This window comes from Misgurnus anguillicaudatus, chromosome 25 (assembly GCF_027580225.2).
Source record: "Misgurnus anguillicaudatus chromosome 25, ASM2758022v2, whole genome shotgun sequence".
Classification (NCBI taxonomy): domain Eukaryota; kingdom Metazoa; phylum Chordata; class Actinopteri; order Cypriniformes; family Cobitidae; genus Misgurnus; species Misgurnus anguillicaudatus.
In genome coordinates this window covers 7,727,376-7,799,464 of record NC_073361.2, presented here as the reverse complement: position 1 = coordinate 7,799,464, position 72,089 = coordinate 7,727,376, and the positions used below count along the sequence as shown (strand labels likewise).

Here is a 72,089-nt window from a genome sequence, read left to right as displayed (position 1 = left end):
AAAATAAAAAATGTACTTTTTAATACTGACCTGATACAAAACTGATTTTGGCAGTAACGTTTAGGAACCAAATTCTTCATATCTTAAAATATATCAGTGCCATTGTTTTGTCTCACGATGCACACCATGTAATATTTGTTATATGTTTGTAAAAACTACTTAATTGTCCTAATATAACTAAGGCCTACTCCTGGCTAACTAAGGTACTAATTCTGGCACAGTACATTTTTTACTCTTAATCAGAGGTGACAACCCAGTGTGCAAGTATGCTGTGTTTTATGCCCTTCCATAACTTTCTCCATTGACACCTCCTTATGAAATGCGTGTCTGTTTGCTGCGGCTCCCCTGCGGCGACTCTTTTGGCAGTCTTATAGTGGGGTCAGTTGAGGAACAGAGTGGAGAGAGCGATTCTGGCTGTTCTCAGCCCATGCACATCCACCCTTACATCTGCTGCCTTCCAAACACAGACGCACGCTCTCGCCAATGCTGTATCCCTACGTGCTGCTCGCTTTATAGAGTCAAGCCTCAACAGTATTCAAGACAAAAGAGGAGAAACGAGAATAAGAGGCTGAAAGAATTACTCCAGCTGCCCAACGTTTATTTCTTTATCCTTGCAAAAGGCGCTACGCTTTTTATGGTCATTGGTCCAAAGGAATAATAAAGCCTTTGAAGTTGGTTTACAGTATCTCACTGTGCCATCACTAAGGCCACAACTAAACCCTGACAAAAATGTCTAAGGAATTACAAAAAGCACCGTAGGGATCGCTTATAAATTGCGAGCATTTTAAATCAAACCGACGGGTCCAATGGAGAACGGCGACACTCGTGAAAAACGCTGGAAGTCAATTTTCGAGTCACTGATCCGGCGACAAGACAAGATCATATGGATGCGCGCAAGAAGGTCAGGCTTTAGAAAAGGTAGAGAGCAAGCTAGCAGGAAAGATAAGGGACTTGTTAAGACTTTAATCTTTAGGCTCTGGGAGTGAGATCCAGTCGTCTCTTCTCCCAGAGGGCATTGATCAATCATGGCCTGACTCACTCAAACTGTTTGTGCTGGGTTCTCCATCTATCACCGGGTCTGCTCCACCACCACCACGTCCAAATGTGTGGCCGTGAAAAAAATCACTTTCAATTAACGACGTGAAATAGATTCATTCTACTTGATTTATAGTGCATGAATAATTAGGTAAACAGAGTCTTTAATGAAATTGAAGAGTAGGGTTATAGGTTTTTGTGAGCTTCAGTGGCTAGGAACAAGGATGGTCATGTTCTGCAGAAATGGGAAGATAATGAAAAACTGATAGACGTTCTTGAATGTTTTTCTCTGAAATCGGAATGAGGAGCAATGTGCAGATCTAACAGCAGATACATCTGATTTTAAAAACAATTTATAAGCAGAAAGCTAAAAACTATTTCTCTCTTATTTCTCTCACATTATCTTCTTGCCATTGCTGAGTTATTTTGAGCTATATTTGGTTATGTTTTTTACGATTACATAAACAATCAATAAATCTCATTATTACATGGCTTGTTGACTAATAACACACAGTAACCCAGATGCATTTTGACAGATACAGTTTAATATTACACATATAAATATGTACTTTTATAACATATACAGCTGGGAAAATAAGTATTTGACACATCAGCATTTTCTCAGTAAGGGGATTTCTAAGTGGGCTATTGAGACAAAATTTCCACCAGACGTAGCCATCAAGACAAATATTGAATTCATACAAAGAAATCAGAACATTTAAGTATACAAGTTGAGTCATAATAAATAAAGTGAAATGACACAGGGAAATATTGAACACATGAAGAGAACAAGGTGCAAAATGGCCAGAGAGATCACCTGAAATGAGTATTGAGAGAGAAACCCTGCCTCCTATCAGTACTAATTCATATCAGCTGCTTTAGCCCAATGAATGGCCTATAAAGGCTTCTCATTACCCAGGAGGCACACAGGAAAGACTTCATGATGGGTAAAATTATCGTTGAATGGGGGAACAGTTATAGGCGCATTGTCAGAATGTTGAATGTTCCTGTGAGCACTGTGGGGGCCATTTTTGGAAATGGAAAGAGCATCACTTCACCATAAACCGACCACGATCAGGTGCTCCACATAAGATCCCTGTCTGAAGAGTCCAAAGAATAATCAGGAGAGTTCTTCAAGCGCCAAGAACCACTCGGGCAGAACTTCAGGAAGACCTTGCATCAGCAGGTACTGTTGTTTCAAAGAAAACTATAAGCAATGCACTGAACCACCATGGCATCCATGCACACTCAAAGTTCATAAAAGAGGCCCAAGGAACCTTCAAGATTTAAAGACCATTTGTGTGGAAAAATGGGCCTGAATCACTCCTGAGCAATGCAGACGACTGGTCTCTCTATACAAGAGGGATCTAGAAGCTGTAATCACCAACAAAGGCTTTTCTACAAAGTATTAAAGAAAGTGTGTTCAATACTTATTCCCTGTGTCATTTAACTTTATTTATTATGGCTCAACTTGTATACTTAAATATTTGGCTTGATGGCTACATCTGGTGGAAATTTTGTGTCAATAGCCCACTTAGAAATCCCCTTACTGATAAAAATGCTGATGTGTGAAAAACTTATTTTCCCCACTGTATGTCATTATATTTACAAATGATTAAACCAAATAGTGTGTTTGTGACATTTGAAATTGTCTTATAATCAAACCAAAAGTAAACGTGTTTTCCTAGCAAAAGGTCTGCATTTGTTAAAGTTTACCTTTTTCACATTGTCAGTCTAAATCCGATTTTGGTGCATATCCTATTGGAATCCAATCACATTTAGACCATGTCAACGTCGAAAAACCATCCGTTCTTATCCGTTTCAGGCTACATCCAAAGGTGGTTTTAAAACATTTCTGCATTTCCGGAAATCCAATTCAGTGTGAACGCTCTGATCACATTTGTGTAGCTTTTCAGTGAAAGGTAAACACGTCAGACGTCGAGGCAGATTGTCGTGCCAACATGACATCATTGCCATAGAAACAGAAAATTCGGAAAATGGCAGAACGCTACAGGACGCACAGATCAGATCTGAACAGTTGTAATGCACAATATGGACAGTAAGTTTGCCAAATCGGATTTGCACCAAAATCGTCCTGATCACATTGCTGCTGCCTCTAAATTTTCCCTTTCCTATTGTTCTGTAAAAAAAACTATCGAAAGTGTAAGTATGTCATTTTTTGTATCTCAGCTTCATATGTTGAGAAGACTGTGTGTGTGTGTGTGTGTGTGTGTGTGTGCGCGTGTGTGTGTGTGTGTGTGTGTATGCCATTAATTGAATCAGACAATTAATGTACTGTAAGAAGTTGTGTGGGTCTGTTTGTTGGAGAGATTTGACCAACCAGACAGAGCAATACAGGCTAATCCAATGGTGTATATTTTGGGGTGGCATACGGTGGAGCATTCCGGAAATCTGTTTAAAAAAAACAATAAACTAAATTTTGCAGTTAGAACTGGTCGCAGCAAATGCAAAGAAATTACACTCTGCATCTTAAAGCGATATTTCAGTGATAAATGCACTACGCATTGTACGCTACGTCCTACGCTGATACACTCAGGTGAATGCGCATTGGCCGCTACTGGAAGCTAGTTATTATAATTTGTAAAATTTTAAATATAGATTTTTTTCTCACAAAATCACATGATTTTTACCATCAGAAGGCTTTTACTAACCCCCTGGAGCTGAAAAAAGATAATCATATAGATCGAGGATGTCTTGAGGGTAGGTAAATCATGGGGTAATTTTCATTATATGCCAGAGTATCCTTTTAAATACAAAAAGTGATCACATTGATGGATAAAATTGTGGCAGATCCTTAGCATTACACATGAGGGTTTTTATGAAACACATAACATAATTATGTAAAACTTTTTAAAGGTTGTTATTTTATTTGACTTTGACTTGGATTTTGCCTTTTCTAGATGCATGCAATGACTAGAAGTTTGGAGATCTGTGTGGTCAATGTTTTGGTTAAGTTTGGCTCATAAATCTTACGTACATGATGCATTTGCATTCCTACAAGATTACGCCAAACCTACAACAGCATTTTGACATGTTCTCATTGCAGACTGTATATAGTAAGAAGCACATGGAACAGAAATATTAAAATTATACATTATATTGTGGCATAAAATCTAAAGCAGTAAATGGATGACTGGTTTCCATGTGTAGTGTTAAAGGATTACTTCACTTTCATAAAAAAAATCCTGATAATTTATTCACCCCCATGTCATCCAAGATGTTTATGTCTTTCTTTCTTTCTTTCTTTCCTAAGTCGAAAATAAGTTTTTGAAGAAAAACATTACAGGTTTTTTCTCCATATAGTGGACTTTAGTGGACCTCAACAGTTTATTGTTTTATTGCAGTTTAAAATTGCAGTTTCAATGCAACTTCAAAGGGCTTTAAACGATCCCAACTGAGGCATAAGGGTCTTATTTTGCAAAACAATCATCATTTTAGGCCAAAAAATCCACAACTTCTCGTCTTGCACTAGCCGTGTATTGCCCCAGCGTGGCCTTACGTATTACATAATCACTTTGAAAGGTCACGCGTTACATATGTGAAACGCACACTTGCGGACCATTTTAAACAATAAATTGACACACCGATATTAATTAGTATCATTCCACATACAACAATGTTATGACCGGTGTTGGGGAAAGTTACTTTTAAAAGTAATGCATTACAATATACTTCCCAAGTTACAAGTTATACAAGTTACTTCCCAAAAAAGTAACTAATTGCTTTACTTTTCATGGAAAGTAATACTTACGTTACTTTTGCGTTACGTTTTCTTACTTGGCAGAGGCATGATCTCTTTCAGGCCTTGTAGGTGTTTTTTATGACAGAGAAGTTCTGCATTCAGAAATTGCATATTTCCATCGCAAAAATGTCAAGTTCTGGCCTGCCATCTCCGTTTCTGACTCAAACTGTTCCTGCTCAGGCGCGCACACATAAAGTGCTGATTCTAAGTGACTACATTCAGTTTAATTATTTTTTTTTTTAAATCAAATTAATTAAACTGAAAAGTAACTCGAATTACATTTCATAAAAGTAACTCAAATATTAGTGTGTACATTTATCAAGTAATGCGTTACTTTACTCGTTACTTCAGAAAAGTAATAGTATTACGTAATGCACGTTACTTGTAATGCGTTACCCCCAACACTGGTCTTCATCTTCAACATCTTTCACCACACTTGTAAACACTAAAGCGGTTGTTTCACATATGTAATGGTGCATCACACAGCTAGTGCAAGACGAGAGGTTGTGGTTTAAAACTACCTATTTTTCTTTATTAATAGATTAATAATTATTATTAATTATTAATAATTAATAATAGATAAGCTAGATAAAACCCTTATGCCTCGGTTGGGATCATTAAGATCTCTTTGAAGCTGTGTTGAAACTGTAAACCGTTGAGATTTAATAAAGTCCACTATATGGAGAAAAATCCTGGAATGTTATCCTCAAAAAAATTAATTTCTTCTTGACTAAACAAAGAAAGACATAAACATCTTGGATGACATGGGGGTGAGTAAATTATCAGATTTTTGTATTTTATGAAAGTGTAATATTCCTGAAGGCTAATTCACACTGGTCCAACAAACTCCAGAAAAACACCAACCAACAACAACATTCTCATAGAAAAAAAATGAGTTTGTTGGCATTTGTTAGATCAGTGTGAATTAGTTTTCTGGTGTTAGTTGGTGTTTGTTTTCCATTTATTGGTTTTTGTTGTATCAGTGTGAATTGACCACATGCATGGAACGCTCTTAAAGAGCATGTGCAGTAAATACGTCAGTTGCAAAACCTCTGTTAAAACGTCACTCATTGTCGTGGTCAGTGTTGGGAAAGTTACTTCCAAAGTGTAATACATTATATATTACAAATTACTGTCATTTGAAAGTAATTAGTTACATTACAATATTAGCTTACCTTGTAATTGCTGGTGTTGATATGGATTTTACTGGCAAGATTTCTAAAAGTCTCTTTACTTCTGGGGTTCAAGCAGCATGGGAGACCAATGGAAACTTTCTGTTGCTTTTACTTGGTGCTCTCATTCGCATATTTATGCGTGTGTGGCGCTACCAGACCTGATTGCGACCACTTTAGTCAATGTTTATACAGCCGCGGACTTCCCAGATTCTGCTCTCTTTAAAGGGATAGTTCGGCCAAAAACGATATTAAACCCATGATATACTCACCCCCAAGCTGTCCGAGTTGCATATGTCCATCGTTTTTCAGACAAACACATTTTCGGATATTTTAGAAAATATTTTAGATCTTTCTGTTCATTAAATGTAATGTTACGGGGTCCAGCAATAGTCCACGACCTTCAAGTCCAAAAAAGTGCGTCCATCCTTCACAAATTAAATCCAAACGGCTCCAGGATGATAAACAAAGGTCTTCTGTGGGTAATCCGTGCGGTGTTGTTGTAGAAATATCCATATTTAAAATGTTATTAACGTTATAAACTACCTTCCGGTAGCGCCGCCATCTTGGAGTGATGCGCATTCAGGATGAGAGCTTACGCAGCGTACAGAGTTTCTCTGTTGCTGCCCTGTCCCCCGCCCTCCGAATTTGTCATACGTCACTAAGAAAAGTGCGTACAATACGCTCATACTCTCTCCTGAGTCTAAGATGGCGGCGCTACCGGAAGGTAGTTTATAACGTTAATAACATTTTAAATATGGATATTTCTACAACAACACCGCACGGATTACCCACAGAAGACCTTTGTTTATCACCCTGGAGCCGTTTGGATTTAATTTGTGAAGGATGGACGCACTTTTTTGGACTTGAAGGTCGTGGACTATTGCTGGACCCCGTAACATAACATTTAATGAACAGAAAGATCTAAAATATTTTCTAAAATATCCGAAAATGTGTTTGTCTGAAAAACGATGGACATATGCAACTCGGACAGCTTGGGGGTGAGTAAATCATGGGTTTAATATCGTTTTTGGCCGAACTATCCCTTTAAGAAACTCATCTATATTTAACACGCACCGCGTCAAAATCGCAGTTCAAATACAAAATTAAAGTAAAAATGAACATGTTGCATACAGCACCCGGAAACAGAAATACGAACGTTATTTTACCGGCAGCTTTTTCCTGTTTGGATGCTGGTCGCGCGCATTGGTCAAAAATAAAAAATACAAATAATACGGTCTATTTTTGAAATGCATTGTTGTAACGCGCTCGTTACTAAGACTGTAACGAGTAAAATATTTTATATGACAAAATTTTTTATCAGTAATGCGTTATATTACTGCGTTACAACAAAAACAAATATATTACTGTAATATATTATATTTTGTAATGCGTTACTCCCAACACTGGTCGTGGTGAGATATTTAATATACTGAGGTTGTACTCACATTATACTTATCGAGACTGAACTGTACCCGGGTACGATTAACCCTCCTCCCCACTGCCCCGCTCATCTGCACTCAGAATACACTTTATGATCTGTACCCGAGTACGCCAACTTCATTAAAATATGCAATTGTTTAAGAGAAAACTGAAAGAGTGCAAAGATGTGTGCAGTAGATTTCATCGTATTATGAATATATGGCTGTTTGGTCTTTGAAATCATTTGCGCGGTGCAAGTCAATTGGCGTATAAGGCATTAGGCAACACGAGAGTGATTGGAGAACATATGCTTTTAGAATATATGCTTTTAAATCGCTCTTGCAGTTATTTAATGTCATAAACCGATCGGTTCACACAGCACACATGATGTCACACACATGATGTTTGTTATTTTTATTTGTGGTTTATCTTTTTATCATTTTTAGCAGCTCAACAAAACCAGAAGCTTTAATGAGTACATATTTAGTCTTACAGAGGCTTGCAAGCCAGTTATCATGGTTAGTTAGGATGTAAATGGGGTAAAAGAATTCTTGTGCAAAGGGATTTCACACAGCTAACTTCTACTTCACTGCTGTAGGCGCTATCTAATGTGTGTATGTGTGTATATATATATATATAAAGACTACCAAGTGAAGGTGTTATCAGTTTACAATCTCACCCTTCCTGACGGCAACTCATTAGGCTGGTTTCCCTAGAAACAATACTTGCATCAAGTGACTACATTAGAGTCCCTATGCAGTAGCTCCTAGTCGAGCTTCATGCTAATGAATGTCATGAATATTAAAAAAGCCAGTGACAAAGAAAAGCATATTCCCCTATTGATTAGCAAGAGTAATGATAAAAGTCAGCTGCTTGCCCAATGAATCGACAGAGGTTGTATCTTAATGACCAAATTTTGTGCTTGTTTACCCACTCTCGTGTCATTTCAAACTCATTTAACTGACTTCTCTCAAACCCATTTTTTCTCTTTTCTACATCGTTACTACTGTCTACCATATAATGAAAGTGAATGGGGATTGAGGCTGTCAAGCTATTAAATGTGTCACAATAGTGAAAATTACACAAAGGGCAAAGGCTGGATCCAGGTTTAGCATATTTTAATACCCACAAACAGGGTCATCCAATAAATAAATAAATACAAATAATCACAGGGGAACACCATATTACACACAAATGACTGAACCATCAATAGAGGTAGAGTCACAAAGGCTATACACTCACCTAAAGGATTATTAGGAACTTTGTTTGACTCCCTTTCTCCTTCAGAACTGCATTAATTCTACATGGCATTAATTCAAGAAGGTGCTAAAAGCATTCTTTAGAAATGTTGGCCCATATTGATAGGATAGCATCTTGCAGTTGATGGAGATTTGTGGGATGCACATCCAGGACAGGAAGCTCCCGTTCCACCACATCCCAAAGATGCTCTATTGGGTTAAGATCTGGTGACTGTGGGGGCCAATATAATACAGTGAACTAATTTACATGTTTAAGAAACCAATTTGAGATGATTCAAGCTTTGTGACATGGTGCATTATCATGCTGGAAGTAGCCATCAGAGGATGAGTACATGGTGGTCATAAAGGGATGGACATGGTCAGACACAATGCTCAGGTAGGCTGTGGCATTTAAACAATGCCCAATTGGCAATGAGGGGCCTTAAAGTGTGCCAAGAAAACATCCCCCACACCATTACACCACCACCACCAGCCTGCACAGTGGTAACAAGGCAGGATGGATACATGTTCTCATTCTGTTTATGCCAAATTATGACTCTACCATCTGAATGTCTCAACAGAAATCGAGACTCATCAGACCAGGCAACATTTTTCCAGTCTTCAACTGTCCAATTTTGGCGAGCTTGTGCAAATTGTAGCCTCTTTTTCCGATCTGTACTGGAGATGAGTGGTACCCGGTGGGGTCCTTTGCTGTTTTAGCCCATCTGCCTCAAGGTTGTGCGTGTTGTGGCTTCACAAATGCTTTGCTGCATACTTCGGTTGTAACGAGTGGTTATTTCAGTCAAAGTTGCTCTTCTTTCAGCTTGAATCAGTCGGCCCATTCTCTTTGACCTCTAGCATCAACAAGGCATTTTCGCCCACAGGACTCCTGCTTTCTGGATGTTTTTCCCTTTTCACACCATTCTTTGTAAACCCAAAACTACAATAATTTTTTTTTTTTATTAATTTGTTGACATAAAAAATTAGGAATCATGGAAGACAAGTCAAAATGCATACAAAATTAGGTTGCCTTTGAATTATTGTCTGTTATCAAGCTTACAGCATCAGCTTTTGTGTATACTTCCACTTTGCTACATAGGCAGCTTGATAACAAATCTGGAATTCAGGTCAAATACATGCAATGTTTGCTATAAATAAAACATACCATATGCATCAAATTGTTATTTATTTTCAGTATGTAAATAAGACTTTAAATTATAAAACAGGATAATTTAGCTATTGTAGAGAAAAAATAAACTGATAAAAATATCAGTCAGTACAGGAGTTGGTCTCTGCTTTTTCAAGTTTGAAGTTCCCAACTCGGGTATCAAAATTATTTCTAAATTTTCCAGTTTTGAAAACGACATTAATATACATTTTTCAACTCGGCAACTCGTATTTACAATAATTCCAATTGCAAACTTTAACTTTGGGTAATAAAGACAAAAAATAAATTATTTAATAAAAAATTCATTCAATGGCTTTGTCACACCATCTTTGTAGTCTAAAATGTTTCTGTTGTCTGTTTAGAGGAGGGTAAAGGTAGATTATTAGTAAATAACTTAAATTTCAGTATGTTTCACAGGCTAGCATGGTTACAGAATGTTTTGAACATAGCACATAAGTAAGGACCACTATTAAGATACATTTACATGATTTTTCTGTCATTTTGGAGCTAGACACAATCCAACCCAATTCCCACTCATCGTACACAGAATAAAGAAAGTAATACGACATAATTTTGTGTGTGCATTTCCTTCAATATCAATATGACAATCCGATCCCGGAAACCGCAACTAACGTGAGATGATACGTTTAGGTAGAAAATTCTCAAATTTTCAAGTGGTTCACATGCTGACATGGGTTGATTTCAAAGCCATTTAATAAGTTGAGAATGAAACGGATTTCCTGCCCAAGTTGTCTTGAGAGAGGATATGAAAGGAAGTCACAGATGTCTACAAGGCACAGGTAATGAAAGTGCCTTAATCAGTTAGCTGGTTCTGCTTGTCGCGTTCTCTCTCAAAGATCCACCTAAATATGGTTAATATAGGGTGATGGATAAAATCACACTGCTCTATCAGACTCAGACACACTCCCAGGCCTCGACCAGGCAGAAAGGTTAAAGATGACAGCTGTTTATCACATTGCAACTTTGCAGAAGCCAAGTGCATAATCACTGTGCTAATACTATTTGAATGGTGTAAGTTTAAAACTCTTGGATTAAAATAAAGCTGAGAGGGGGGAAATTGCATATTTTTGCATGCAAAATTCCAAAATGTTATGGCAGTCATGAAAAATCAAGTAGCTTAGTGGGTAACCAGCATTTATTCTCACACTACACTGGATGACTTTATGGTCTCTCTCTGACCAGTGTTCAAAAACATTCTCTGTGCGCATTATTATAGTTTATACCACGGGTCTGTTGAATGCTGCATTCTGATTGGCTGAGAAATGTTCTATGGGTGTTGATTATTTTTCTGTAAACCGCACACCTAACTTGTCAAATGTCTTAAAAATAGGCACCAGAGCAATGTTTGTGGTAACCGTGGTATAAGCGGAATAATTGACTCCGGTCCTTTGAATTATTTGAAAATAATGCACACATTACCACCTTGGTGTGCATTATTTTCTTATAATTCAATGGCCCGTCGTCAATTATTCCTTACACACTATATGTAGTGTCAGCCAATTTTTATTATTGTTCAAATACTTGATTTCAGAGATGCACCGATATATTGGCCAATAATCAGTATTGGTCGATAAAATACAATTATTCTTTGTTTGTTTGTTTAAAAACAGCAGATAGTCATGGCTGATATATCCTGTCTATCAACAGAGAATAAGAAAATGCTATAAATTTGAGCTCTGTCTATAAAAAATGTAAAGAAACATCACTAGCTTAATGTTATATACAGTGGTGTGAAACATAAAGTGTTGGCCCCCTTCTTGACTTTTTATTGCTTTGCGTGTTTGTCACACTTTAATGTTTCAGATCATGAAACAAATGTAAATATTAATCAAAAATAACACAACATGCAGTTTTTAAATGAAGGGTTTATTATAAAGCGAAAACAAATTCCAAACACACATGGCCCTGTGTAAAAAAGTGCTTATCCCCTAAACCTAATAACTGTTTGGGTAGCACCAACTGCAATCAAGTTTTTGCAATAACTTGCAATGAGTCTGTTACAGCGCTGTGGAGAAATTTTGGCTGACTCATCTTTGCAGAATGGTTGTAATTCAGCCCCATTGGAGGGTTTTCGAGCATGAACCGCATTTTTAAGGTGATGCCATAGCATCTAATTAGGATTGAGGTCAGGACTTTGACTAGGCCACTCCAAAGTCTTCATTTTGTTTTTCTTCAGCCATTCAGAGGTGGACTTTCTGGTGTGTTTTGGATCATTGTCCTGCTGCAGAACACATCTTCGCTTCTGCTTGAGTCACAAACACATATCCGGACATTGTCCTTCAGGATTTTTTGATAGACAGCAGAATTCATGGTTCCATTTATCACAGCAAGTCTTCCAGGATCTGAAGCAGCAAAACAGCCCCGGACCATCACACGACCACCACCACCACCACCATATTTTACTCTTGGTATGATGTTCTTTTTCTGAAATGCTTTTTCTGAAATTAAACTTTTGTCTCATCAGTCCACAGAGTATTTTCCCAAAAGTCTTGGAGATCATCAAGATGTTTTCTGGCAAAACTGAGATGATGTTCTTTGTGCTCAGCACCGTTTCGTCTTGAAACTCTGCCATGCAGGCCATTTTTGCCCAGTCTCTTTCTTATGGTGGAGTCATAAACACTGACCTTAACCAAGGCAAGTGAGGCCTGCAGTTCTTTGGATGTTGTTGTTGGGTCTTTTGTGACCTCTTGGATGAGTCGTTTCTGCACTCTTGGTGTAATTTTGGTCGACCCGCCACTCCTGGGAAGGTTCACCACTGTGCCATAATTTTGCCATTTGTTGATAATGGCTCTCAATGTGCTTCGCTGGAGTCCCAAAGCTTTAGAAATGACTTAATAACCTTTTCCAGACTGATAGATCTCAATTAATTTCTCATTTGTTCCTAAATTTCTTTGATTCTCAACATGATGAGGATCTTTTGGTCTACTTCAGTTTGGGAGGCAGGTCCTATTCAAGTGATTTCTTAATTGTGAACGGTGTGGCAGTGATCAGGCCTGGGTGTTGCTAGAGAATCTGAACTTCGGTGTGATAAACCACAATTAAGTTATGTTTTAATGGGTAGAGGGCAAGCACTTTTTCACACAGGGGCTTGTGTATTCGGATTTTGTTTTTCCTTAATACTAAAAACTTTCATTCAAAAGCTGCATGTTGTGTTTACTTGTGTTATCTTTTTTTAAGTTATTTTTTGGGGCCATTTTGCCTTTATTGATAGACAGTAATTGAGAGACGACAGGAAAGTAAAGGTTGGAGAGAGGGGTGTGGGATCGGCAAAGGACCTCGAGCCAGGATTCGAACTCGGGTCATTGGAAGTGCGTTTGCACCATATGTCGGAGCACTGTCTACTACACCATCGGCTCCGACTACTTGTGTTATCTTTGATTAATATTTTAAAAATGTTAATGATCTGAAACATTAAAGTGTGACAAATAGCAAAAAATCAACACTTTTTTACATCACTGTATTAATGGTCATTATAAACTGTAATTTTCAGAATTAGGTTTATGCAAGTTAATATAACCACCAAATTATCGGTATCCGTAGATATCAGTCTGAATAATCGGATATTGTATCTGTGAATTTTTTTGGAATTTCAAAAATGCTGGATTATTTCAACCCAGTATTGAGTCAAAAAGAGCCGAACCCAACCTATTTTGGTTGTAAGTTGATCTATGCTAGGTTGTTTAAACTAAAATTCTAACCAAAACCCATTGTTGAGTCAAATATAAACATTTTCCAGTGCTGAGATTAAAATAACCCAGAATTTTTTTAGGTTTAGGGTGCATAATGCAATGTGGGTAAAATAATATACTCATTATGGCACATTTAATTTCTTAAAGTTCTTTTATTATTAACAAATATAATCTTACTGCTTTGGGGACCGACTAAAACACAGTTTGTCATGGCCATGTATATTCACTGAGTGTGGAAATTATGCCTTGTTTAATCTTTAGTAGTAGTAGTAATATTACATGCAAGAATGTATACAATTTAATATTTTAAGATGTGTGAATGAATGTGAATATGATGAACTTGTTACTATTAACAGCTTCAACTGATTTTCTTCCTATACTTCCTTATGTGGCACTATAAAGGTAGCATTGACATTCTTAAGTGAAGAAGTAAAAGCTTTCAAACACAGCACAGGGTTGAGTTACTAGAGAGAGAGTTAAAGAGAATCTGAGTAATGTGGCTTACTTAAAGAAACAGTATGTAGGATTGTGGCCAAAACTGATACTGTAATCACAAAACTTGTGGCTAAAACTGGTACTGCAATCACACAACTGGTGGCCAATACACAACATGACAACATAAACATCAGTTGAGGGCTGCAACTCCACTTTTTAAATGACAATATCCTGGCCAGACCACTGTTGTCACTGAAATAAGTATTTGAAATGAAAATGATTTATTAATGTCTAGTGACATATCAGGGCCATTTTATGATTAATTCATATACATTTCTTACATACTGTTCCTTTAAGTGGCTTAGAAACTATAGGATTGGTCACAATAGTCTTCCCAAAACTTTTGATTTGTCCAACATAAATGACATCTACAATGCACTTAACTGCATCTCTGTTCCCTTTCTGCCAAAAAAAGAACCATTGTGACATATTTTTTTGCCTGAACCCTATTTTCTTTTTTCCGTTTTTCTCGTTTTTTGTGTTGTGTCTTTCCTAGCGCATTTTATGAAAGGCGCAACAGTGACTTGAATGCATAATGCCCCTCTCAAAGCGATCCGTTGACAGGAAGGGAACTTGGCACAAACGGTGTGCCACTTTTCCTGCCCCAATCTTTGCCGTTGTCACCCAAGCATCAAGCCATCTCATTTGTCACTATATCAAATGCACACTTCGTATTTCTCTTACATTAGCTTCAAAATGAAACAGCGAAGTATACTGACATGTACTGGCCACTGTCCAATCATCAGCTGAATAAACAGAGACCATTTGCTCGAGCAGGTTGGCAGACGCAGTCATGTTTGTCTTTAGGACCTTTTCCCCCAGAATCCCCCTTCTGAAGGGATTGGGAAAACAGTAACTTACAACAATGTCAAACTCCTAAAGTGGATAAGGCTGACAGTGGCCTGGTCTTTTGAAAATGTGTGTTCCTTAAATGAATCTACACTAAGAGGCCTTTGAAGTTTCACAGAATTTATTGACGGGGTGGGGATGGAAGGGTAGCAGTCACTAAAGCGACATGAAGTGCTGTCCATCAAGTGCTTACTGTCTCTTACATGAAACCTTGCACTGGACTAATCTCAATAATAATCCTTGTCAATATAAAAAAAATGATTATTAAATGTATCATTCATCTTTAAAGTGTCAACATCAATACATGTAAATAAAATAAAATGAAAATGTCTTAAGTGAAACTTACAGGGTTCACACGGGTCCTTGAAATCTTTGAAATTTTGTGAATCTGGGGGAAAATTCAAGGCCATTGGAAGTTTTTGAAAATATACATACATAGATACAGTTCATTGAAAGTGCTTAAATCTATTTTATGCAAGAATTTTTCTGGGAAAAAAATCCATATTATTCCCATTCGTAGTGTAGGACAATATCATAAAAATTCTAGACTTTATAACACACGTGCTAAACTGTTCGCTTTTAATGCTTATATCTTCTGTATGTGAATGTTGATTCATACCAAAAATGCTTTTTTGCATAGTTGTGTTTGACAAATGAAAACGTCTCAGGTTACGTATGTAACTGTTGTTCCCTGAGAAGGGAACAAGACGCTGCGTCTCCCTTGCCATACTTCCTGCGTCCCTGTAACGCCGTCTTTGGCATTATTTCAGATAGCGATATACTTCCTGGCTCCCGCGTCACCCTGTCTTTGTCATTTAACCTAACCATTGGTTGAATTTGATATACATATTCAGACGCACTTACCCCTGGAGGCGTCCCCAAAGTGTCACCGCAGTGACGCAGCGCAAGTTCCCTCAAAAGGGAACTGTAACATTGTATCCTAAAAGGTAACCTTGCTTTCACTTGAAATGTGTCTCCACATTTAGTCTTGAATTTGAGGGTATTGGACCTGGAAAGTTCTTGAAAGGTCCTTGAATTTCAAGTTAACTAAAGTGTGGGAACTCTGAACTTAAAACCAACCTTATTTTAATTGAGGAAAAAAAAAACAATATAAGAAGTATTTACCATAAAGGGATAGTTCATCCAAAAATGAAAAATCTGTCATCATTTACGAATGAAGATATTTTAAGAAATGTTTTTAACCAAACCGTTCATGAGCCCTATTCACTTCCATAGTAGGAAAAAAGAATACTATGGAAGTGAATGGGGCTCACAAACTGTTTGATTATGAACATTTTTCAAAATATCATCATTCATGTTTATTAGAACAAATAAATTTATACAGGTTTGTAACAACATGAGAGTAAATGATGACAGAATTTTCATTTCTGGGTGAACTATCATTTTAATTGCATCATATGCAATAGCCTGCACAATAAATAAAATTATATTTATTTTTTATAATAAATAAATTAGTTCTCAATTGTATATTGTATATACGTTTTTAATCTGCCTTTCAATATTTATTTTCTTAATTGGAAGCTTTTGTCACCAAGATAAATTCACTTATTCATTCATTCATTCATTCATTCATTCATTCATTCATTCAACTTCAAATATGTGAAATGTTTTAAAATAATTTAACTAAAAAAATTTATTTCTAAAACGCTTTGCATAAGTAAATGTATATATTACTAAAATAGTATTACTATAAGTTTGCAATTGATCAACTTAAAACACAATAAATTATAATAAACTTAATTATAAACTAAAAAAATGTAAGAAACTTTATGGAACCATGCTTATGAAATATACCTATATGTTTAAGATGTAAAAATTCCTATAGCAAAGCATTTCTCTGTCCGCAAGCATTCCATGCATCTTAAGTGCCTAAAACCAATAGAGGCGAATGTAAATAGCAAACTAAGTGGAGACTAAGCAGTGACAAACAATGTGACTTAACAAAGCTAATGTAAACATCTAAAGGAAGCCGTCGCATCTTCTATTCACCCAGTGCTTCTTGTTTGGAGATGCTCTTGTGGTAGCTCACAATGACACACAAATTCTGCTGTTTCTGTCAATTTAAACAAATAACAATGATACAAAAGGACACTTCCAGCGAATGTAAAATGCAGTGTGAAGGGCCAATGAGCCCATCAATGGATCTACTGCGCATCACAACAGACACTGCAGGGCAGGACAGGCTCAATATTTACATTTCCTTTTTGAAATTTGGTGAAAGGTTTTCTTTAACCCACAGAGACCCGAATGAGAATTGCTAGATAATAAGAGATTAAAAGGTGAAGGGGACACAGAGGAAAGAGAGTGAGAGACTAAAGCAAATCCTGGCCTGGGGGGCTGATGTTAAATCACAATGGACAGAGCAGTAAAGCAGTCAACAGTTTTTTTCGTCACCCCCTTATACAAGTGCCACCTGCATTACAATTAACCTCATGGCAACCTTGAGGTCCCTGATTAGTGATGGCCTATTGTCTCACCCCCCATTAGAGCAATAACCTCCTCTCTGCCCCTCAACACCAACCCCATCCCGGCCCCCAATCGACAAATCAAACTGCAGTTGCTAGCGGGGAGCTCTGAACTGCGGTGTCAAGGACCCGGCCCTCGTCACAACACATCGAGGCGGTGCGTGGGGTCTTGTTGTGTTTTCATTGCTCTACCTGTGTAGGTCACGACCTATGACCTGCGTGGACTGACACCAGTGGTCGTGAGTGTGATACGCGGACCTTAGGGCAGATTTGGTGTCACAGCAGAGGATTATGTCCAACGATGATTAGCTTTGTAACAGTACAAAGGAGGACAAAAAAGGCTGAAATGTACTTTACTAATGCACATACTGAAAATATTTTTTTGAGAGTTTAAAGTAAATAGAGTAAAATGATTTCCCATACCAATCACACGGTAACCATTGTGGTACCCATACAGAACGCCCATGCTCCACTAAATCAAGTCCCACCTTACATTTATTTTAGTGACAATTGAATTTCACTTGAATATATCAGATTATCAGTAAAATTGTTTGCAAATATCTTTGTTTATTTAATTTTTTTTATTTACCAAGCACTAAAACTACCTTTTAAACGGAAGGCAACAATCAATGGTTTAAAAAAACACACGTATGTATTTTAGTGACATTAAATTCTCAGAGAGGACAGACCACCAATTAACACCTCTGTCACCTCTGGTGCCGAAAGCTGAATGCGAACTGCTAAATAGTCTTACGTCAGCGTGAATGCTGCCAACAAACATCTACAACATAAAGAGACCTCAGATAAGCCTGCTACCGTACAGCCACCCACTTCCCGCGTCTACAAATGGCTTGCTGTTTTATACCCGCTTAGATCCTGTAAAAACCATTGAGCAATAAACAAGCTCTCGCTTTAACTTCATGGCAGAAATAACTATGATGCATATATCAGAGGGATGCCCGCAACACGGGGGTAGGTGTTCAAGCTGGCTGGAAAACAAGGAATGTGTTCTGGAAAACACCTGTCAGCTGTGTAGCCCAGCAATGCCATAAGGCCAACCAATGGGAGAGTACTAATCTCTCCTTGTCTTGCCTAAAGACAGTAGCAGACAGTCCCCAGGCAACCACCAGGTGCACAGATGTGGAGCGTGGTGAACTGTAGTTGATCGTTCATTGCTTTCAAACATTTTAGAGACTTTTTTGTTGCTGTAGTATGCATTTAAGACTTTATATACACCGTGACCCTTCTGAGCCCTGTAAAGTGGACTTACACTGACCAATGATGTTATTTAAAAGCCTTTAAATGCTGGTTAACCCAGCTGTTTTTAGTGGAATTTACAGTCGTAGGTACATCAGCTGCATTATCGTTTCACTGTGTCAGCAGGAAATTGTTTCAGAGGCAGAGCAAGTTATTACGTTATGTATTTTTTTAGGGAAACAATGCATTGATTCGGACCAATAAAGTTTATTTAAAAAAGTAAATCATGTTAATTGTATCATTTTAATCATATTATTAGCTACATTTACATGCAACAAAATAATCCGTTTGTAATCGTATTGTTGGCTCAATTGCATTGAAAAGATTGCCCAGAGCCGTTTATTGGGCGCTATGAATGTCTATCAAATGCGTCTGTACGTAGCTCATAGCCAATCGTTTCAAATATACCAGATGACGTATGTTGAGCGACATCAATTCAAGCGTCAACAACTTTTATCGGGTGCGTGTGCACACAGCTCAAAGCTATGCAACTAAACCGGTAGCTGTATATTGATATTGAATAGCAACACACCTTAATGGCACTGTGACAACCACAGTAGGTAGGCTACAGGCAAAATGACAACATGATATTACTTATTATTATTTATTTATTATTTACCTTTATTTAACCAGGAGGAGAACCCTTATTTGAGATTAATAAATACCATAAATGAACTTTGTCGTCGACGACGCATAGCAGGTCGGTCCTATAAACAGGGTTCCCACGGGTCCTTGAAATACTTGAAAGATTGTGAATCTGGGGTGAAAATTCAAGTCCCTGGGAAGTTTTTGAAAATTTATATACATATACAGGTCATTGAAAGTGCTTAAATCTATTTTATGTTAAGTTTTCTGGGAAAAAAACGTATTCCCCTTTGTAGTGTAGGACAATATCATAAAAATTCTAGACTTTTTAAGCACACGTGTTAAACTGTTTGCTTTAAATGCTTATATCTTCTGTATGCGAATGTTGATTCATACCAAAATGTTTTTTGCATAGTTGTGTTTGACAAATAAAAACGTCTCGGGTTACTTATGTAACTGTTGTTCCCTGAGAAGGGAACAAGGTGCTGCGTTTCCCTTGCCATACTCCCTGCATACCTGTAACGCCGTCTTTGGAATTATTTCAGATAGCGATATACTTCCTGGCTCCCGCGTCACCCTGTCTTTGTCGTTAAGCCTCACCATTGGTTTAATTTAATATACATATTCAGACGCACTTACCCTTGGAGGCGTCCCCAAAGTGTCACTGCATTGACGCAGCGCAAGTCCCCTCGAAAGGGAACTGTAACAATGTATCTTAAAAGGTAACAAGATGTAACCTTGCTCTCACTTGAAATGTGTCCCCATATTTAGTCCTTGAATTTGAAGGTATTGGACCTGGAAAGTCATTAAAAGGTCCTTGAATTTGAAGTTAACTAAAGTGTGGGAACCCTGTATAAAATTCCGTGGCTAACTATCTTGCCATATCCAAACATCCTTCTTGGATATGAAATTGTTTAGCGCCAAAAGTTGCTCTTTTTAAATATAAAGTTGCGTTCAAAACTACTAATAGGCTGCATCGAAAAGTAACTTCGCATCTTCTCCCGCGTTGGATAAACAAAACTGTTTCAGTGTGTCGAATAGACGTCATCATCGTCTTGCTGCCCCCTCCCCGTTCTGTGATTGGTTCCCTATTTGATGTGAAAAATTGGTCCATGGTTTCCATGTTAGACTTGCAGCGTGAATTAATTTGCGCACAAGGCAGCATGGGGAAACCCAGGCTAGATTTGTGATCTAATCATTAGGGGAGAAATACGCATGCAAATGCGCAAATTGTAGTATTTTCTCAATCGAATGCAAAAATACCTGGTGCACATGCGCAGAAGAATTGTGCTTAAGTTCGCATCTTATATTTACAACTTATTTACATATCACATGATTCTCGTCACAGAAACATGTAATAGCAAGGCAATGGCAACACGCATTATAAAAGTAACATGGTCACACGCTGTATATTCTGCAGCGTTGTGCTTTTCAAAAAGTGAGTTTTCTTTGCCTATATCGGAAAGCTTTTTACGCTAGTCTTGGTACGGATTATATAGAATGTCCATGTAAACAAACATTTTAATTAGATTGCAATATAAACTGTATTGTCGTAACCTGCAATCGGATTAAATTTAGTCGGATTGACAAATATTGATAAGGGGAAGATGATTCATCGAAGCAACTAAAAACCTGAACCCTTTACCTATCCATGTTATGGACATATGCAAAGAATCCCTCAATGCACCTGGGAAGCATTTCACACATTTAATAAGAATCTACTCTTTAATTTAAAAAAGCAAGCTGAACTCGACTCAATTATGCAAATCGCAGGTGAGTGACGTTTAATAGGACAAGTGTGCGAAGCAAATGGGTAAAAGAAAATGGGGTTGGAAACGGCAGTCCCAGGAGGTCTCTAATAAGAAGGTAGAGGAGCGAGAGCAAGTTTGCCATGCACTGAGAAGCACGTGCTATAGTAAACTAGGGGCTAATCCAACCCCCGCTGCGTGGCTTCCCTAGAGGTCTAATACTATGCACTCATTGAGGCAAAGCCCCATGCTCACGGCAGCCCCTGCCAAACCCTACAACACCCTCCAGTCACTCTACCCCTGATGGCACACACTTTGACACCCTATCACAGCTTCAGCGTGTGGCCACAAGACCAGCCTGTCTGTCAGTCAATGTTATACACCAATCAAATATTCATCTCTCCTATGTGCAATTTCCCTTACTCAGAGAAAACAATCTGGGTAATTATAAAACAATTAGAGATTACATGTTTGGAAACCTTGGCTATACAACGATAATTTCCACGGTGACTAATAAACTCGTACGAGCATGGGTGGATGAATGAAATAATACTTTGCGTTTCTTTTGTGAAACTGTATTGTTGAGGCATTATGTTTTTTTTTGTGTATATTCATCCTTGTTGGTGGATATTCCCTGGACTCCCTCAGGCTCTAATCTGTTTTCCGTGTCATCCTGGTAAACTGTGTTATTTAGTTAAGAGAGCATAATTCGGTTTTCTGTACATGGGGCTGTTACCCAGAGGACCAGGCGTCGGGAGACTTCACGCATGCTGTATCAAAGCGATTCCATGCCTGTATCGGCTTAGCGTGTTTAGGATGTGTGAATACAAATGCTGCTGAAATTCCCCACTTGATCCCAGAAATCTGGTGATTAGAGACTGGATTTCATCCCAGCCAGGCACTCACAGTAGATTATCTGAACTGTTCAGTTAGAAATCATAAGGGACAAAAAGAGACACATTTTGTTTATAAAGGATAGTTTCAAAGCTGACTTATTCTGATCTCTGATTGGATTGGACGATCACATACTGTACTGCCTACAGTAAGAATAACAAACTATACTACTTGTGTAACAATGGATATACACCCACCTAAAGGATTATTAGGAACACCATATTAATACTGTGTTTGACCCCCTTTCACCTTCAGAACTGCCTTAATTCTACCTGGCATTGATTCGACGAGGTGCTGAAAGCATTCTTTAGAAATGTTGGCCTATATTGATAGGATAACATCTTGCAGTTGATGGAGATTTGTGGGATGCACATCCAGGACACAAAGCTCCCGTTCCACCACATCCCAAATATGCTCTATTGGGTTAAGATCTGGTGACTGTGGGGGCCATTTTAGTACAGTGAACTCATTGTCATGTCCAAGAAACCAATTTAAAATGATTCGAGCTTTGTGACATGGTGCATTATCCTGCTGGAAGTAGCCATCAGAGGATGAGTACATGGTGGTCATAAAGGGATGGACATGGTCAGAAACAATGCTCAGGTAGGCCGTGGCATTTAAACAATGCCCAATTGGCACTAAGGGGCCTAAAGTGTAGCAAGAAAACATCCCCCACACCATTACATCACCACCACCAGCCTGCACAGTGGTAACGAGGCATGATGGATCCATGTTCTCATTCTGTTTACACCAAATTCTGACTCTACCATCTGAATGTCTCAACAGAAATCGAGACTCATCAGATCAGGAACATTTTTCCAGTCTTCAACTGTCCAATTTTGGTGAGCTTGTGCAAACTGTAGCCTCTTTTTCCTATTTGTAGTAAAGATGAGTACCTGGTGGGGTCTTCTGCTGTTGTAGCCCATCCGCCTTAAGGTTGTGCATGTTGTGGCTTCACAAATGCTTTGCTGCATACCTCGGTGGTTATTTCAGTCAAAGTTGCTCTTCTATCAGCTTGAATCAGTCGGCCCATTCTCCTCTGACCTCTAGCATCAACAAGGCATTTTCGACCACAGGACTGACGCATACTGGATGTTTTCCCCTTTTCACACCATTCTTTGTAAACCCTAGAAATTGTTGTGCGTGAAAATCCTAGTAACTGAGCAGATTGTGAAATACTCAGACCAGCCCGTCTGGCACCAACAACCATGCCAAGCTCAAAATAGCTTAAATCACCTTTCTTTCCCATTCTGACATTCAGTTTGGAGTTCAGGAGATTGTCTTGACCAGGACCACACCCCTAAATGCATTGAAGCAACTACCATGTGATTGGATGATTAGATAATTGCATTAATGAGAAATTTAACAGGTGTTATTAATAATCCGTTAGGTGAGTGTATATTGCTTATTAATATGAACTTAACAATATTACAGAAGCATACCATATGGCTCAGTGGTAGAGCATTGCATTAGCATCGCAAAAGGGCATGGGTTTGAACCAAAAATAGGTACATTGTGTAATGCACTGTAAGTCACTTCGGATGAAAGCATCTGCCAAATGCACAAATGTAAATGTAACCATATAATGGTTGCTACCATATAATAAAAGTGATAAGCAGCTTATATATGTGCATGACAGTAATTTGTATCTCGGTTGAGGGGTTGTATGTAGAAATCACTTATTGCTTTAATGTAAAACCATTCAGTGTTGGCCTGTCATTGGTCTGTTATCATAGCAAAGCGATAAGAAATCTATGATTTTCATACACATTCATGTCCCCTACTTATAGCACATTACACCTTCAAATCTGTTTTGACCATCAACGTTTTAGCTTGTAGACTGCTTTTCATCTAAAACTGGACTTAGATTTCTATGCCTGTCACTGGGTGAAATTTATTTTGAGCGAACAAAGTGGCATTTGTAAATCATGAATTCAATGCAAGCCAACGTTGTGCTTTTTAATCAATTCAAAACTGGATCTTAAGGGATATATTGAATTTAATGCAGTGAGCTTTAGTTATTAATTGCCTGAATGGCATTGGCTTCCCTTCAGATAAAAAACTTCACAAATTCAGTCAAATTTGCATTGCCAAGAAATTATTTTCTTTATTCCTGGGGAAATATGAGAGCAGGTGAAGTTGTATCTCACTATTGGAGGCCAGATTTTGTTTCAGAAATGTGCTCCTCTTGTAACTGCAGAAAGTCCCAGCACAGCAGCACAACAATTATATCCAGGTGCAAGAATTTGATTCAACAAACTCTAGGTGGACGCATCCAGTTTTTTCGGCATTCCTCCTGTTCTCGCTCTCCCATTGGAACAGTCTGAACCAGATGCCCTTGAAAAAAGAAAGGAAAGAATCCAGCCCACATGTGACTGAGGACCTTGACGAAAAGTCTGAAGCTCATCCAGTAACTTGAAAGTCATAAAGCGTGTTGTTTATTATAATAATTAGAATGGCAGGAACCAGAGACTATACTGGAAGATAATGGGACATGCTAATGAGTGTGGAAACAAGCCAATCAGAGGAGGATAAAGAGGTGGAGGGGTGTCATCTTTTGGCATATGACTGAAATGTAATATAATGTAATGCTTTATTATAAACAAAGTAATTCATAAGAGTCAATTGTTCATGAATCAAACTACACTGACTCATTGGTTCATTGAAGAGATCCAGCTGGAATGATTCAGAGATTACAAATACGAAATAATTTTAGTTGAAATTAGTACCAAAACAATGCAGACATTCACTTCTAAAATGATTCAGTTCCACTTTCTTTTTAATATACATAAGAGTGTGTTTGTCACGTGATGGTAGTTCAACCGGTTTATACTGGGCCACACAGCCAGAGAGGTCTAGCTACTGTATGCCATGCCTAATTTAGAGTCTTGTTGCCCCATGGTTGTTCCGAAAATATGAAAGGGAGGGACATAAATAACCCCCTTTGCTCACCCTAAAAACCATATCACACCTCCCTCATGTAGTACCTTATCAAAGCTCGCTCATGTCCAGGAAAAGGCTCGTAAATCTTTAGGAAGTGAGATAGTGCCTTCATTTGCTGGTATTGCGGTAAGCGATTGTGACAAAGGATGCGGCTCGTCCCTCTCTCTCTTTCTCTATAAATGGTGGGAGACCCAGGTGGCAGAAGGGACGGGGGGTTTGGATGCCGGTTTAATGAGGGTACCTTGGTAAACTGGGGTTGCAGAAGGGGCGCAGGGCCAGATTGTGGCCTCCACTGCCAAGATCTCTACACCATGTGTGTGTGTACATGAGTGTGTCTGCGTACGATTGTACATGTTGTGCATTCACTGGAGACGTTTATGCCGTTGAGGAGTAATTGATGTAAAATCACACCGGTAAACCTGAGAGAATAATTCATAATTGCTGGAAATGTTTACAGATGTTCATTTATTACTCAAGCGTAATTAGCTTTTGGAGGTAATTACTACTTTGTCAAGGCTATAAAGTGTAATGTATTATTTCTCAAAAACACCATGATATGTGGGATGGAAGCTCAGTTATCAATGACATGTAGTGTCTGTATATTTCGCAGACAGCTGATTGGATTTGCTGGAGGTCGTTGAAGAACATGCTGGGAGTATAAATTGACTTTGGCCCATAGTCGAAACAGGGATAAAAGCCACCCAGTCGTATAATACTAGATACCCTTCCTCGCCACAGGTGCTCCTCTCTGTCCGTGTTATTACAGCATGTGTGCCAGCGTTCACTTCGTATGATGTCAACACACCATTCAGCTTTAGATATTACTATGGGAAAAGATCACACCAAAAGCCAGCAGACCGTAGACCTGCAACCAAAGGTCTATTTTCATCATACATCATTAATATGTTTCAGAGATTGCATTACAATAAAATCAAACTGATGACAGTGCATTCGATCAAAATGACAACTTAGATAAGCACATTCATTACTATATATCCAAATTTAGTAAAAAAATGTGGACAGAGGTGATCCTGAAATCTTTTGTGTACACACCAAAAGATTTTTTAAATTTGATCAGATTTTCAAAATGTGAGAGACCAAAAACATGATGAAAAAATCGACGATTTAAAGGTCCCGTTCTTTCTGAGTTTTTGAAGCTTTGTTTACAGTGCGCAATATGTGTTCATGTTTCTCGTGTAAAAAACAACACAACTTTTTTTACACAATTTACTTATCTGTATACCGCTGTTTTCATTGTCCTCAAAACGGCTGATGTCTTCCTTGTTCTATGAAGTCTCTCCTTCAGAAATATGTAACGAGTTTTGATTGTAAGTGCGTTGTGATTCGATAGCAGCTTAGCTTGCCATTAGCTTAGCTGGGTGATTCTCACGAAAACTTGGTTTTAAAAATGTCAAGCATGAAAATGTAAAAATTGCTTAAATTTACTTTTTTTCCCACCAGACATTGAAAAACAAAGTCTGGAGTAAATGGGAACATTAATTTAAAAACTTTTACTTATCATTTAACACTTTTTGTAACATAATTTAAAAAATTAGTCCTAAAAAATCTCATTACCGCAACAGTCAGAAAACATCAACACTGACATTTTTTTTTAAAAATGACATGACAAACCTGAAAGAACATAATTTGGAGATTCTGCACATGCATTTAAAATCAAAGTATTATGCTTCTATTAATTAAATTAACATTTAATAAGCATCTGTTGCGGTAATGATAATCAAAATGTCGTGTAAGCATTCTGACAAGACAATATTTCAAATTAACTGTAAAAAAAGATCTTACCTGGTAGCCATCTTGAAGTAACTGGTCCATGTGCTTGGTCACTCAAAATCAAACTTTATTAAAATTCTGTATGTGTGCTTAAACTGTTCTCAAAAAGTGTTGCGGAGGATGAGAACATCAGGCATGGACACATCATTTTCCTAATTTTTCTTCATTATTATTATACATGAATATTCAGTAAATATTTTTTCTGTCATCTAAAGTAGTCTAGCAAAACCTCCATTTATTTTTTTTCTTAATATTTTTGTGTTAATTTGATTAAATTACAACATAACGCATGTTCAAGCACAGCCGGACACATTGCGGTAATGAGAATTTCAGCAGAAAATGAGATAAAATTTACAATTATAAATTCTTATGTTGAGATCACACATTGTGCAAGGTAAAACACAGTATTGTGTTAATTCTGATGCTTTTAAATGTTACTATATTACACATTTTAAAGCTAAAATCATTAGTGCCGTGGTGTTTCAATGGTTTCGTAAAATCACCCATCTGGTGACTGACATATTCCTGTGGACGGAGTTTTGTCAAAAACTCTTTTATTGACGTCATTAAAACAGGAAGTAGAGGGCTGTAGTCCAAACCGGCCGTTCACTGTAGGCTTTGAAAGGCGAATTCTGTTAAAGAAAATATATCGCCTGCCACGCGTTGTTTCTCGCGTCCAAACGTTCCATTTCACTTTGGACTGTGCATGCTGCGCCATGTTGTTGTTTTGGTTGTATCTTTCATCTGCTCGCTTTCTGATTGGGTATCGTTTCGTTTCACGTGACAGTCTACAGCATGTGTGTGTGCGTTTCCCCCACACAACAGAATTTCTGATCGTAAATATTCAACATGTTGAATATTTACGATTTGCGCTCGGAGCGGCCCCGACGTGCTTCCGAGCCGATTCAGATGCTCTTCATGCACCGCGCACCACAGGAAGATCTGGTAAGATAATCGGCGCAACCACAAAGACGATCGGGACTTTACCTAGGATTGTCTTAAGGGGGAAGATCGGCCCAAATTCAGCCCGATTATCTTGTGGGGTGTATCCGGATTTAGGGGCGGTTCACATTTCACAGCTAAAAAGTCGCACAGAAAACGCAACTGCGCTGCTTTCCTTTTTCTTTCCAATGTTCTTTTGGCACAGTATTATAAAAAGTTGAAGTATTTTTTAAACTCACAAGTCTGTACATAGGCTGGCTACTTTGAAGAAACTCAAATATAAGAATTATTTTCATTTACACAGTTTTGATAACTATTTATTTTATTTGGTTATTTCAAAAGTTTTGAATGACTTAATTTGCACATTTTAGATTAATATTCAAATGTTAATAATAAGACTGCATTCTTTCGACTGCTAGTGTTACAGAAAACATTAATGCATTAGTAGTACATTTTTAATGCAGAGAGATTAACATTGTTTTGTTTTTTTGTATGCTTTTAATAATAATGTCACTATAATATTTCATTTTATTGCTAGTACAATCTGCACAGCTCTCATTTAGAATGCTATAGCATCTCTCATGCACTTATATGTTTGACAACCCAAATCAAATTGTATCTTAATAAAACGATCACAAATTGCATGTAGATGGGCTGATATAATTGTATAAAGGTATAAAAATGCAGATAGGTTAACATAGGGAGTCTCGTGTAATCTTATTCCCACACAAACCTCCACAGGGTTCCTGTCTGCTGGCCAGAGAACAGTCTCCAGCTTTCATTTGATTTAAGGATCTGAGCTCCACACTTCAGGAATGTCTTTATAACGCACCATTGTACGGGACAGCCCGTTCAAGTTCTGCTGCATGCAATGATTGCTTTATATAAATATTTTGTTTGATTGATACCATGTGACTGTGCATCTGTTTTGACAACATTGACTAACAATAATCTATATCGACAAAATTGAGAAATCGATCACCTATTTCACCATCTATTTGTAGTATGGTGTTGTTCAGATTCATCTGGTCTACAATTTATGTAAATCTGCTAAACTTAAAAAGCTATATTATGTAGCTATTTGCCAGTAAATTACTGTAGATTTAAATTTATGTTATTTACTGGCAACAAAGTTAAATAAGCATTAAACATTAATGAATGGTTGTCTTTACAGAATAAAACTATAAAATAACATGCAGCCTCATTCAAAGCATTCTGGGAACCCTTTAGATTTTTCCTTCAGATTTTAGTTCCCAGAATACTTTGCATGCAGCTGATAGTTTAGTTTTATTCTGTAAAGATTTGTAATATTTAATGTTTATTTAACTTTGAACAAACTGTTGCCAGTAAATAACATCAGTTTAAATCTACAGTAAGTTACCGGCAAATAGCTGCCAGTAATACTGTCATTTCTACAGAAATTTTTAACAGTGTAGGATATAACTGAGAAATGCCCTTTTGATCCAGACCGGCTGTACAGTTTCTGTACTGTAGACGTTTAGTGACTGAAAATGCCTGGTGTCCTCCACAACTTCTTATATCAAACAATATTTACACCTTTGCTGCTCTTTATTGTAGTTTCCTCTAATTAGAAGCTAAATTTAGCCCAGCGTTCCTTGGAAAGGAAAGGTAGTTGACCCTGTGAGAATTTAACCTATTAGTAGCCACAATTTTATTGATCCCAAGGTAAAGTAAATAAAATTGGAGTCTGTTTATATGGTTTAGTACTGTAAAAGGATGACTAATGCAAACTGTCACTGTAAAAAATTAGCTGTAATCATGCAGCTGGTTGCCAGTAACTTACTGTAGAAGATAAAGACTGAAAATGTTTCATGTTCATTTAGCTTTGCAATAACTGTTGCCAGTAAATAACATAAATGTAAAATCTACAGTAAGTTACTGGCAGCTAGTTGCCAGTTATACCCAGTAATACTGTAAATTTTACAAAATTTTTTACAGTGTATCAGATGAAATGAATCATTTTTATTTTTGTTTGATTACTTTCCATTGGTTAGGACTTTGGTTATATACACAGCTTATATTGTTTATTCCCATTTCTTCTTATATATTCTTGCAATACATAAGATTGGATCCTTGCAGAATACTTGCAGTATTAACTGACCTCCATTTGGACCAAAAAGTCTTTGGCATTCAGCTTTTCAGTGGGACCAATAGAAAGTGCCTCTACACTTCCCTTTCCCATTATTTGACAAAGGCTACCTATAAATCCGTTATCACATTTTTTACAGTGTCTAATAAAACAGATAAAAATGTCTACATCTGTTTGTGTGACTGTTGTCAAACAGTCTCATGATTTCCAACAAAAATAACAGCTATTAATTTATTCCACCTAAGAAATAACTTCCAACCACCTGTTGGACGTAGTGATTGGTGCATTATTTTAAATTGATGTCACCCAGTCATGCCCTCCAACCACATGGGTCAATTTTGGAATGTAATACCAATCACATCAGTTCCTGATTAAAAAACAATCAAAGCTTGAGAATATGGGTTTTATTTAGAAATATGTCAGATTATGGAACTCAGTTGGGTTTTGAACACATGCCAACAGTTAATGTTGACTTTAACTTGTAGCACTCCTGCAAACAAAACCACAAATAACAAACCAATCAACCGACCAGTTGATTCAATTAATTATGAAAAATAACAGGATGCCGACTTTACAAGGCATCTTTAGTTGTATGTCTCAATTGTTTGTTGTCCGAGTTAGTTAAGGCATTTCCTCCCTAGTGAAGCACAACTGATCCAACAACAGCAGTAAGTGTAGTCACATGACCGAGTCGTCCTTCACTGTTATGAAAGGAAGCTTGGCTTTCTCCACTGCCTGTTGGAAAGATTCCTGGATGGTGTAGCTGCCAAGGTCTTGAGCTTATCAAGAGTGTGGTCCCAAGTTACACAAAATAAAGTGTAAAAAAAGATTGAAAAATGTACATATGGTTGACTTGATTTGGGGATACACCTGATTGCTCCCTTAGACCCGTCTAAATCTTGAGCTCTTGAAATAAACAGGGATCTTGTGGTCAGGCATGAAGGATACTTTATGTTATTTCAAAGACCGATGTTGATGACAATTCAATAACTTTATGGGGAGATAAAGATAAAGCCCAAGATATTTAAAAAAATATTATTAATGGTAGACAGAATAGCTTGTGCTATTTAGCCTGTAAATTGTATTATTGTGGTTAGGTAACATATATAATTTTTACACAATAACAAACCAAATGAATATGTTACTGTTGTATGATCAGGCAAACAAAAGAGTAGTAGATACGGTGATAGTTTACAGTGTAAAGCGAGTCCTCTTTGAGATAAAAACAAGGTCTGTTTTGCCAATGCAGGTGCTAAAATCAATTAGTAATTAATTAGAGCAAAGGAAAGAAACGTAATAAATGGCAACCACCTGGTCTAAGCCAAGGTATTTGGGCTGATAATTATCAATCATGAGAAGGTAGCTGACTCGGAACGACTGAGCCCCGGTCTGCTCACACAAATTATTAAATTATTATATCTGCATAACTGTAGTACATCTGGCATAAAGGATCATCTTTCTGTAGGATGCAATACTTGCTTGTGTGTGTTTCTATTAAGCAATTTTATCAACATAACTTCTGAACATTTCTTATGGTATCAGGAAAAATCTCTGATCTAAGAAAACATGATATTTATATGCATTGCATATTTATACCAGCAAATAAAAATATTGACATCTTAAAGCACCGTCAGTTGTTCAGTCAACCTAATATTTTACCATAACCCTCCCCCCCGAAGCAGAACTACATGGTGACTTTTACAAGAACTGTAACTGTGAGATTTTATCTGGTGCGAAACATTGAGATCATAACGGCTCGGTCGTAAGCCTGAACCAGACAAAATAGCACTTGTTAAAAAAGCCCCTGTGTAATGCAAACTATGCGTTGTGAAATTTTAACTCGTGCGATGACATATTATGGGAAAACATGGCCAGCAAGCAGAAATAATAACATCTCTATCAAGCCTGTTCGCTATCTTTACACTTTAAAATATTTGCTGTAGTTATGCAGCAGTTTTTTTCAGTAACTTACTGTAGATTTATATTTATCTAATTAAAATAAATATTAAACATTACCAAGTCTTTGTCTTTATAGAATAAGTTTATAAATAACATGCAACACATTCTGGGAAACAAAAATCCTAATCAACCTTTTTCATTTTTTTTCCAGATTTTTCTTACCAGAAATGCTTTGCATAATGCTGTACTTTTTATTTATTTTTTTCCTGTATAAAGTCTTATCTTTGAACAAACTGCTGTCAGTATATAACAAAAATTAAACTCTACAGTAAGTTACTGGCAAACTGCTGCCAGTAATGCTTTAATTTCTACAGAAATTTTTAACAGTATAGAAAGGGTATGAGTGTGAAAAAACATATTTGTTTGTATCTAATGAGTTGTCTAATTCGTATGATTTCGTACAAAGTGAATCGCACAAAAACATATAATAAACAATAATGAAACCCCACCCCTAACCCCAACGTCACAGGGGTAAAAGCAAATCATGAAACGTATAAATGTGGTTGTACAAATTAATATGAATTAGCTACGTATATGAATTGCCATGAAAATGTATTGGAACATTGCATTTAATGAAGACTTGAAATAAGTAGCAGAGCTGAATGGTGGACTTTACTAAGAAATGGCTTCATGGCAACTACAACATCATAAATTGCCAAAACAATGTTTTTTTTTTCTTTGATGTCAATGATTCAATTTATTGCTCTTGAACTCTGACTCCTTACAAAAGGATTTCTGTACAAAATAACACAAGCCTTTAAAAGAAAATGTAAAGAACACATAGTCCTTCCAAAATGATTTGAGATGTCAGATTTTACTTACCTCATGAATTAAGTTTTATTAACAATTGTGTGGTAACTCATTTAAGAAGTTACCAAATATAGACATCCTCCTGAGACCCAGCATGTACGTTTTCTCTTATATCTCGCATGTTATTCATGTCATTCTGAAATTGGACATTTGGCTGTTTAAAATGACATCACATGTGAGGGGGTCTGACCTTGCCAACCTACTTATTTATTATTTTTTTAATGATTGCCATTTCGACAAGCACATTTTATAAGAGAAAAATAAGCTAAGAATGAAATTTATTTAAGTAAACAATACTGTTTTTCACTACAGTGGACATCATAAAATAATTTTTTTTTTTTTTTATTCATTTTGATGTGTTTGGTCTCAGGAGGATATGTAAGGAATAATTATTGACGAGCAGTTGAATTATTCAAAAATAATGCACGCCCAATGTTGTAATGCAGCCCGACACAAAGCAGAGTTACACCGCAGGTGTGAATTATTTTCAAATAATTCAAAGGACCAGAGTCAATTATTCCTCTTATACCACGGTTACCTCAAACATTGCTCTGGTGCCTATTTTTAAGACATTTGACAAGTTAGGTGGGTGTTTTACAGAAAAATTATCAACACCCGTGAAACATTTCTCAACCAATCAGAATAAAGCATTCGACACAAAGCTATTTGTTATGGTCAAAGCAAACCTGCACATGGACTATAAAGTGTGGCATACGGAAATATTTTTGATCACTATCACTTAGCATATATTCAACAAATATGTAATGTATACAGCAGTCAACAAATGGTAGTATCAGCCAATCTCATTAGCTGTAGACCATTATCACATTATTATAATCCAGTGACCTGTAGGTCATAACAAAAGAGGGTTGCACATTTCATTTTTGACCCTCTAATAGCCTACCATCAGAAAAATCTTGATCTTGGTTTGTGAAGGACATTCAGCAACTTCAAACTGCATAATTTCCCTCCAAAATGTTATCTTTATAGAAAGGTGTGTTTGATGTTCAAAACAACTGTTTCTGAGATGCAAACATATCTTTGTATCTTATTACAAAGAGCCCAAACTTTCCCTCTCTGGTTCAATGCACAATATTAATGAGGTCAATGATTATGTTAATTGGGGAGCATTTTACAGCATGTTTTAATTAGTTCTCTGTATTCTGATTTAATCAAGAGCCTGAAAACTTCACCTGATGCTTGAAATGTATACTGTTTTCAACACACACTTCAGAAGGACAAGTTTGTAACTCTGTTAAGAGAGTACAGACATTGATATAAGGGAATGATTTTCCCATTTTGCCTATTTTTTATTTAACTTTGCAAAAGCTTTTTTTATTAAATATATTGATCCACACAGCATTGATGCTCAGCAAACTAAATATGCCTATTTAATAATTTAAAAAAGTGTGCGCATGCAAAATATTCTCGGATAATATGTTGAAGGTACCTTTCAGTTTTGAATCCAAATACATACAGTAGAATATACTCTAAATGACTAACACATATCTTTTCTCTTTTATCTCAATCAAACTCAATGTTCAGTTATTTTATAAGTGCATTAAGTTTACAAATGACTTCTTTAATGAATAACCTTCTGAGACTCCATTTGAAGAGCCATTATCTGATTGTTCCAATCTATTGCCTCACCTCCAGACTTTAACATTTATTATACTGATGAGATGCAATTAAAAGAGCAGATGTCCACAAGCTGCTTTCATCTGAGACGAGTAAATAAAATATAAACACACACACACACAATAACATTTCCCATAAAAAAGATTACCTGATCTCACGACAGGTAACCAAATGTCACCCCTAAACCATGTGTTTGAAAATAAGTGTTTGTTTCGCAACAAAACACACAGCAGACTCCATTTAAATATTTTATATGAATATTTACATTTACAAATTAATTAAAGTGTAAATATTACAGCCTATAAAAAATGTAATGTTGTACTTGTTTTATGCATTGTTTGGTTCACAGATGCAAGTCACTTTATTAAATGTATTGTTTTGATAGACTGTCTATTTTTTATCCCTGGACACTGCTACAGGGTGCGAATATCCCTGCTGAAGTCCAGCTTTGTCCCAAACAACTAATTGGAATGACCCCATTTAGCAACGTGTCAAGGGAACACGACAACATAGACAATGTCAGCGCCTCCACAAATCTTCTGTAGTCCAATCCTAATAGCGTGTCATGGTGTCCACAACTAATGTTGGAGGGGTCACAAAAACCCTTATGACTCATATTAGTTGACGGCTCTTTTCTCTAGCAGTGTGAATCCAAGCTGTGGGACGGAGTAAAAAAAACAGCATGGCTTGTGCAAGGAGACATGTTCAATAAAGGTTTGGCCAGGTTCACCAGACATCTCCAGGCTCCTGTTTGATATTATTTTATCAAATTGTTTTAGTAACACTTAAAATAAAGTGTCTATGTTACACATGCAAATTTAATTAAGTATAATTAATTGAAAATACAATTTACAAAATTAAATCACTTTAAATATGATTATATTACGTAAATGATGTTACTTCGTAATTACATTGTAACAATATAACGTAAAATGTATACGATGTTTATTTAACCTACAGCACGCAAGCGCGCATAAACACTAAATTTGACATTTTTTTCGCGGTTGTTTATTTTTCTACGCATTTGCTTTAAAACAATTATGTGTGGTTGCTCGGTTAATTTAAGACTGTATATTATAGTATAAGAAAGGTATTGTTCTGCATGCCCTCCTGGCCTAACAAAACTAAAAAAAATCTATTTGCATGTCATTGCTCTATGACTCTGTACCGCTTTCTTTACAAAGCAATGATAAATACTCTGAAAATAATCATCCATCTCAATAGAAAATAACAGTCACACTCCACAGACTGGCGCGCTCTTGTCAATTTGCACCCTGCGTTCAAGTTTAAATGTCTTTTTTCTCATCCCACTCTCATTTTAACATGTTCACCCCAACTAGACAGCACTGAAGTCAGAGAAAGGTCAAGCGCATACGAATGAGAGAGGAAAACTGTCAGCTTCTTTACATTACAGAGAGAGAGAGAGAGAGAGAGAGAGAGAGAGAGAGCGCAGCATTGCATTTATCTCTAGACAACAGCTGTGTAACAAACACAGAAGTTCAGCATTGAGTTTACATACAGTTCAGTATCTAACTGTGGAAAACACAATGAAGGGCCTTAAAAACAGGCAATGCATTATGTAAGGCTTGCCTTCACCGTTATGTAATTTGTTGGGGAGTACTCTGTTGTTGTTGTTTTTTTTACTGTTAAGTCGTGTATGAAAAAATAATAATTGTTTACTATTTATTTTTTAAACCGAAAGTTCGCTCTGCGAAGAAACACTAGCGAATGTGGATAGGCTTTGTGATATGTATATGCGTTGGGGAATAATGTAAATAACATATTATTTTTTAAGATTTTATGACCGTTTTAGACAAAGTTCACAGTTTCACACAAAACAAACGCAACATTTTAGTCTTTGTATACTTATATAATCGACATTATGTAGTCGGGGAAAGTTTTCCGATACATATTCAAAAAGGCCTACGACTTATTTTCTCGTAGTTTTTCCGTCTTCTTTCTACTATTTAAAACGCTCACACTTGGATTTAAATGGTAAATAAGACATGTTGATTAAATTTGACAATTTAAAACAATATTTTCTTGTTTTTTTTGTGTGTGTAAGTTTAACGTAAATATATAAAACTCAACCCTTGAAACGTATTGGAAAGTGAAAGGATTGTGGCGACCGTTTCGTGTTTATGAACTGTAACTCGACCTTAATGTTGAGCTGTTCCACCTAAATAACTTTACAATTCTTTTAAATAACAGTTTGCCTTAGAGTGATGTTGGTCTCAAAATAAGAAAACTGATACAAGCAGATAATATTTTAGTTAATAATCATATCCATGAAACAATCTAACACAGCCACATTGTAATGCCGTTTCCTCATTGCTGTTATTTCTGTAGGCTATTTTTATTTTTTGGGTGAGGAAAATAAAAAATATATAGAAGTAATGAGGATAACAAGCAAGCGAAACGTTTTTAAAATGTGTATTCCATTGTACGGATCAATACATAACACTTTCTACTACTACTCTAACGGTGCATGAATGAAAATGTACCATAACGTTTGAATAGATAGAGTGTTAAATAGAGTCGAACAATTCATTTTATTACCATCATTCACATATCTCAAAACCTAATAACCCGTGGAGGAAGAATATGAACATATTTCGAAAAAAATCACCTCCAACATAATGCATTCCGCATTCGCCCCTACTGTTTATGTGCCAATATGTTTATATTTTCTCCAAGTCTGTATCTCTTGTAGGTGGGCTATTTCTCACCCGCATGCACGCGCACATCACTCCACACACGCGCCTGCACTTGTGCACACCCCCAAGAGGAACATGTAAACACTGTCGAGTATATCACATTTTCCTTGAAGCGACAAAGCACTGCTTTGCAACTAACATGTCGTCGAACCACATTTGAAAACAAAAATAAATCCAAATGGCCACGAATTAGAATCGCTGCAATGCTCGATTCATTAGTTTCATAGCCTTGGGGCACAGCTTAAATTTGCACATGCTAATGATCTTGTGTTATCTGAGACACACACACACACACAAAGTTGCAATGCATGCATGCTACTCCTAATAGTACAGACTGCTTGCTCGCCTGGACTTACAAGCGCTCAGATTGCCCCCTCCCTGCAGGTATACATTCCCTCTCTCTCTCTCGTTCGTTCTGAAAAACTATGCACTTTTGACCGTAAAGAAGAAAAATACGGATTCTGGTTAAACAATTGATCATTTCGTATATTTTAATGTACCAAATAGAGTGTATTGTAGTTGGCAAAATCCCTCGGCGAGAACTGCACACTCGTGATATTAAGCACGCTCATGATCTTGATGTGCCTAATGGGGCGATAAAGCAAGTTGCAACCAAGAACAAAAGCCCAATAGTCACTCTTTTCTTGGTTAAGTTTTTAGTCTTTCACTTCTACCATATACTGGCCCCAAACAAGCATAATTAAGTAATGGCGTGACGGGAGTTAAGTCGTGCAAAATATTTAAATAAGACCAACTAGATAAGTAAATCTGTCACGATTTGTCGGTTAATGCATTAAAACGTTACTCTAGGGACGTGGTCATATTTAGTCTTTCAGAATAATGGGGGTTTATAAAAGTGAAAATTAAATTATTTTAACATTCGTCCTGCCGAATTAGTGGTGCAAACCAAAAAGCATTGGTTTATGTAGGACTAAAATTATAATTCTACTAAATTATATTGTGTTTTTTTTTCTTTGCAGTTCAAAATTCAGTGTTAATAAAATTATAAAGACCGACTGTTTAAATACCTAACACCAGTGATTATAGTTGCATTTGTGTGATATTTTAATTTAGAGTCTATTTATAAAAATATAAATAAAAATTGAAATAAATAGGTCACAGAAATTACTTGTGAAGTTTGAAATGTATCAACCTTCAATTCAATCGTTTAGCACAGCTGAGAAATAAAATATTGAAGGCATTTTTTGTACGTTTAATTCTTTAATATTGTACGAAAAGTAACCAAACATTATTTTGTAAACTAAAATTTACATACCCTACGTACGCATTTTCCATAAATACCGATTATCTCTAACATGTGTTACCGGTCCTTTACATGCGGATAAATATGGAAAATTGAGTTATATACAAGTAATAATTTCTTGCAATTGCCAATGCAATAGACAGATAGTTTTATATTTTATCACTTACATAAACAAGATTGACACGGAGCTTCAGGCTTTCACTACACGGTTTATCGACATGACATTAAATAACAACAACTGTGTGCTACTCAGACTGGACTGGAGACGAAATGTTGCACTGGATACAAAAGCACATTAATACTAATCGGTTAGGTAAACGTGTAGACTGTGGTAATACTGGGTAATTCACATTTGGTACACATAAACTATAACATTCTTTTCAGTCAAGACTATTCATCGCAATATTCGTAAAACCATTTCATTTCCATATATCTAGGGACCACATTTTTCACAAATTCCCTTAAACTGTATTATGACTATTTACAAAATAAAATATTACATTTTAAACTAGGTGAATCTTTATGTACAAAAAAATGAAAAAGAAGAAACAGGCGGTGACCTGCTGGTAGCATGCAATTGAGTTCGCTGTGCATCTTCCGAAATTATGAAGAACAAAAAAATAGAGAAAGGAAATTGTGGAAAAAGGCTGTGATAAGAGCGTTGCATACTCCGTCCATGCAATGCTCTCTGTTTAGACAGCCGTATAAGAAAACCTTCATCGGATTCTTCACATTGTGTGTATATGTAGGTCCACGCGAGAATAGGTTGATTTTTGAGTCCTGGTTCCCAAGCAGTCTTAATTCTGCAGTCTTTTGAAAATATTTACACGTACCATTCATTAAAATTTGACGACAGGGCGCTGTGACTGCTCGTGTGGTGGACTGTGGACGATGCTGGTGATATGGAACTGCTGCTCTGGTTTTCTGTGGAAGGGGACACGATGGTGGGCGGCGTGGATGACTCGTAGCCCGAGCTGGCTGCTGGAGAGGGTTGGGACCCTTGAGAAGATGACTCGTGAACCTGCGTCCAAGCCAAACAGAAAACAGTGTGTGAGGCTTTATGGTGTGTGATTCATTATTGTTCCTCACAAGAAAATCATAACAAACATTTGGGACTGATTATTATTGCATATTATTTTTTATTGTCCCACTATTATTATTATTATTATTGGTTGTAGCTTTGATGGAAAAAAACATTTTGTCAGGAAAAAAAATAGGTAAAAAAATTACAGCAAAGAGTAAATAAATAAAGATACCAACATACACATAATATACATGCATTTTTGCATACGAAAAATATGACCGTAATGTTATTGTTACCTTCATGTGTTTCCGGAGGGAGCTTGGGTGTGTGTAGGATTTATCACACATTTTGCAGAGATAGGGTTTGTCAGAAGTATGGACGTGCATGTGTTTCTTACGGTCACTGCTGTTCGCAAAGCGCCTGTCACACCCCTCAAACTCACACTTGAAAGGTTTTTCACCTAACAAAGACAAATATCTTTCAAAATTCTTATACATTTTTTAAATTATACTTTCTTTGTATTTTAATTGAGAAAATTTGAGGAAAAAAATGGATCTTTAACATAATTTTTTATTTTATTAATGCAATAAAAAAAGTTTTGCACGCCGAAATATCCATTTAAAATCCCACTATAATTATTCACCTTATTTTGCATTGGTAAATTTTACCTACACAATTTATCTGATATTATACAAGTCATAAAGAACAGGCATAACAATTTCAATATACAAATATGTATTGCTGTTTAAAAATAAAATAGCTTCATTATTTGCATGACTCTTGAAAAATATTTATTCAGATTAATAAAATCGTTTCAAGATAAATAATATTAGTATTTTAATTGATTTAGTAAGAACAATTATTTATATCTTACCGGTGTGTGTTCTTTTGTGAATTTTTAGATTTTCCGATCGGGCAAATACTTTTCCACAGCCAGGGAACGGACATGGAAAGGGTTTTTCTCCGGTATGCACTCTGATATGATTTACAAGTTTGTACTTCGCTTTAAACGGTTTTCCTTCACGGGCACACTCTTCCCAAAAGCAAATGTGATTCGACTGCTCTGGTCCTCCAACGTGCTCCACGGTCAGGTGGGTCACAAGCTCGTGCATGGTGCTGAAAGTTTTGTTGCAGGACTTTTTCGGATTCGTCAATTGCTCTGGTTCTACCCATTTGCAGATGAGTTCTTGTTTTATGGGCTGTCTCATGTATCGAAAGAAGGCCCCTGCCCCGTGGTGGGCAGCCATATTCATGTTCATGGGGCCATAGCCGTGTAACTGAGTCGAAGCGTAGTGCTCGGACCTGGGACTCGCGACATGACCATATTGCTCTGCCCTTCCGTACATGTCCCCGGAAAAACCAAGGCGCATTTGACTGTTCACCACGTTGGAAGAGGCGTGCGTGGCCGCTTGTTCGTGCAGTCCCGGAAAGAGCAGGTGCCCAGCGGCATCAGAGTGTCCATGTGGTCCGGCAAAACTTCCGGCGGCGGAGGCAAACAGACTGTGCTGCGCGCTCGTGGCGTCACCGAAGCCCCGATTTCGAAAGAGAAAGTCCCGAGTGGAGTTAAAGGCGGCGGTAGAGTACGAGCTGACATGAGTAGGGTGGTGATGGTGTCCCAAGGCAGCGGCGGCGGCGTAACCGGGTGCCTGCGAGGAAAACGCTGTTTGCCCAGAACCAAGATCATGGGAGCTGTGGTTGATCTTGAAAGCGCCCATACCGTCGGCGAACGGATTGATGCCCAAAGCCACTTCTCTGTCTGTAACTTCGCCTGTTGAGTGATGTCTGGTGGAGCCGAAAGTAGTCACTCCAATGGTGGGATACTGTGGTCCTGCGTCCAAGAGCATCTTCAGTCTACAGCGGAGGAGACTGAAATAGGAAGAATCTGTAGCAACTGTCTCTGCTTGCTATTTCTCTGACTTAAGTGTGCAAGGCAAACTCCGATCCCCTATTTCTATTTACTTTTTAGTGGAGAGGAATTTCCCCTCTCCTGCTCATCCGATGCACACGCAAATCATGTGCAATATTGTCTTTTGCGGTTTATCTTCCTGTGGCGCAACTTTCACCTCCTCAGTCAGGCGGTGAGCTTCAGACTGATAGTCGCAATCATTCCTGCAGATAAATGAATTGAAAAGACAACACAGTCCACCCCTGATGAATGGGGAAGGAGGGGGGCAGCACGTGACCCCGTGCCTGGACCATCATTGGAGAGGGCGCTCTCCCCCTACTAACATTCACTCACCAAATAACAGCCCGCCATGCCTCAGCATCAGTACGATTGGTCGGTTTACATCATCAATCTATGGGATTGTCGGGAGCTTGCTGACTGTGATTTTGCTCTGGATGTTAAAATTCAGAAAACAGAGTTTAGTGAATGCATGGCCGAATAATAGCTTTTGTTCTAGACAGAGGACTTCCACGTTTGGCCTACTTCTGTGGAGGCCTGATCTGTAAGCATTCTGCATGCTCTGAGAGGCAGTGTTACTCCAGAGCTGAGTAAACCTGCGTGCATCTATAGTAAACACTTGGTGAAAATTCGGAATAAGGCAAAGAAGACTCGTGCATGTGTTGAGTGAAGAAACAAAAAAAACTACATCACACATGCTCTTTTCATAATCAGTACTTTCCAAAAATAGAAACGATAAAGATATAATTTAATAAATACGAACATAGTGGGAAGATAAATAATGAATTTAAAATATTAATAAAAATGTATAATAATATAATTAAGAACACAGGGTTTTCACCTGCCCTGCAGACATGCATTTGAGTGGTAACATGTTTAGAAAAACTGTAATAATATATTTGGCAGCTAATCCCGTCAGCATTAATAAATAATAGTAATAATAAAAAAATAATAATAATAAAATTCTGCCCACAATGCGTGTTTGTTGCCTACTTCAGCTGTGGCTATTTTATAGTTATGCATTATTTGTTGTTTTCTTGACATGAACCATTTTAATGACAGTTTCTGGATATCAGTAGGAAACTGTTGCCTCGCTGGTTTTGGAATGCGCCGTAAAAGTCGCAGGGCGCGCTTCTGCACACCACTTCATTCATGATGCTGTTGCTAACATTTACTTCGCATGATGTGAAACGCCATGGAAACACTTTTTTTCTTTAAATTAGTAGTCTGTGCCTAAACGCAGTGGGCCTTCAACAGATGCTTTCAGACGGCAGGTAATAGAATCAAACCTGCGAATGAGGTGAGTCTTTGTGTTATTCATATTATCAACCTGTGCTTTTGGAAGATTAAGGCCGTAATGTATCACCCTTGTGCGTGTAAAAGTTGTGGGTTGTGGAAGTTGTGAAGTGGGATTTCTCTCTGCAGGAAACTCCGGCGGCTGGAGTTCAAAGCCGCATGAACAGACGAGCCATTAAAATATCATCCAGACTGCAGCATTCAGCTCCATGCACTCCCAAACTCCTTCCAGAGAGAAAGAAAGAGCCAGTGGAAGCTGTTGAGCTGAAAGTTTTGTCTTAAGGACGTTATCTTTATTAAGGAAATCTGGAAGATGTCTTCAACATGTGGAAAACGGTAAGATTCATGACGTAAGGACAAAATGAATTTTAAATGCTGAAATCATTGGGTATTACTTACCGAGAACAATAAACACATGAAAACATTATAATGTGCTTATACAGAAGCACTGTGTGGAACAACTTAATTAGCTAAAAGGCATGTTGAAGAGGCACGAGAAAAAAATTTTGTATTTTTTTCTAAGAGAAGGACTAAGTAAAACAATATAGTTAAAATGTTTAAAAAGGATAAACGCACCAATTCTTCTTAGTGGCATTCATCTTGTTTTTCATAGTTTAGGTCCTAAACATATCAACCCAAAGTTTTGCGCACTAAGGGTGAGCAAAAAAACTACATGTTTTTTTCCTACATAAAATCTATATAGAAAACATATCAATGCAATGTAAATAACGTAAAGTTTCAACTAAACTAATTGTTGTCATGTTTTCTGTCAAAATTTTCACAAGTTTATTTATCTGTAACTAAAAGTTCCCCTGAAACTTTTTTGATTTCAAAAGAAATGCTTGGAGAATTCAGCTGTGACCAACTAAGCCTTAGCCATTTGACTAACATCTTTACTATTCGTCATATTACACACGGTGTTTACTTATTTATGACATGGACGGTGCTGCTTTGTCACCAGAGGCTTGACAGATCAATTCATGACGTTTCTTAAGGGAATTCCAGTTCCTGTGCATCAATAATTGAACGCAACTTGACCTTAATCAAATGGAGGTGGAAGACATCGTCTGTTTGTAATATTTTTATTTAGATTTTTTTCTAAATAGAGCTTAAACTATTGACATTTAAAACGTTCAAATGTCATGTAGTTATAGTAAAGTTTTTCAATGTTTCAATTGTGGAACCAAAAACTAAAGGAAAAAGTTTAATTCTATATTATCCTGCGGCTGTTGGTACGTCAGATGTGATGCCTTCGTTGGATGCAGAAACATACGGAAAGTCAAAAAGATGCAGACCACTCACCAATGTGAAGTTGGATAAGCATGGGAGGATCAACTGTTTCCATTTTCATCGATAAGCATGAGTATACATGCAAATACTGTCTATACGTCCATGTATAATTCTTATAAATCTTAGGTTAATAAAGATTTCAAACATTTTAAATAAATTCAGATATAATTAGTTTGGACTTATTTTGGGTCAATTCACCTAACTCGTCCTATGTGTCTGTAGCACATTTGATTCAAATGAAGCTTAAAATAGTTGTGGTTAACAGGATAACAAATTTGGCGTTTCTGTCCTCTGACGTTTTTTTTTTGTATTATTGTGCAATGATTAAACTCTTTAATTTTAATCTCATCATTGCACATGATCACGGTGATTGGAATTGCAATGAAATAGAAAACTGACTTTCAAATTTAGTTGCTTAAAATTATTTCTGGAAGTCCTTGAAAGTCACTATTTTATAGGAACCGCCCGCACTTTCATAAGAATTACACTGGCAAAAAAGTTTTATAAAACTTTTTGTGCTCAAAAGCATTCATACACTAGAAAACCTTTCGCAAAAATTACATTACTGTACAAAACAGCCATTGTGTTTTTTTAAAACTTTATTGATTATTAAATGACTGTAAGATAGTCTATTATTGTGAATACAGTAGTGGCGCATTAAACATTTCAACTTCCCACGTGTTAATACACCCAGCGGGCAAATAAAAACAACGCTTAAGATATAGGCACTCATCGACCACATATTAAAAGTTTTTTTTATTGAAATTCTTGCATTTGTGTGCAATGCCTTCTTTGGACAATGTTTTTTTTTAGTTACTAAAGTTCTGGCGTATGTGTTTAAGAGGTGGGGATTGTCACTATTCTTTCAAGATCTTTATATAAATATTGTTCAGTTGATGTAAAATTAATGTTTCATGAGCGCACTTTATTTGTTTATAACAGGTGCAGTGTCAGCAGAATAGTCACTATATTTGTGTTTAATAACAACTATTTAGAATTTTACTTAACAGTTAGTTTAGCTGTTTTGCCAAGATTATTTGCTTTGCTGCCCTGTACACTTTTGATGAAGCACCACCTCCTGTGTTCCTGATCCGCCACTGCTGAACAACTGAGGCTGAAAATTACCCCCGATCATAACAACAGGTCTTTTTACGTTACTTATTTTCTCTGGACAATAGGTGCCCTTTCGCGCTTTTCACAAGACACCGATCCCATGACGACGCAGAAGTGTGGATAAGGGAAACAGGTCGTGAAAGCATTTACCTAAAGGGTTAAATACAGAAAAGCGGAGTCGACAGCAGAAGACAGCATACAACTGACAACGTTAATTTCGAACTAGCCGGCGTTTTCGCGTTTATTATGTTATTTAGACATCGTCACTTGGAGCGCGCGTGTTTTTCAGAGAGCTGACTTCTAGAATGAACCTATGTAAAATGGTATATATTTTGGTGCGTGTAAATCCATTCAGTTCTGTTTACTTAAAATGTCAGTGCACGTTGAAGATTTCCCACCGCTGTAGTATTAAGAAAGATTACATCGCTTCAATGTAACTTTGCGAATGCAGTTTAAAGTACAATAACCTTTGCATAACAAAAACATTTTTTTTCATCTGCTGCCTGAGGCTCGACGCATGCGCTCTAGCTGTTTGCTGTCACTAAAACATTTTTCTTCACATTGGAAACTGTCACGAGTGACGTCAATCACGGAGCTCTGACCAATTAGAACGCTCGGTGATTGTTTGGCTCCACGGGCTGCAGCGCCTACCATGAATCTCTATTCAGTATATCAAAGCGTCCTGCTGCTGCCTCTCAACCGAATGGGATTCCACGTAGGCACTGAGATAGCAACTAAACTTTAGGGGAAGTTGATTTTTTTCTTCTGTATTTTTCAAAGCGATTAAAATATATTTGTCATCATCATTATTATTATTTTGCCTGCTGTCAGGTTATTCTAAAATTAGGAGTAATGAGCGTGGATGCTTTGGGAAGCCCTGTGATGGACCCCGCGTTTTCCAAACGGAACACGACGCTGAGATTAGTTGACTTGGCAGGGGCTCACCACCATCACCATCATCACCACCATACCCCTCAGAGCGTGACAGGCTTCCCGGGGTTCAGCAGCCATCCACACTCAATGGCTCACTCGCACCCTGGGGAGATGACTGCGGAACCCCGCCTGGGGCCGAGTCCATTCGGGCCAGAACACATGGGGCACTCCGCGGCCCTCAAAATCAGCCCAACCCATCATTATCCCCACCACCATCACCACCACAATCATCATATTGCAGGCCACACTGAAGTGGTCTCCAGTCAAACGGGAGCTTTTGGCCCGGTGCAGGCGGCGACGGTCCCGTACTCTATGTCTCACACGGCCCAGGCGTTATCCGCAGGTAGGGATTTCCTCATTCGGCGAGATTTGACAGCTCAAGCCATGCCCGTGCTGACCGACCAAACTTCTGGTTCAGCCTCTCACCACGGAATGTTTGTCTCAACAACAGGTAGCTATCCGGGACACTATGGTCATCACCCCGACCCCGGGAACCATACTCTCTTTCCTGGACTTCATCACGAGCAGCCGTCTAACGGAGCACCAGGTGGCCAAGCCTTGAACGGACAAATAAGGTTAGGAATACCTGCCGAAATGTATGTTAGGTCTGATCATTTGAGTCAAGTGGCGAGCTCCAGGGCGGACCCGTTTACTGGTTCTCCTCTGCACGGATACGGCGGACTCAATCTGAACATGAACCTCAGCGCACACCACCACGGAGCTGGTGCCTTTTTCCGTTACATGAGACAGCCGATCAAGCAAGAGCTTATTTGCAAGTGGTTGGAACCAGAGCACTCCGCGAAAAAACTTTGCTCCAAAACTTACAGCACCATGCACGAACTCGTGACACATGTGACTGTCGAGCACGTTGGTGGACCAGAACAAGCGAACCACATCTGTTTTTGGGAAGAATGTCCACGAGAGGGAAAGCCGTTTAAAGCCAAGTACAAACTTGTGAATCATATCAGAGTGCACACCGGAGAGAAACCCTTTCCCTGTCCGTTTCCTGGCTGTGGAAAAGTATTTGCCCGCTCGGAAAACTTGAAAATCCACAAGAGGACACACACAGGTCAGTGTCTTAATTCATGTCCCGCAGGACAGTTAAACCATGCTTGTTCACGACTATTAATTTACTACGTGTACAGCAAACATGAAGCGTAAGCAAATTTTGGCTTGCAACTATTAATTATGCGAGCTGCCAGTTTTCCAAATGAAGGCAGAGTTTATCTTCTGAAAGCTGTTTATTAAAACTGAACAGACCATGCTTTTGTTTGTTTACGATGTGAAAGTATACAGAGCCATTCTTGAGCTGTTTTTAATGCACGTTAATACACAAAAGACGAAAACAGTCATAAGGGCAAAACAACAACAAGCATTGTGAAATGTTACTTTTGTTATGTGTTTTTAAAAAATGTGTTAATTAAATTACAACTTCATAATTGCATCGCAACACATTCATTTGTTTGGGGCCTTTTACTTCATGTTTTGTCGGCTGGGAAAAATAAGTTTAGCTAAATGGTTGTTTTGCAATGGCCACGTTAGTTTTGTGCAATGCATGGTTTGTTGACATTTTCTGTTTATTTATCTTGTATAGTTTCAATACACGTGTTACAGGCACATTATTGCAAGCCACGTAGTGTTGATATGGGACGGATTATTATTCATCTTTAGCTAATGTATGGGGACCCAACAAACACTTAATATTTTAGCTTGTTTTTCCAGACATTAATTTTCTCTCTTTAAGACAAGCTACAGAAACATGATAGCAGATGATAGCGAGACCAGTGTTTTGTTTTGCTTAGACTGCAGCTTTTGTATTCCTGTTGCCCTTTAGGTCAGTGGACGATTTTACTTATAAAATAAAGGTTTTAGCGACAAACTGTCCAAAACGACTATCGTTAATTGTAGCTACATTAAATAAAGGATTATTTCGATTTTACATATCTTACTGCGACAACATAAGAAGCTATACATGCGCTGATCACAAAACTGTCAACTTGTAGATTGTCCGCATGCAACAGGTCGGTTTCAGCTGACTTGGCTTTACAGAATATATTTCATATTTATCACAATTCACATTCGCGGTGATAATGCCTTTGGGTTGTTTGTTGATTTTGCCATTGTTTTCGGATGCATTGAAGTAAGCCTCGGTATTTGGATTAGAGAAACTAAAACTAAAAAAAAATGTTTATGCATTTTTAGTAGCGAAGCTCAATGTGCTGTAGTGTTTTCTGTTTTTAAAAAACGATTTCTTAGTAATGAGTTTTTATAGGATAGCCATTAAATGATCTGGAAGCTACATTTTAGCTAAGAATCATTTTTATGTGTAACCAGGTGATACCCGTATATTACTTTATGTGCAACAATTCCCGGGGGCAGGGAGATTATTTTCTTGCTTGATCAGTATTTGAATCTTTGCTTATGGTTGTGGTCTCCCAAGGGTCTCTTTCTGCTGCTTTCTTGTCGTGCACTAATATTCTTGATTGGCTTTCTCGGCCCAACAGCTGAAGGTCAAATTTATATTCAGCAAGCAACTGTAATTAGACAGCAGCAATTACGCAGTCTTATAAACTCCTGGAGCTTATGTCCTTCGGAAATAAGCATGATGTGATTGAATTTAATTAATTCAAACATTTCTATTGCCTGGCTGCCTTCTCCAGCAGCTATTATGGTTACAGTGGGACAGGCCTAATAGCAGTTTAGATAGTGGATCAGACGAATTTTACGAGTTTTACATGCTCTACAATGTAAAGGTAAATAAAACTATGAGATGACATGCATTGAAATAAAATACAATATGCAACAGAACGGGTATAATAATCTGTGAGTCCCAGTCACAGGGGGGCTTGCCATCAGAGAGACATGGCTGTAAAAATATAATCATGAGAGTCGCGTGACCTGATTTACCCTAAACAAATTAACATGCATTAGGCCTATATGCAGATTAATATATATTTGGTTATGTCCTCGTTATAACGGCGTGTTTCATTACAATGAGAACATTTGTAATGATGTGAAGTTCTTTAACCTATATTAACATTTCATCTCTGTTTTCTCGTTGTAGGTGAAAAACCTTTTAAATGTGAATTTGACGGCTGCGACAGAAGGTTTGCCAACAGCAGTGATCGAAAAAAGCATTCACACGTACACACCAGCGATAAGCCGTACAACTGCAAAGTCAGAGGTTGTGACAAATCGTACACGCATCCAAGCTCTTTGAGAAAACACATGAAGGTGCACTGCAAGTCTCCACCTCCGAGTTCGGGTTACGAATCATCGACTCCATCTCTTGTTTCTCCTTCATCGGACTTGGGACGGGAGCCAGCTCCCTCCGAGCCACTCTCATCATCGTCCCAGCCGGCCAATTTAAGCGAATGGTACGTGTGTCACAGCTCCGGTGCCAGTGGCCCTCAAACCCCACCCAGTGGTTCATCCACACCGGGCCATACAGAGGGGCCAATGTATGGCAACCCTGAACGAAGAGACGCTTTCTAAAAACAGATAATATTCTTTTTTGGTATTTTTATTTTTGGACTGAATGGCCACATACTGACGCCAAGTCAGTTAAAATAGCAAGCTTGTTTAAAATTGCTGCCTTACTGAATGATGCACTGGCCCCTGACAGCTGATGTCACTGCCTAACCACCAATCGATTGGAAAAAGTCACGAGTCTCTGTTTTTAAATAGAGTACTGATCGTACGCATGTCGTTGTATTATTTTGTAAATTTCGCGTTGATCTTGTTAATTTATTTTTTATTGGTAAATAATTTCTTTTTGTATTATTGAACCAAAGTGCTTAATTATTAAATTGTAGATATGTAAATTATGACGTTTTAATGTTTATGTGTGAACAGTAATTTTGTAAGGTTCGGTCCTTCAGCATTTTTTTAAATGTTTGCTACTATACTTTGTACAAAATTAATATTTGGGATTATTTGAATTTCATAAAGACGTAGACTTTTCCTCTCTTTTTGTGCTTTCTCCAGCCAAGCCAATTTGATGGAAACAGTGTTATTGTATTTGGTATGAAGTTTCATTTATGATTAGTCATTAATCAATGTGGTTATTTTGTGATTTTGTAAAACTTGTCAGCAATCCATTTTTATAAAAATACGAATTATCAGCAGAGACCTTAAAATGTGTACCGAAATGCCTTGTAACTGTCAGTATTTTGAATAAACTGTGTATGACGCAAAAGTAATAGACCTCTTATATTAAAGCTTGGTAACATAAATTTACATAAAAAAGAAATTTATTAAAAAATATTACAAATTACAAAAAATATATAAAAAATTTAAATATTAAGAGTAGCAATAGTAAGATTTTAAGCAACCTAATTGAAATAACTTTCTATACCCATATTATATTGCTTATACACACAAATATTCCCTGGCTTTACACTCCAATTACATGGGCAGCAATTGATGAAAGAGTTGCATATTTTCACACAGACTTCAAAGAGACTTTTATACAAAGAGACATTTTTTTCACGACGGTGAATCTTCATGGTGAGTTAGGAATTCTATAGCAAAGCCGAGTCAAATTCAAATAATATGGGCGCCGGGGCTGTGGATTTCGTCCTGTCAGGAGGAATGCAATATTTGCTCTTAAAGAAGTAGGTCTACATGTTGCGGTTTCTTAATTTCAATAGTTTATAATTTCGTTTTTTTTTTTTAGGTTGACAGCGACAACATAAGTGTTACATATTCGGCAAAAGTTTTCACAAAAGGCCTTTTTTCTTTTTCTTTTTGAATTTACTAAATAGAAAAAAGTGCATAATATATCCGAAGAACTTTAACAGTACTAAACAATGTTTATTGTCAATGAATCGATGCATCAACCAATACGCAACCTACCTATTTCTTTACGCTGTAGAAATCTTCATCAAATTAGTGTATGAGTCGTCAAATGTGAGCAGAGCTTACAAACCCTCGTCTGCTTTCTTTTAAACTTTAACCTCAACTTTATGCATCAGATTTGTTTGAGGACGCAGATGTATGTGTAACTGGAAATGACTTATTTCAGCGGTATTTTTAAACGCCATTGTTTTTATAGGCCAGCCAGCTACTGCAGTGAGCAGCGTAAAATAAATACAGCAAGAAAGAGCCAAAGAGTTGTGCTCATAGTGGCAGAGCTGCTAAGGAGAAAAGGGATAGCTTGGTCTCAATTGAAGCGAGGATCCTTTGAAGTGTTTTATTATCATGGGGATTCCTGCATGTAGTCTAAACGACACTGATGACATGGAAAGACATCTCTGTGTCACCGGATTCGTCGTCCAATCTTTTCAAATTTGTATAAACTTGTTCCACTATATTCATTAGGAATTTTACACTAATAAACTACTTTCAGGTAATATAAACTATGGACATGCTGCATCTCTCGGTCTACAAGTGAGCTTGGAGACCACGCGATCTTCTGTGTGTCAAAGTTTCATTAAAGGGAAACAAAATAAAAATGTATGAAAATTATGAAATCATGTTATTTTCTACCTTTGCCATTTTCAACGTTTTTATTAATAACTTTTACTTTCGGATAAACGAAAAAAAAAAAACAATAACAACAACTATTATTATTGTTATTATTATTATTATTATTATTTATTTATGAAGTGTCATAATGTACAAAACATATTACAAAAAGCTTGAATTAAGTAAAATAGTCATGTCCATTGAAAATCGCAAATGTATCTATTTATAAGTTATTAGAAATTATCTTTTCTTCTTGTCACAATATGTTGGCCTTGGCCTAACTTTGAATTGGCATATTGCATTAAACGATAGCTTCAACTGGTCCACGATGAGGAAGTAGAAAAAAGTCTTTGTTAAACGTAGGCCAGGGCTCATTTGAGTGTGAAATATAATTTCTTTGTGAAATAATTGAGGCGATAATCACACTTCCGGAAACTGTCCTGCATTATTTAACAAAGCTCTTTTAATAGGGGATTAGCGGTTCTCCCCACACCATTCAACGCTCTATTTAATGTCATAATTACATGACAAGGGCTGACTGGAATTCGCATGCAAAATGACAGGACAGGTGCAATGGCAAATAAATAAATATACAAGTTAGTCAATAGCACAAAGATGATTTAAATCGATAGGCTACTTTTAGACCTTCTTGCTTCCTACCCACACCAAATAACTAGCGTTGGTAATTCTGTTCAAATAATTAACAAACAACTTCTGAGTTTTTATAAAAGACAATTCCAAATAAATAACTAGACAACTTTGGCAAATTCCAATGGTTTTTATTCATTTTTCAATTTGTTTATTAATTTGTCGTAAAACAGAATTCAGCTCTAATGGACAAAACGCCACAATGTCCATATTTTATTTATTGAACACGTTTAACCATTTTTGGATGTTTCAGGTTATTTGAAACAAAATTAACTTTATATCAAGCACATGCTAATCACGGTAAGCTTGCTAAAAGCATTGTGTAAGTGTAAGTATATTATATTTAAGTCGGACATGAGTGAAAACTAAGTACCAATTTGGTATTAATATAACAGTCCTCGGTTGTTTTTGTGAACCGTAACGCGTTGCATTACACTGACATAACAGACATATTTTATTATAATAAATTACTGGGAAAACAGTTGTATATTTGTAATTAAATATTAAATACCACTGAATTAATTGTACGACCTTATGATCTTGTGTATTCGCGTATTTACAATTAAACGTAAATACAGTCCTTAAAAATGTTACCAAACTCGTATTTGTTCTGGTTTTATAAACCTCTAATATTATGCATATCAAAGTTATTAATTTTCAGCACCTGAGAATATTGCGTCTGTAGGATTATGACTACATATTGTTTCAACTTGACCTCAAGGGAAGCGACCCTGAATTAAATGTAGTCACATATGGCTCACTAAATAATTCATTATTTAGTGTAATAATGAATTATTACATGACTTCTTGCATCAATACGATTCGAAGTATAATAAAGAAGATGTTATTGGGGTAGATTAAATAAAAATAAATAGCGAGCAATGGCTAATAAATTGGGTAGCTCGAGTGAATAAGGTTTCTAAATAGTCAGATTACCACCATCTCCTATTCGCCGGCGCTGAGTTATTGTACCTTTATGGATGAAGGAGTTTTTCTCCAGTAAGAATCAACCCCTATAGTTAGCAGAGTGAACAGTGATCTCTAACAACCTTCAGATAATGTAGCAGAATGTACCGCACTACTTCGCACCTGCACTCTGAATGGGAACCTTCTTTCAATGTAAGATACGCTTGTTGGCCTTGAATCTCAAAGCAGCTGCATGAATGAGTCGAGCGACCCGTGCTTATTTCGCTTCCTTTGATCTCAGATCCCTCTCCCTCTCTCTCTAATTTGTTCGTATAGTTTGCAACAAGGACTTTCTATTTGCTATTAAAACATTAGAGTCTATAAGGGGAAGATGAACAGGATAGATTTCATGCAAAGCATCACGCTATGAGGGGAGCATCATGCTCTTCTCTACAAACAGATTTCATGCATTAGTCAGTGAAAGCACATGTCATTGCTGTTTTATTTAATTGCAAAGAATTTAATAGAAGGAGTCAAGAGAACATTTCACTCTTGAACATTAAAACCACTGGAAAGGTGATAATTTGCTTGAATGCTGATTTGAGAGTAACGTTGCATTTTTCCCCAAAGGTCCCAGTCAACTTTCAGTTCAAAACAAACGCAGATGTGCGCGGAAGTCTGATAGACATTCATATTGTACAAGTTTCTAAATTGTTCGTGGGATGATGGATGACGTTAACTCGGGTTCTTACACATATTAACCATTAATCTTTTATTGTTTCACGTAGGTAGAAAAAAACATAATAAAGAAAAAGGCACAAAAAAGAAGAACAGTGCACAAGTATATCCCTTCCCCAAGCAGACATTTACTGCGTGACTATTTTATTTGATTTTAAAGGGACGTTGCTGCAAATAGTGCCTTTGTCTAGGTTATGCAAATAAAAAAAATGTATTGGAGCTCCAAAGGGAAATGCCTCTATATCGTAAACATTGTTAACTCAGTTGGATGTCCTTTTTAAGGACACACATATATTACGGCTTAATTCAATGTACAGCATTCACATGGGTCTACCATCAGACAAACCGACAACGCAATGCAAACAAAACTAACTAAATTAACTGAATTTCCATATTACCAACCTTCCCTATGGATGGTTCCACCATAATTTTCTGACGCCTAAACCGAATAGTTAAAACTGTGCTGGCAATAGGCCATGTAGCTTTCTAATACAGTGAGACATCAATCAATGCAACCGCTTCAGCATTAAGTGTATGATACAATAGGCTAATGATGATAATGAAAAGTAAAAATAATGAAATCGTTTTTATGAGTGTATCAGATTTATTTAAGTGGGCCATACATCATCACCATGGGCAAATGATAATGAATTGTAGAATGTGCCCTTCAGCGATTTAGTATGTCTGAAATATAATCTATCACCACGAGGTTCATATTTCATATTTTGAACAGCATATGAGGTGATGTGCACTGTAAAAAATGCAGCATTTTTGTCAAATCAACATATATTTTTTGGTACTTTAACTTAAAAAAAACTTTAAATAGTAGGTTGAATTGACTTGCAAAAACTTCATGCTGCATTTTTTTACAGTGTGTGTAAAGAAGGTTAAACATCAGTAAAGCAACTGAGGAATCTTCAAAGAGACTTTTTAATATTTTTTCTTAATCAAAACTAGCCTCCATGTAATTCTGTGAAAAGGAAAGATGTTTTTTTGTTCTTGTCATGAAAGTCCTAGATTTCGTTTTGCCGAACTCACTTGAAGTCACTGCGTAAATTGTGGTGGTGCCCTTGCCACCACTACGTTTAGCAAAGACTAAGGTGCAACCTCTGCCATAAGACGCGATGTCACAAACATCCCTTCGAGCATCTATACAGACATGAAACACTGGAAAAAAAGTTACACAATGAAAACATGTCAAACATTTCATCAACTGAAAGCTAAATAGTTGTCTTAATAATAGGCATATTATTAATATTATTATTCACTATTTGTCCTATAGAAAGCCTCAGCAACAGGTTGTAAATGGGTTATGGATTGTGCAACTTTCCGCAGGTGTCGAGTTTCAGAAGTTTGAGAGTAACAGTGAAGATTGACCTATGGCCACCTAAAACGAGGCATGTTTCAGAACTCTGCTGTGCAAGGAAGCGCCTTCCCATAGAAACACTGACACAAGTCATGGAAGAGATCAATTTACATTTAAGGCGAAGTAGTGCACATGGTAACTGACCGGAGTAAAAATATAAAATCAATTGAAACATAGAATAGAATAGAATAGAATAGAATAGAATAGAATAGAATAGAATAGAATAGAATAGAATAGAACGCGCGTAAAACATGAAAACTATAAACTCGCAGTAATATTATGCGAGTTTTTGAAAGCAGACGCTCTGACAGATGAGGCGTCGAATATCATGCATCATAGTAACGTGTAAAATGTCTCAGACATGCAAATGTGCACTGCCAACGTTAGGTTTTAAGTCATTGGTTTATGTGCACTATTTCACACGACGACTCGGAAATGTGCTGTGCATGGTGAAAGCACAGTTTGAGCAGGGGAATAATTCGTGTGATCACTCTACCAGCAACACATACTTTGGGTCATTTCGCCATCTCCCGCAGAAAAGACATTACGCCTCTCATATTTACATACCCTGTAATATTTGTCAAACATTCATAAATTACAAATTAATGAAATGTTCCAGGCTTCTCTCATATCACTCTAATGGACATATGGAGTATTATCTGATTTTTGACACATCTTTGTTAAGTTTAATGTCTTTGGCATCATCACGGTCTATTTAACAGCATTATATCTGAGTGATGTTACGGTGATTATATGACCTGCAGAAGGTACGAGCACACAACCCGCAAGCAAATGACCCACAGAGTGAAATGAACAAAGAGGTTATGTGAACTAAAAGATGCACTTTTACATTATTTTACATTGAATTTAAATTCAATGTCATGATGAATAAGATTTTTAAGGGTGTTTATATATTTATTCAATATTTTTTAAAGATAAAAATGTCAGTTTATGCTCCATTCACAAACATTGCAAAATAAAAATCGTATTAATTTATTTATATATTAATTTTGCTATATCTTATTATATTTAGTTAATGTTGTTGCTGTTGATGGTGTTTTTGTCTGTCTGGTTGCTAATAATTTGTGTAATGTTTTGGTATTTATTTATTTATTTAGTAAAATAAGTTATTTGAGTGTTTCTGGATTTGATGTTGAGAGTGAAATGTCAACAGCCACCTGCGTGTTGTTAAAGCAAGACGCTTGAAGGGGGTGTGGATCAATATTAATCACCGGCAAGTAAAGTGTCATTCAACTGCAGTTCATTTCCGCTCCGGCATTCTTTCTCTCTTTTTCTTTCTTAGACACGTGGCTGGGCTTCCAACATCGACTTTTCCAATTAGACACACACAAGACAAGTTATCTCGATATATGCACTCTCTGTACTTCACAAATTACATGTTTTAAAGACTGTCTAAAATGTAAATTGAGGTGTAGATGAATGTCAGAAATTCCTGACGTGTTTCATTTCTTCTGATAAACCTTTCAGCATTTTTTTTTAATAGACAGCACAACAATAAATAAGTAAATAAAAATAATAAACTAAAACAACACACGTGTTATTATTATTATTATTATTATTTTTATTATTATTATTATTATTATTAATTTATTTAATTATTTAGTATTATTATTATTATTATTATTATTAAAGATTTTGTAAATATAAAAATGCAATGCCTTTAACAACACTCATTAATGTATAGGGGCTTATTATTTCTCAGTTCACCAGCAATAAGTATGGATTTAAATGAAGTGTGTTTTTAAGTGTCAATTTAATTGGCATTTCACAAATATTTCTTCTACCGCATGCTGCATCTGTAACGTCTTGATCCAGATATTTTTTAAAGTCCAACATAATCATGAAAGGGGAGAATGATGTCTACCAAGGCTTTTCCCGTTGTGCACGAGTTAATTCATCAAAAGAAAAGTTTCTATAAGATTTTTTATCCCCATATAAAAAAGATTTAAATAATAAGTCTACCACTGTGACATTCTTTGGACTTGGGCTATTTTTCATAATACTCTTTTGTGTGGCTTAGGAAACTCCTCAGACGAGGACTCAGGAATAGTCTGAGATTTTCCTCATTATTTGCACAGATTCTGTGTTAACAGCTAGTTAAAATGTGTAGAAGGTGGTTTTACTAAAGAAAGGCGTTTTTGACATAAAATAATCTCAAAGACAAGGTAAGAACTAATTTATTTTTTCTTAAAAGAAATAGACGTGCAAAACCATGCACCAACATTTTTAGAAAGTGTATTTGCATGCATGCTACATAAAAGAAATCCAAGAAAAATGCAGCCGCTTTTATATGACGGGCCCACGACTATTTCTTTTTGAACATAATTAACTATATGCTTAAAATCAATTGTTTCCCGAGCCCAGTCAGGGTCCATGGCTGCAAGCAGAGAGAGGCCTATTTTTGCACGTGTGAAAGCAGGAAGTAGCTCTACCTGTCATTCATTAGGACGACACAAACTCAATAGAGAGAGAGGAAGCTAGATTGGACCTCCTCGTTATACCTGCCGTGCAATTAGTGTTACTTGTTTCTTTAATCCGTCTGTCTCCTCGCCGTTATAATTGAACTTGCGGAGCAAAGAGGGAAGCCATCAAAAACAGATGATGCCAGTGCACGGCATATTTGATTCATATTTTACCAAAATGTAATAGGTATTATTCCATTGTACAATTTAATTAACTGTAGTTAATGGAGACTCGGTGCCTTGAAGCGGTCCTCGTTTTATGGCGTGCAAATGTAATCTTAATCTCTCAAGATAACTCTGCTAAAGGGCTTTTTCCACGGGATGCAAAGTACCGTTACGTCCTAAATCCTGTAATTGCTGCCTTTCATAGCATCGCTGTTTTTCTTCTACCATCTTTACTTTGTTACTTCTTTACTTCTTTGAACACCCCAGGCTTTTACACTATGGTAGATAAAAAAGTGCTGCCCTGTCGACTTGTACTAGGTGAATCAGCACACACTTGAACTGAAAAAGGACTTGACCTTTGCCTTTATGTTGTCCTCCAGTGTTTGTCTAAATGACAATCGGCCTTTATAAAGGACGTGCGCAGGCCTGACACCTCCTTTTCATCAGATGGATGCTCGCACTGAGAATGAATTCCGTGGATCTGAATGGCTTCTAGATGTTTGTAAACGTTTTTGTGTCTGGTCTCTGTTTTCAATCAATATTAAGACAGTATGTGCTCCTCGAGGATTTTTTTTAAAGAGGCAGCGGAGAAATATAATACACGCGTTTATAATGTATTAAAACATTGACATGAGGGATAGCCTATAATTCAGTTTTTTTTTCGTGGGTGAGAATATTGATAAAAAACAGTTGCTGACGATGCATTAATAATAATATAATAATAATACATACAGTAATCTAATACGTTGGTGATAAAGTGAAATAATTAAACTTAAATAAAGTAAAAGATTAACAACGATTTCCGTTAGCAAAAAGAATAAATGTAGTCTTTTCAGTACGATTCTATTCCCAGTTTAGACTATTGCCTGTCCTAACAGTTGGAGAGGTGGCCCCTCAAAAAATGGACGGGGGAGATCTGTTCCCTTAAATGAAAAGTAGAGCATAGGCGATAAATTATGAAACCACATATTACTATAACCCTTTAGATGAAATTACGCATTTAGGAGATTAATGGAGATGTCGCTGTCCAGCTTCTGCTTGTTTCGACATAAATAAACCGATGATATAATGTTTTTGGATGATGTTAAAATAGTGGATACTGTCAACTGTAATCGATTATCTTTAGAAAAGAGTTGTTTTAAACAACACGAGAGACGAAATTTTTTTGCGTGTATCGAATGTTTGGTAGAATTGTCCGAATACAGATTGCGCAAAGTCCGATTAAATGTCCGAACAGACATTGTGTGAATGTAGATCTGGACAGAAAAGTACAGACTATTTAGACTGTTTAAGACTATTTAAAGACTGTTAGATTTGGTCATCACAGCACAGTTAATATTTATATTATTTCTATTTATATATTATTTTTTATATTTATAGATTTGTTTAAATCTGTGCAGTTTCTATCCGTAAGCTATGCTGTATTGCTATATTTTGTAAATGATGTAAATATATGAGAAAGAATATTTAAAAATAGCCATATAGGTGTATATGCAGGTAATAAGACACGCACAGAGAGAGAGAGAGAGAGAGTGATAGAGAGAGAGAGAGAGATAGAGAGAGAGAGAGAGAGAACGGGTAGTACCTTGATGATTGCTTGTGTAATTCAAACATGGAGACATGAAAGTTGACACTAGACACATAAAACCCGCATCTCGTAATCAATGCATGGTCCAAATTAAATACGCTGACCAACAGGGAGCCGATGAATCTCTGTGTCTTGGTATCAAATTAGCGATAATAAACTCCATTTCGACTAAGTTTCTCTTTATATTGTGACTTTGTTTAATTTTACTGATGCATTAGCCTCCATCATTTTAAAAGTCTCTGTTGTCTGTAAAACTCGAAAAACTGTATGACATCAATCATCAATTATCTATTTTTTCACATTGTCCAATAATATTAAGAACATCTAAAAAACAGAACACAAAAGCTCCTGATCTCCATAACTTGGTTCTTTTCACTCGGTAGATCAAAGAACCTTAAAATTGGTGTCCAGGAGATGAACATTGTTGAGGTGACAGGATGACAATGAGGAGTTAAAGCATGCTGGAGCAGTTATGTCAATGCTGGAAAGAAAAAAGACGGAAAAGGGGCTCTTTTAAATTTATAGACCATATGAATTTGCCATGGGTTACTGAAGGAAATTAAGCGTTCAGTGCTTACAAATGTCACAATATGATTCCGAAACACATTGTTCATTTAGCATGCGAAACATTTCAACATCTACGAAAAATGAGTAGGCTTTTTTATTATGGCATGCCTAAGTAAAGTGTTCAAAAGAACGAAAGTTGGAAAGAATGAAATAAAGAAAGAAAGAGTGTGAGAGAGGGAAAGAAAGAGGCCTCCATATTCTCTCCAGTGTACAGAACCTGCTGCTCCAACAAAGAGCTGAAACGTTGAAAAGCAGCTGAAGTGACTACAACGTGGACATCAACAGAATAAACAATATTTGTATTCATTTGAGAAACGAGGGGTTTGAACAACAAGACAAAACCCGACAAAGACAAAAAGCGACCATGAATGCTGCCATTGTCAGTGGCTTTGAGATTCTGATTCACCATATCATAACCCCCGCGAGGAAGAAAACATCAATATTCCCAGGGAAAGGAGATGTTTCTATGGAAAACCAAAGAATTTTAGCGCATAACAGATCTTGTGTAGAAACAGGAGGGAGAAAAAATGAAAGAGATCAAAGGCTGAGCTCTTGGGAGCGTGGATGCGTCTGTGAATCAAAGATAGACGATGTTGACTTTTAAGTACTTGGCAAGAATTGGACAGGCGCCTGAGCCCCGTTTCCAGGACATTCTCCAAAGAAGAGCCAAAGCAGTCTAGACTCTCAATGAAGAGAGAGAGAGAGAGAGAGAGAGAGAGAGAGAGAGAGAAAAAGTGCAACTGTATCCAACAAGCATGCGCGTTAAACTGAAAACACTTTAGGGTTACGCTTTATAATAACTTTCACAATTTATAAATTATATAATTTCCAACATTTTATGATACTTAAAGGAGGAGTAGTTTACGTTAGTATTCTATTAACAACTCTTAGCAAAGACATTTATAATACATAAATATATTTTTAATAATATTATATTATAATCTAAACTATCACAAGTTTCCTACTTCTAACGTTTTAGCATTTGATAAGATTAAAATATTGGAAAACAAAAGATTGGAAATCATTTAAAATATTTTTATTAAAAACACTAATAGTTGTCCAGGGTACGAATTTTTACCAAATCGTTTCATTCTACATGTGCAGGTTTGTAACACATGCGTCTTTAATTCATTGTAGGACGGTGCTAAGTAAACAGGACTGAACCTTTTGTCAAGACCACAACAGCTGCCCGGCCCACTATTGTGCCCAGATAGACTGACCGCAGCCAGCTCAGTGCACAAGAACAGAGCGGGATGTTCTGCGTTTAGCTCCAGCAATGAAGAGACTGTCAGCATAGTTCACAATGTCTTAGTAAAACAGCACTCCAGGAGAAGTGAGTGATGGAGACTTTCCACTACAAACTAAAGATCTGCCCGCGTGTAATCTCTGCTCCAAGACATGATTTGCATGAAATGGGTTATTGGAACCAATGTATATATTACGTGTCCAGACCGAGCCTTTGTTCAAATCTAGTTTCGGAGTTACGTTTTAATCAAACTTTTTTATTACATTTAGAAATTTAAAAGACTGTTTTATACAAAGTCAAATTTATTAGCCACATTTATCTATAAATACGCAGAAAAATTTAATTGCATTAAAAGCTAATGTATAAAATATAATTCATCAATGCGCCTGCGTTGGCACGCAAGTTGAACCATTAATTTAGGCTATGTAGCTAATGCGCAAAACATGTCGCTAAAAACTTAAATAATTGTTTTCTTATTAATTTTACAAATTTAGGCTAATACATATTTTAATAAAGTGTATGCTTTTATAGGATGCAGGTATTCATGTAAATCCATAGTTTTAAATATTACTGTTATTGTATTATAATATGTACTTTTCACATATAAACTTAATAGTTTCGGTAATATTAACTTCAAAGGCAATGCTTGATAAAGTAGGCTACGAGAACATTTAGGACCAGCTAATGTTCTCGTGTACACCCCTAAACCAATACAAACAAACAAACAAACAAACACAAAGTGTTTTCCGTGCTCAATTTAACTGCCTGACACAGTTTCACGAGTTTCATGGGGAGATAAAAGGACAGAGTAAAACCTCCGTCAACATGATAAAATAAGTTTATTGAAAATATTTGTGAGATATTGAGAATATATATTGGCGTACACAGTTTAAAACAAGCAAATAAAATACATAATAAGCAGGACTGCTAACTTATAAATACTTAAAATAAAAAAATGTACTAACATTATTTTCTGCGCAAAGAAAATGACAATCACTTATTTTATATGCACATGTTTATTTTATACATAAATATTAAATGTTTAATTTACACTTTAATTAATTAGCAAGATGTTTTAAAGTATAAATAATTTGTAAATAAATGTTCTTATTCTGCATTCAACCATATAAAAGTATACTTATAACTTGCATTTTAAAACTGCCACTTCAATTTCTCTTCTGAAATGAATTAATAATAATGTCATCCAAAAAAAAGCTTGCACTTAGTCTACCACCCAGTGCCTCCATGGCAGCAGTGGGCGTAAGAGAGGGTGGGCGTTTGAGACTTGTGGGCACACTGAATAGCAACAATCGTGCACTCCCTGAACAGCAGTGACAGGTATAGTAAAGCTGTGATGACTTGTTGAACAGTGTTGTGCAGGTTTTAGAATTTACACTGATGGAGGAGACGTGTGGTGCCTGGCTCCGTATGGCACTCCTCAGGAGTGCCCCGCTTCAGCCGGGCCTGGAATGGTGCCCCATGCAGGGACTGGAGGTCCATGCACGACAGGGAAAGAATACGACCCTGTTGTTTCAGAATGGCCTCTTGATTTATGCTCATCACAGTTTAAAGGGCTTGTCATGTCAGCATACACATAGGTGTTGACAGCCATACTGGACTGACTCGCGCCCATACTGTTATAGTACGGTTGTGCTTGCTGGAAGGTGTTGCTCAGACCCAGTCTATAACTCCCAGAAGACCAACGTATTCAAAGCACCACCTATCTAAAGGAGAGTGTGGGATTGCGTTTGCTTCCTATCATAGACATGGGTTCATATCGTGCTTTTGTTATTTAAATCTTTTAACGTACTGCAACAGTGATCTACAGACAAGATGTGATGATAATCAAAAGCTCTGAAGAAATTCTTTGAAAACTTAGACTTGTGAAATGTCAGTGCTTTTCAGGCACACACCTGCAGATCACCATGGGCAACAAGTCCTACAAAAATGATGATGGAAGGAGATGGGCTTTTCACAGAAATATCTTGCACTGAAAATCTTTGTTGTTGACTGTGCAGTCCAGAGGTCAAAGATCAAGAAAGCTCACGGCATACAGAGCTGCTGTCTCAGCTCGCTCAGCATTTGTCTGAGGCATTCAGATGCCCTTAGCTTCACATGCTAGTCCAGAAATGTATGAAAAATATGAGGTTTCAAATAACGGATTAAGAAACTGTCAAAGCAAAGCCATGTAAGCAGAAAAAGACTTACATTTTATGTTTTCTTTTTAGATGGTTATAAGTATTACAACATATTGTTCAACACTATTGAAGAAAATAACATTTACAGTGTTTAAATAAAATAAAGCATTTTAGGTTATCAATAAATGCAAACACAAAATATGATAAAATTCTACATTTACTTCAATGCAAATTAGACACTTTTCATTTGTTAAAATATACACGTCTAATTTATTATAAAAAACTGAACCCATGTATAATGTCTGACAGCACCCTACCATAAGCCCTTGAGTGCATGTGTGCTTAAAGGCCATGAATGGTGTTACCCAATGTCATGCATTTGTAGCACAGGTCATATTAGGATTGTGTCATCATGACACTGTCACTCCAGTTGTAAAAGTATGCACGCTGAGGTGGACAGTATATCAGTGTGCCGAGTTTGGCATTTACAGAGCCATGATCGGTTAAAACTGTATAAACGGGCCTTATGCGACTATGACACCGCAGATATATAATGCTTCGTATAAATAGATTACTCTACCTTGCAAAAAAAAATGCTTTATTGCTTTATTCAGAGATGTAAGTATATCACAGGCACTCTCATGCACATCGACCACTAGGATTCATCTTAATCAATGATATTTCCATTTGGACAAATGGTGTATGTGTTTCTTGAATTCAGATTTAGTGTTTAGCCAGACCAAACAACTGTTCCAGCCAGGAAAATCAATTCTATAGTCCAAAATTCATTCTTACCCCCTTAGTATGTGCATGAGGCCCACACTATTAGGTTGTCATTGATTTTGCCTCCTGAAGTCAGCGATGGTTTTCGGTGTATGAAGTGGGTGATATGCAGTTTGTAAAGGGAGCTGGGGGATGGGGCGTTTGGCTGGTTTTGTATGGATGACTGGTGAACACATGAGGGGGTCAGTAGGGGCCAGTCCTTCCTGCCCTCTTCTTTTCCCGCTCAAGGGCCCCCCTCGCTGGTGGGAACAGCATGATGGGTATGCATGGCTGCCATGCGTGGGCCTCTGCACCTCACACATGTAAACCAACGGGCCGTGGACCGAGGCCTGAGAGGTTCGCTTTATTCGTTGTGCGCCAAACATGTGTTGCGGACAAAGTTGCATCAAAGGTCAGGGAGCTATGCTTTGAACACTTCAAAGCCTTAGGATGGGACTGTAGCTTTTAAGTTTTATGGCAGGTGTAAGAGTTGGGGTTGCTGACCAACCCGGGGTGGTCTTTGGCCTGGTCTGGAAGAGTCAGAACAGAGGGGGGTAGGACTGACCAGACTGTCCGAAAACGTCGTTATGCGACAGGGCACATTTGGAGAATCAGAGAGTTTGGAGGACGGCGTAGAGTGGCAGGACAGTGCAGACGTTCACTTCAACAGTCTCTGGTTTCAGAAGGTCCCAGCAGGGTAGAGTCGAGGCCTGTGGCTCTCTAACTCTGAAAGAGATACATTGGGCAGAGGGCAAGCCCTGCTGGTCTTTCGCTCTCACTGGCTCCAGCACTGACTCCAGTACTGTCAGCGCACAGTTAGAGTCCGGCGAGTTTATCAAATCCAGCACATCCCTGACACTTCCTCTTGTTTCCTGCAAAGAGAAGACATATTAAGAGCTGCAAACGAAACATTTAAGACATAGAGTCAACTTTACCCCATACTCGCATTCTTTATGGTTTTAGCACAGATTTTACATATAATTAAAATCTTTGATCTGTTGCTGAATGGGAAAGCTTTTAGAGAAAGCTTTTCCAGCTGACTAAAGCTTCTCAGCACATTGTGAGAAGAGCGGTCATGGAGGGTAGAGCAGGTGTGACTGAGGCCCTTCACAGATGGTGTGGAATTCAACCTCTGAAGAAATGGGAACATTTCAACTTTTCTTTTATGAAATGGAAAAAAAGATTAGAAACCTTTTGCCAGTACGCAATTTTGCAATTACACAAATTCAAGGATTTGCTGCTAGTATATGGCCAACACTGCCAGTATGCGGTCAAACATACTTGGTGCGGATTCTTGAGACTTTTGTACTGTCTGAAAAATAAAAGGTCAAAATATGTATCCCAGCTGCTATGGACAAAATGACAGATTTGCACCTAAAAAATATTATTACTCAAGAGTTATTGGTAACAAAGAGAGCTTATTAGTATTAGCACTTACAGTATTAGTCAAAGGTACATATTAGCATGTATACATATGTCTTCATGTATACATTTGTACATATTTGGTACAAATGAAAATATGACAGCTTTTTTTGGTTAATTTACCAAAAACATAACATGACAGATGACCCGAAAAGAAAAGAGTTTAGGCTAATATCTACTCATATCTGTAGCATTGCTTGTGCCAGTACATTGAATGTACACTATGCCATATAATTACATACTATTATTGCTATGATATGGTTTCAACAGTAACAAAATAAACAAACGGCTTTTGTGGAACCAATTTAATTTCCGGTAAACTCTGCAAAGAATAACAACAAAGTCCTTTTAGAGTAGTTTATTTCTGATAACAAGCAAAATAAACAAGTAGATTACCTTAATTTAAATCATAGCAAACTACACTGAGCTATCATTACTGTTTAAAATGTGTACTATATAATGTGTACAATGTTAACTACAGACCGGATGCCAAACCTCCCTTCACATAGCAGTGATCCATAATCACCTTCTTCCCTCATCTTTAGCAAACCAAAACATTTGTTATTTTCAACGAGCTATTTGTTCCAGAATTCAGTTTAGCTACTAGTCAGACCATTAAACAAACAGAGACCGGAAGTTAAGCTCTGACCAGATGCTTAACCGCAACCGTGGCCGATGAAACTGTATATAGACAGTTTCATCGGACGCACTTGCTGTGAAGCGATTACGCGTCTGAGTGGAACTTAACTTCCGGTCTCTGGTTGTTTAATGGTCTGAAAATATTAAATGTTTTGGTTTCCTACAGACAAGGGAAGACAGCAATCATGGATTACCACTATTTGACGGGAGGTTTGGCAGCCGATATGTAGTTAAGATTGCATACATTATAGGCTATAGTACAGTTTACACAGTAACATTAACTAAGTGTAGTTTCTGATATGCTTTAGCTATGATTTGAACTACATTAAGGTAATCTATGTGTTGTTTATTTTGCTTGTTATCAGAAATAAACTACTCTAAAAGGACTTTGTTGTTATGGATTCTTAGCAGACTTTACGTGTTCCACGAAAGCCGTTTGTTTATGTTGTTAGTGCTGAAACCGTCTATACAGTTTTATGCATAGCAAAAGAGTACAAGACCTGGGACATATTATTGCGTAACATAAATTTACTTTGTTGCCTAGTTGTTGTGTTGTGGGCAATATCAGCTGTTAGGTGTGTGCATGAATCTGCACTTCCAGCTTTCACCAGACCATTTAGGTATTGTACGGATACTCATTTCAACAGTGACATAATAATTTTTATTTTATTATTAAGAACGGATTATGGGAGTATTATGACACATTACTTAACATGCTTGAAATTAAGCTTAAAGTGTTTGCGTTCACAAGGTGCTCAAAAAGTAAGTTTTGGATGAAACAATGAAATGTATCATTAAATCATAAATTAATTTACAGTTTTTCTCACTTGCTTTTGAGCATTTCTCAAATCATTCTCAAAATTTGCAAAGTGATGTGTGCATTTCTCTAAACAATTCGTACAAACTGCACAACATCATGGATGTCTGCAAAGCATGTAACTTGTTGAAAATTGTTAGTTCATCTCTCAAAAGTAAATTTTTATGTCAGTGAGCATGTCTGTGTGTCATTGGTCATGAACAAGACAGTCAATATGTTTAGCCATGTTGTCAATATACCAAGTATACACAATTGTAAGTGTCAGTATTTTTCTGATGTAAACTGTGGACGAATTCGCATTTTCAACTTTTTTTCTGTAAACAAATTACACATATTGTGATTTTGTGGGAAAAGAATCATATTTTACATTACAAATAATAAATTACAAAATAAGAAAGGTTCACTGGACACTGTAAGAAATGTTACATTTTCTGTAGTTTAAAAACTCAGTTCATATTTATAAAAGACTAAACAAAAACCTATGGGAAACATGCCTACAGTTAACATATTATGACACAAAGATCAATAATTTTGCATGACATGCCTTGTTTGATAAACTAATTCTTAAATGTTTAGCGGTGTAAGACTATTCAACAAAAACCAGTATTATGTATGTTGATGAAAATTACATAAACAGTTAAAAATGTGGCAAACAGCAGACAATACGTTAGGCCTATATGTCGAACGTCACGTAACCAAATCAGAAAACTGGGTCAATCGCTTCCGGTTGGTTGTTAGTAGTATTTTTCCAATTTGTAGTATTATAATTTGTATTGTGTTTTTTTTCTAATATCTGAATGTATGTGAGAAGAAAATCTCTTTGTCAAAAGCTATAAAGTAGAAAAAAGTTAGTACATTTTATTTTACTTAGTTTTAAGATGTTAATGATCATATCCACTGGACACCTGTTATTTCCATCTTTACTAGCTCCTAAAGGCTTCATGTATAAAAACAGCTCCATGTCAGTGTAGAGCATACAGAACCGGAAGCGATCTACTATGTTTAACAGGAATGTGGAAGTAAGTTGCGCAAATTTTGCTGCTTATGCGATCTGTATTATGATATGTTATCTGTCGATTTTTCTAAGCTTTTCCCTGCTTCTATTAATGTAAAGCTGCTTTGAAACAATTACCAATTGTGAAAAACACTACATAAATACAATTGAATTAAATTTAATTGAATATACCCTATTGTAAAAAATCATCTGCATGGTTGTATCAAAGCATTTGCAATTTGTCCAAAACAATGAGAATTTACTTTTATGTTGTGCACAACTCACTTGATGATGTGGAGGTTGAACAAAGTGTTTAAAAATATATATATTTCTGATCTGAGAAATGCTCCAAAGCGACTGAGAAAAACTGTAAAGCCAACTGTGGACCCAAAACTTGTTTTTACGTTATTGAGAGACAGAAAATTACCTATCTTTCTTCAAAATCCAACACAATCTCAGGACAGTAGTGTCTATTGTGGCTACACTGTAGAAAGTGAAAAGTTGGATCAACTTTAAAAATTACTTAAATTGGGAACACCACCATTTTTTCAAATTTCACTTTAGTTTTACTTTAGGTGAAAATGTAAGTTGAATAAACTTAAAAAGTTACTTCAATTGGTAACACCTAAAACATTTAAGTTGAACCAACTTTTTACAGTGTAAGGTGGCTAATTCGTAATCATACGATCTCAATATATGCTTTAGTATAATAATCTACAAATAAGAAACGATTCCCATTGCATTTATTCATGCAAAATCACCACTACATAACATAGGCACGTTTTCCCGTGAGATCAGATTGTTAAAATTATATTATTAAACACCGCTGTTTCTTTTTGCAACCAAAGAAATATCTTAGTTAAATACAATTACATTTTTTGTGTTTGTCTGTTGTGACATGAAAGGTATTGTGTCACATAGAGATGATTAAAAGAACATTACCTGGGCCATGTGATTCACTGAATGAACAGCGCTTTGCTAAATTGGTTGTTTTCTGTTCTTGATTAATTGAACTTCCAGTCTCACATTTCAGCATGCTTTGTTTTTTTTTGTCCCCAGTCATCTCTTATTATTAAAGAGAAATTCTGAATCTCTCTCTTGGAGTCCAATTAAGGATTTGCATTGTGACTGTATTTTTCACTTTAATTACTGAATATAAAGTGGAGCGTTGACTTATTTCCTTATTTATCAAGCAAGTGGAGGCAAAAAGAGGATTCATCAAGTAAATAGATGGCCGCACCTATAATTGCTTGCGACAACACAAGGAAATATGAACATCTAAGCGTCTTTATGGACAGTATAATAAACATTACAGTAATTAAATCTTCCATAAATGACTCGGATGTCAAATATTGGGAGAAGCGAGTTGCGTTTATTCCAAAGTAGAGCCTTGAAATCGGACAACATCAACATTTTGAGAGTGTAAAGGGGGTAGAACAAAGAGCGATCATAATAAGCCCCAACACACTTAATCTAAAAAGGGCCATTGTTATCCAGATTGTCATGCAAACTAGCTGGCTGGAGCAATCGCAAAGTCAGTGTTCGGTATCATTAGATTCTTGCAGCCAGTAAATCTTCCCCTCCGAACCCTTAGCATTACACTGCGGAGTTATAAAAATCTGCAAGGCCTCATGGGAATTCCGGGCAAATGCGCAGTCGATGTTATTAATTCCATTATACCCCACGTTGGGAAAACAGTAGGACTCGCTTTATAGTCATGGTGGCAATGTAAAATGGTTCTTTGTTGGGTTTGCCGGAGAGAGTGTTGAAAACACGGTTTACAATGATTTCTCGTGATAAACGCCTTTAACGTGGATTTAGTAGATCTAAACTGGACCGAGACAGAAAGGGTGTAATGCTGATGAATCTCAATGGCCTGAAATTGTTACAATTTCAACGGAGCCTATCTTTCCTTACTCTTTCTTCCATTGATAGAGTCAATGAATGCCATAACAGGGTTTTCTACGGGTCTACGGCATAAGGTAAATGCTGTGAAAACAGCCATGAGACCCATCCTCAAGTCAAGCTCTTGTTGATGGGATGGGGAGCTCGTTTCGCTGATGATGGCAGATGAGGATGGCCTGCAGAATACACTAGCTTGGCTTCCTGCTGTACGCCCGATTTTCTTTTCCACTTCCACACCAACTCCTTTGTGTGACCCTGCAAATATCCTCTGGGCCTGCTCATTACTCTATGCAGCAAGCACAGATCAGCACTCTGCTTAATTTGGCACCCCTGGATCTGGTCTCTTCAAAACGGGACTAAAGATGAATAAAAGAAGGCAAACTCCCTGGTGCTCATAATCACACACTCTCTGATACATGCCATTGTACGCGTTCAGATTTCTGAGTGCATTGTTCTCAGTTTTCCCGCATCCGGCATGGCCATTTTTAGGATTAGGAAGTGGCTGGTTGATGTCGATAATATGCCACAAATATGACATTATTATCTTTTCAAGCTTGCTTGGCTCTCCGTTTGCTGATTCGGTTGATCAGAACAGCCATGGATGGGTATTCTTACTAATTCCAGGAGCAAAATTCAAATCACATCTGCTGTGTATGAAATAAATTAAAAATCAGTGCCTATCACTCATTTTCCGGCTGTATGAAATAATTCCCACCTAAACCAAATTTACACTGAATATGTTGCAGTCTGATGTTACACTTATTCAATCTGTTCATTCTTTGCCACTGAACTTCATAGTCCTAAGTGATGCTGGTGATGGGCACAGTGCCTTGGCCTCTCTGCTGGTGGCTGGCATGATGAGTCTGGGTGTGACATGTGCCTCCATCTGAAAGAGCGAAGCAGTGGCATCGCTAGACAAGAGGTGTCCATTCACGGCATTGAAAATTGAGAACCCTGCCGAGCCAATGCTCTCTTCCTGGCATCGGTCATGGCACCAATCATTGCTGATGCTGTGGCAAGTCACTTTGGAGAACAAAGCCTTATGGGTTAGAAAGATGAAATAGGCTTGGTTAAAAAAATTGTATATAATATAACCTCTTTTTTTTTGTGCATTGTCAAATCAAAAATGAAAATGCTTTTACGGGACTCCCCACCATGAAGTAATTGCTTATGTGTCTTTGCCTGCACTGGGGTTGCAGGTGGACCTCACCAGAATCCCTTTTAACAATGAATGAGGATGAAACCATAATTGTCAGGAATCTCTCAGCAAAAAACAAATCACAAAGCATTGCTTTTCTGTTCCCTCTTCCGTATTGCTTTGTAATTTTCCTGGTTATTCCTGCTGATTCTGGGTCTACATCAAGAAACCGAACCCGCATAAAACAATAAGCGAGACAGTTCCAAAAAAGATAACGTGCCAGGTGGGTATTAAATACACAATTGTACCTTCATAATTGGTCATTTTATTTGACCAATTATGAGTCAAAACTAATGCATTTTAAAATAAATTTGCATTATGCGCACATCCGAGAGAGACACATTAAGTCGACGCGACCCAAAGTGTCAGATATAATTTTGGGCTTTCTGGCATAGCTCTCTCTCTGCATGATATGGTCTATTTTTTTGCTGGAGGTTGGCCAAATCTGTCTGTTCACTGAAAAAGTTGCAGGGAATGGGATTCTCTCCAGACTCCCTGGAGGAAGTAATCTACATTGCCGAGTCCTGGGAGCGCACAAGCTTTAGAGGACAGGGACGTGGGTGTACGTTCCTCCTTGACTGTGCTTACTCAAATGTCACTGCACAGCCAACAAGTTTACAGAAACTGAATATGAAATGCTGATGTTTTAATTAATAGGAAGCATGATCATGCTGATTTAAACATTACAGTTTCAATGTCAAGTTTATAAAACTTACTTTCAAAAGGTGTTAACAACATTTGCAACCTACATTAATGCGTTTAGCAGATGCTTTATCCAAGATGACTTAGTAGGCATTCAAGCAACATTTTATTAGTCCATTTACTCACCTAATTTGTGACCTTGAGCATCATGCTCTACTAGTTGAGCTATTCTATTAAGAAATCTTATATTAAAAACCAATCTACGTTGACTGATCAATAGGCTTAGGTTATTTACATGTTGACCTCCACCTGAAAGTAAAATTCCTATCGAAAGATAAAACAACAATGCCTTGGAGGATGTTGTTGAACACGATTTGACTCATGATGATGATACTGGTCAATTGAAAGGATGCATTAACTGCCTATCCACCTGAGGATAATTTACATCTACAAGCTTGGATTGGTGGAGCAGATTGCTTGTTTATGACTCACATCAACCATTGCTTATCGTGTTATCCACTAGACACCCACAGCAATGCAAAGATAGCTGGACATTAACTCTTAAAATCACAAAGATGTTCATTACACAGACAAAGTAAGTTGTACGTTTCATTGGGTCGGATGGCGAAGTGTAACTTTTTAAACTGACCATTTTTCTTGCTCAACGTTCTGAGACGTGGGGTGGGGGGTTTAATCGTCAGAGTGAAATCATAGGTCTACAGATGTTTTCAAGATGTTTTTCTGTCAGTAGCAGATTATCCCCTGTAGCAAAATCTCATTAAACTGCAATTTACGGAGCTGTGCTGATGTTGCCATCAACCAAAATTAAAGGCATTAATTT

General features: G+C 37.1%; 2 protein-coding genes and 1 long non-coding RNA gene across 4 annotated transcripts in view; 1 reads left to right on the top strand and 2 right to left on the bottom strand.

Annotated features, from left to right (window-relative positions):
• Positions 1 to 38,127: 38,127 nt before the first annotated feature.
• Positions 38,128 to 41,492, bottom strand: zic1 (zic family member 1 (odd-paired homolog, Drosophila)). Its single transcript, XM_055182442.2, has 3 exons — positions 39,895 to 41,492; positions 39,317 to 39,480; positions 38,128 to 39,017 (listed from the first exon to the last, which is right to left on the bottom strand). Exons 1-3 carry the CDS (start codon positions 40,862 to 40,864, stop codon positions 38,820 to 38,822), a joined length of 1,332 nt encoding a protein of 443 aa, XP_055038417.1. The 5' UTR covers positions 40,865 to 41,492; the 3' UTR covers positions 38,128 to 38,819.
• A 2,929-nt stretch (positions 41,493 to 44,421) lies between these two features.
• Positions 44,422 to 49,753, top strand: zic4 (zic family member 4). 2 transcript variants are annotated; one of them, XM_055182441.2, is made up of 3 exons: positions 44,422 to 45,898; positions 46,007 to 46,624; positions 48,620 to 49,753. In XM_055182441.2, exons 1-3 carry the CDS (start codon positions 45,475 to 45,477, stop codon positions 49,048 to 49,050), a joined length of 1,473 nt encoding a protein of 490 aa, XP_055038416.2. In that variant the 5' UTR covers positions 44,422 to 45,474; the 3' UTR covers positions 49,051 to 49,753. The 2 variants fall into 2 exon arrangements, with proteins under 2 accessions (XP_055038416.2, XP_055038415.2); XM_055182440.2 differs by having other exon boundaries at positions 44,423 to 46,624.
• A 13,702-nt stretch (positions 49,754 to 63,455) lies between these two features.
• LOC141362137 (uncharacterized) overlaps positions 63,456 to 72,089 on the bottom strand; it is a 10,037-nt gene continuing 1,403 nt past the window's right edge. The window contains exon 2 of the long non-coding RNA XR_012368125.1: positions 63,456 to 64,503. This is a non-coding gene — a long non-coding RNA (uncharacterized lncRNA). The remainder of the gene's footprint in view (positions 64,504 to 72,089) is intronic.

Bases quoted from the DNA above. Each gene is read 5' to 3' on its own strand.
- zic4 (XM_055182440.2), top strand. From the start codon at position 45,475: ATGAGCGTGGATGCTTTGGGAAGCCCTGTGATGGACCCCGCGTTTTCC. The intron at 46,625-48,619 runs GTCAGTGTCTTA...TTCTCGTTGTAG, and splicing joins CCACAAGAGGACACACACAG to GTGAAAAACCTTTTAAATGT.
- zic1 (XM_055182442.2), bottom strand. From the start codon at position 40,864: ATGCTCTTGGACGCAGGACCACAGTATCCCACCATTGGAGTGACTACT. The intron at 39,481-39,894 runs GTAAGATATAAA...TGTCTTTGTTAG, and splicing joins TCACAAAAGAACACACACCG to GTGAAAAACCTTTCAAGTGT. The intron at 39,018-39,316 runs GTAACAATAACA...GCTTGGACGCAG, and splicing joins CCCTCCGGAAACACATGAAG to GTTCACGAGTCATCTTCTCA.